Raw genomic sequence first — 72,089 nt, 5'->3', positions numbered from 1 at the left:
TGTTTATAATAGTGGTGACTGGAAATCATTTAATAAATAACAAAACTTTGATTACAATATATTATGTCTTGTTTTTTTTATTTAAATAAAAATTAAATAATACATTTATAGGTTAAAATAAAAAATAATATACAAATTATTATTAACAGTTAATATATAACTATATAAGCAGTATTTATAAATAATGATATATTTTTTTCGATAGCGAAATAATTCGAAAAAATTCGAATGTATATAAAAATTATGTATATATATATATTTTATTACAATAGTATTAAATCCTGCAAAATCATGTTTGATAAAAAATTAAAATGAAATTGCAATAGCTCGTATATGAATGAAATATCATCACTTTGTATATTGCTATAGCTGAAACCATAATTTTGAATATATTGGTTTGTAAACTCGTTTCGTTGATAAAACAACGGTAACACGTTTACGTCAGCCTTGATCAACGCGTAAGCTGTATTAAATGTTTTTTTGTATGATTCCAACTTTTTCTGTTTTTCAACTATATACAAGTCTATACAATGTTGTAATTGTTTTAAACGATGAAGATCAACATGAGATAATGTTATGAAATTATCATTAGAATATAAAACAATAGTTGTTTGGTTTATGTTAACAGAGTAAAAAAAGTTGTCTGCAATTCTAACACGTTTACATCGAGTATGTTTTTTTTTTTATTTTTTAAGAGATAATATACAATCTATACAATATAGCATAATAAGTATATGTGAAAAGAGTAGTTATACATGAAAAGACTTGATTAAGAAATCACCCTATGGTAACCCTATAAAATTGAAGATAGGAAGGTGGGAGTAAGAAGGCAGGAAATTTATTAAGCATTGGGTAAGGTGCACATTTTTTTTTTTTTAATTTAAAAGGTCTCTGCACCATCTTCTTTTTAGCCTCCTACGAGGGTTTTCCGGGAGCGTTAAGGAATTTAGGCTTTGAATCAGAGGATTTTCGTGATTGTTTAGGCGTGAGAAGAATCGTTTGTAAAAGATTACAGATTCTTCTTCTATAGATTTCATACGTAGGTCGTTATGAAGGGTAAGATTAGAAATGTAAGGTTGGGCGTTTGTGATTTTTCTTAGAGTTATATTTTGATATGTTTGAATTTTGTTTAGGTTCGTTTTTTTGGCTGTACCCCAAAACTGTAGTCCGTATGACCAAATTGGCTTTAACAATGATTTGTAAATTAATAATTTAGTTTTTAAACTTGAACATTTATTATTTGTAATTAAATTTTTAAGTGAGCGGGAGCGATAGTTTAAAATTAATCTTTTTGATTTGATATGTTGGTTCCAAGTTAGTCTTTTATCAAGTATGATGCCAAGATATTTTACTGAGTTGGACATAGGAATTGGTATATTGTCAACTGTGACAGGCGGGCAAAGACCATGTTTAAGAGAGAAGGTAGTGTGAACTGATTTACTGTGGTTGAGTTTAATTCTCCATTTGGTATACCATTGAGAGAGTAGATCAAGATGGGATTGCAAATTGGCTGAGGCTGTAACTGGATTTTCATGGATCAACATTATAGCTTTATCATCAGCATAATCGGCGACTAGGGTGTCTTGTGAAATGGGTTGATCGGAGGAGTATATATTGAAAAGAAGAGGCCATAAAATGGCTCCTTGGGGTACTCCTGCATTGATTGGGGCTAAATCGGAAGTGCAAGACCCGAGGCGAATTTTGAAATATCTATCTGTTAAGTACGGTTTAATAAGAAGTAAAAGTGGCGAGGGGAGAAAATTACGAAGCTTGAATAGGAGGCCATCGTGCCAGACGCGATCGAATGCATGGGATATGTCTAAGAATGCACAGGTACAGTATTGTTTGCGTTCGAGAGTTGTTGAGACGGCATCAACTAGTCGATGTGTTTGGTGGATTGTACTATGGTTGGTACGGAAGCCGAACTGAGATGGAGGAAGGATGTTATTGGTGATAATATATGGGGAAATGCGCTGAAGTATGAGCCTTTCACAAATTTTTGAAAGGAACGGTAAAAGGCTTATAGGCCTGTAGGAGCCAGGGGAGTCAGGTGGTTTATTGGGTTTGGAGAACATAACGATGTGAGAGAATTTCCATAGTAAGGGGAAGTAAGAGAGTCTTAGAATTGCGTTGTAAATGTAAGTTAATAGTATGATTGCTTTTTTCGGTAGACACTTGACGACTTCTGCGGTTATTAGGTCGAAGCCAGGAGATTTTTTGTTAGAGTATTTTAAAATTATGTTTTTCACCTCGTTAGGAGTGTAGTATTTTGTAGGAGGTCCTATTGATAAGAGGGAATCTAGAAATTTTTTAACGTTACACATGTGTTGGTTATCAACAATATCAGCGTGGGGTTGGAAAATATTTGAAAGGTGTTATTGAAACACTACAGCTTTTTCTGGGTCACTAATAGCTAAGAAGTTATCTTCTTTCCTGAGAGGGGTTGAGATAGATTTATAATTTAGTAACCTTTTGGTTTCACGCCAGAAACTGCCATCTATAGCCGACAAGCTGTGTAATTTCTGTTCGAAAGTATTTGATTTATGTTTTGCAAGAACTTTTTTTAATGAGTTTGTAAGTTTATTATATTTTATTTTATGCGATGGGAGGCCTGGTACCTTGCTCTTGCCCTGCGTTTTTCGACAATCAGATTACGGATTTCTTCTGGGAGAAGGTGTGGCTTGGAATTTAAGTTTCTATTTTTGCCGGGCTTGGTGGTTGCCCATGCTGTCGATTGAATGAGATTTGTTAGATTATAGACTGCTTCGTCTATATCTGTGCTGGACTTAAGTTTAATATTTAAGTTTATTTTTTCATTAATTAGATCGTGGAATTGTTTACGATTAGTTAAGGGGGAGAATAGTTTGGGAGGCTCTATGCGAACTGACGGTGTTGCAGAGATCGAAAGTAATACGGAGGAGTGGTCTGAGTTTAAGTCTAAAGTGTTATAGGTAGAGCAATATAAGTTGCCCGGAATTTTAGCTGAGAAGATATCTAAAATATCTGGGCTTTTTTTAGGAGAGGTAGGCCAATAAGTAGGTCCAGGTGGTGATAAAATTTGGAAATGTCTTTCGTTGGCTAAGTTGTAAAGTACGGTGCCGCGAGGATTGTTGGCACGGCAACCCCAGCTCTGGTGCTTGGCGTTGTAATCACCACAGACAATAAAATTATTTTTAATTGTATTAAAGTAATTTGAAAGAATTTCTTTAGTGATCTTGTGACGAGGGGGAGAGTAAAATGCGCCAATAGTAAGTGGTATGTTGTTTAATTTGATTTGGATAGAGCAGGATTGTATATGATCGAAACTATAGTTAGGAAGTGGTTGATAAAATAAGGAAGTTTTAACTAGAATTGCTACACCACCGTGTGCGGTATTGTCTGGGTGGTTCGATTTTAAAGAAAAGTAACCTGGGATATTTATAAAGGAGTATTTTGTGAAATGGGTTTCTGTTATTAGTGCAATATCTACCCGTTTATTATACAAAACTGTTTGTAATTCATTGATATGATTTTTGAGACCGTTGGCATTGAAGAGGAGGATTAGGAGTGAGTTATTTGTGGCATTATTATTCATTTTTTTTATCTAATAGGCTTGAGATTACTTTTGTTAGTAGAGAGATTAGAAGATTAATTAAGGTTTTGAAATCATTCAGGAAACTTGTCATTAAGAGTGTGATATTGGATTCTGAAGGAGAAGAGGTATTAGGTGTTGAAGGTGGTAATTCATGCCGAGCTGTCTGATTGGCTACTGCCTCTGCGTAGGATTGATTTTGCCCCTTGGGAGAATTAGTAGGAGTGGGACCTACAGGGTGATTATCTTGTACAAAATTAGTATCTTTAGTATCGAAAAAAAATTTGTTATTATTAGAGTTTGATTTCTTACGGTGTTGGAGCTCTTTGTAAGTAGAACAACCCTTGTAGCTCGCCGGGTGGTTGCCGTGACAGAGTGCACAGCAAGGAGGTTCATCTCGAGATTTCGGACAGGAAGAAGAGTGGTGATCCTTACCACAGCGGACGCAGCGAGGTGGGTAGCCACAATATGCCTTTGTGTGCCCATAGTCCTGGCAATTAGTACATTGGGCGATCGTTTTGGTTTTGTGAGGTTCTTCAACCTTTACTTTAGTATGAAGAAGAGAATTGAGTTCGAATATTTCATTTGAGTGGGTCGTTGGTTCTAAATCTACAAAAAACAGTGGAAGCTGTTTTTTGTTTAGTCTGTGGAGTACCTGAGAGACTTGACGGACTTCAAAAAGACGTGTTTCCAGTTCACTTTTTATTAGACTAGTAGGATGTAAATTGCGGATCACCACGCGAGTTGGTTTATCCTCTTTTAATTGAAACGTGTGAAATTGTGCTCTTTCATCTCTTAAGTACCTGACTAGCGTTCTGTATGCTTCAGGATTTGTTGTTTGGATTTTTAGTTGATCTGGCGTTGACTTGCACTGAAAATTATCAACACCAATTAACCCGCAGAGTACGGTGCATAATCCAGGGAAATCCTCTACGTGTTTCATGAATATAGGAGGGGGAGGCTTGATAGACGAGGGAGCGTCTGGTTCGAAATTTGTGTCCTGCGAGTCTTCAGCGGGAGGGTCTGCCGTTTGTTCCAATGAACTAAGAACTTCGTAACGATTATTCGTAATGAATATTTTTTTTTTAGTTTTAGAAGGGCGTAATTGTGGAGAGGTTGGTGAATCCGAATTAGAATAAGAGGAATTGGAGTGATTCCTTTTCTTTTGAGTTGACCAGTCACTCGATGGTGTGACGTTAGACGAAGAAGCCATGTGATTAGAGACTTTTATATTTGTATTTACATTGAGTTTTGGTTTTGCAGGTTTGTTGGTTGGAGGCATATCAGCGTTGTTGTTTTTGTTCGTAGTTGTTCTCATTGTGGTCGATGCGGAGGTGATTAGTTAATCAGATTAATCGGTCCGTCGAAGACGGTCCGCAGATAAGGAGACGCCGATCGGTGTGTTACGTAATAGAACAGCAGTTGGACTATTTATGAAAATAATTATTTTAAAACTGTGTAAAATAATATTCATTCGTACGACTGTACGAATGGGTGGTAAAACAAAATATAAGTAATAACTAATAAAAAGTAGGTTATTTTTGTTTATTTATATGTACGAGAGACATTAAAGAAGTTGCAGTATTACGTTAATATTTAATATTGAACGTGATGTTTAATTAAGCACTAATTGGCAGGCGAGGCACGACGACGTTGATAACAAACGTGTGTATCGGACGGCTGCCGCATCGGAACTGTCATCGAGTATGTAAATTATTAATAATTGTATTAAAATTGTTTTCATACATTAATGTGCACCACTGTTCTAGATCAAGCGTTACAACTTTTTTTAGCTAATTTACATTCTAATAACATAATAATTGAAATCTGTTTATTAACTAGAAGTCCAACCGTCACACTTTTCTTGCTAAAAGGACGGATATCGAAAACTGATTTTGATACAACGAGTGATGGATTCATATTATATGACGATGAAATCTACCAATGGTAAACACTTTTTGAACAACAGTAATTTTCTAAAATATTAAAAAAAAAAATGTAGTAAACAGCTATTGTTTTGAAATATGATTATGATCAGTAGGAAGCTTAGCTTAAACTAGTAATTATTATTTACTTCTACATATTATAAACTAAATCTGTGAGGGGGGAATAGAAATTTTTTTTTTAAAAAAATGTGAACATATAGCCTAGTCAGATAGCGAGTTAAGGGCTATTGTACTTACCTACTTACCTAACCATAGAACTTGAAATTTTATAAACATTAACATATTTAATTTAAACTAGACGCGTTATCCCACTAAGCCACATGTTCACGAGGTATTAAATCATGTATTAACACATTTAAATTATTTATCATAATAATAAAATATTTATTTATCATATCATAAAAAAGTTAGAAGTAATTATACATTTTTTTAGCAAACAGTATAATATGACCTAGATCACAATTATATTCACAAATTTTGTTAATATTACCGTATTTTTTTTATCACATTTTCAATAAACTGATTTCCTTTTGATAATAGTACATTTGTATATTTCGTATTCCATCTTGAGTATTTGATTCATAGATTATCATCTTTTTCCCAATTATGTAAGATAAGTCCACAGCAAAAACATTCAACGATATCTTTTTTTTCTGAATATATAAAACCGCATTCAGCTAATGAATATTTATCTTGAGATTAAGTTGGTGGAAATAAATTGAATGTTTTCAATTTTGATGAAAATGTAGTATATTGTTGATGTGCAGGATATACATTGTTTCGTACTAAAGTAATAAGTGAGCAAAAATTGTTGCTAAATTTTTGAAAATTAATTTTTTAAACTGAAAATATTCACTTACTAAAAAAATGTTGTAACAAAAAATAACTGAACTTGATCAAACTAAGGTTTATTACTAACTGAACTGAAGTGGATTAAATAAACAATTTATAACTTTTTTTTAAAAATACAGTGTAACCAATATGTATGATACACAGAGGAGAAAAAATGGTGTTAAAGAGGAAATTTTTGCTTGAATTTTTAAAATCTCCCTGCCCAAGTGCTCAGAACATACGTTATGGTTTTTGAAAAACAGTGTTTTTCGTGTTACAGGGAAAAAAAAATGGCTTGAGCAGGATAGTCTCCCTTAAACTTTTAAAATCTCCCTGCCTTAAAGTGCTCAGAACATACAAATAAATACTACTATACTACACCACACAGCAGATTGAAAAGCAACAACAAAAGCTTGAAGAAAATCTTCGTTTTTTACAACAACAAACAAATAATAGTGTTAAAAACATTAAGAAACTAGAATTTAAGAATAAATTATTAGAACAAGTTATTATATTTGAAGTCATACTGAACAAGTATGAAAGTAACAAGTACGCATATGAAACCCAGAATCTCGAAGTCGTATTAAATGCAGCCGTAGACGAAAAATTACACACTACAGAAACTATACAAGGAATTGTTAGAAATAAAAATGAACATACCCATCGGACATACTCTTCCATTGGAAGTGAACACCGAAACTCTAATAGAGTTTTACAGAATATCCGAAATCACCATAATTCATAAAGATAATTATTTAATATAGTACTTTATGGAAATTCCCTTCCAACGATGAGTATACGATATATCACCCGATGCCCTTACCAATACGAGTTAACACAAATACAATAATACTAATTGATCCAGAAACAGACTACGTAGGATTTAGCCGAGACAACGAACATATCCTGACATTAAGATTGGATCAATAGGAAAAATGTATACAGGCAACTCCCTACAAAATCTGTAAGGACATTCTACAAATTCACCACAGTGCAGGATCCGAGATATGTGTTATATCTCTAATCACCAATCACCAATCATACATTAAAAAATGCAAAGTCAATTTCGTATTTCTAAACTCGCCTATCTGGCATAAATTGTCCCAATCTAACTTTTTTTTTTTTTTTTTATTTATAAAAACATAACATTTACAATCTGTACAAATATAATACAATAAGCAAATAGGTTAACATTATTTTAGTGACTTTGAAGACTTGTGGAAGGAAACTATCCAGTGATAGGACCCTTTTGACTTGTGACAGTTAGGACAGGGAGTGGTGTTTCAGTTTAGATCGCGACACCAGCGTCTTTTGAGGCGACGAGGGGGGTAATCTGGAATTGTGGCTGAGTGTTGGTTTGCAATCAGAGGATTTGGATGATGAAGTAATTTGGAGTGAAACTTTTTATACTGTGTTTTAACTAAGTTTTCAACTGATTTGATGTTTAAGGTCTTTGTGAAGGGTGTGGTTAGAAACATACGCAGGAGCTGACGTTATTGTGCGGAGGGAAATGGACTGAAATGTTTCAATTTTTTTAATTTGGGTTGGTTTTGCACAACCCCATATTTGGGCTCCATATGACCAGATTGGTCTTAACATAGATTTGTAAAAAATTATTTTATTATAGATTGGGAGTTTGGATTTCAGCATAGGACGTAGTAAATGGGATCTTGAATTAAGAGACTTTCTTTTAGATTTGAGGTGAGGACCCCAAGTTAGTCTTTTGTCTACAATTATTCCTGGATATTTAACTTGGGCCAAGAAGGGGATAGGAACTCTTTGAAAGGAGATAATGGGTGTGTTTTTTTTATTGAGGGTAAAAGGGACGAGAGTGAATTTATCGGCATTGATTTTAATTTTCCAGTTAGAGGACCATTTATCAATAAGGTCGAGGTGGAGTTGAAGAGCATTAAATGATTCTTCTGAGCTACAATTTGAGGATAAGTTGGAGGTATCAACAGCAGTAGGATCGAATTAATAGTTATAGGGGCGCGGGAAGGAATTGTTTAATTTTATAAAGCAGATCAGTGTGCCGGACCCTATCGAACGCTTTCGCCACATCGAGGAATACTCCTGGGCAGTATTTTATTTTCTCAAAAGAGGAAGAAATTGTGTCGACTAGCCTATGAACTTGTTGTACTGTGGAATGTTTTGCGCGAAATCCAAATTGGGCATTGGGTATTATTTTTTGTGTTTCAGTGTTTGGTCTTAGCCTTTTCAAAACGACTTTCTCGAATAATTTTCCTTATATTGGAAGTAGGCTTATGGGTCTATATGAAGTTGGTACATTAGGGGGTTTGCCTGGTTTGGGTATGAGGATTATGATGGATAGTTTCCAGATGACAGTAAAATAAGACAATCTCAACATAGAGTTGAATATATATATAAGCAAGACAATTGTTTTTTTGGGGAGATGTTTTAGAATTTTGTTCGTTATCAAGTCATGCCCAGGGGATTTGTGAGGCTTTAACCTTTTTATAATATTTGAAATTTCATTCGGAGAGACATGTTTGATGGGACGAGACATAGGTAATGGGGCATCAATGAATTTATTTATTTTATCTAAATGTGCGGTATTTGGAATAATGTTTTGATAAGGTGTGAAAATATTCGAGAGATGTTCTCCAAAAAGATTTGCTTTTTCTTAGCGAACCATTAGCTATTTTAATGGAACTAGAGAATTTTTTTAATTTGATCAAGTTTTTCGTGGCTTTCCATAAAGATCCATCATGAGTATTTAAAAGTTTAAATTTGTTGTCAAAAATATCATTCTTATATATTTTGATTAATTTTTTGATGGTGTTTGACAGATTATTGAGGGTTGACTTGTCAGAAGGTAGTCATCTTCTTTGCCATCGGGAACGTATCCTGCGTTTTTCAGCAATTAAATCTTTTATATCAGGGGATAAAAGATAATCGTTGTATTTGTGTTTGGAGTGACAATTAGGATTAGGAGGATAAGAACATTCATAGACTGCTGATTGGATTGAGCTAACTAAATGTTGAGCTGCGGATTCTATTTCGTTGCTTAACTTAAGAGAAATTTTTAAGTTTGTATTACTTACTAACGACGTGGAAAAATGATTCCAGTTGACTGGACCTTTGGAAAGGGAGGGACGAGGAGAAATAAGAATTGGAGGTTTCATAATGTTTAGCAAGACTGGTGAGTGGTCTGAAGACAGATCACATACATTTTGTATGCTATGATTTATATGGTTAGGGATTGACGTTATAAAAAATTCAAGTAAATCGGGTTGCCTGTTTAAATGAGTTGGCCAGTAGGTTGGACCTGGGGGGAAATGATTGAGAGCTTGTTCGTTTGGATGGAATTGAAGAATATTCGGCCTCTAGGGTTTTCAACACGACTATCCCATAGTAGTTGTTTTGCATTATAGTCACCTCCAGCTATGAAGGTGCGACCTAATGAGGATAAAAATTGATTTAGAAGTAACTGCGATATACTTGGCCGTGGAGGACAGTAGACTGCTGAGATAACTATAGGAATATGATTTATTGAGATTGAAAAGTTTGTTGCTTGGATAGTGGGGAATTGAAAATACGGTAGGGGATAATGTTGGATTGAAGATGATATTAGGATAGCGGAACCGGCGTGAGACGTCCCATCGGGGTGATTGGTACTGTAAACATTGTAGCCAAGAAAGAAATGTTTGGAATTGTTTGTATATTGGGTTTCGGTGATAAGAGCTACATCAATTTGTTTTTCTAAAAGGAAGTTTAATAGTTTAAGTTGTTTTTGTTTAAGACCGTTAGCATTCTAGAGAATGATTTTAAGATTTTTATTGTTAATTTGATTATTTATCATTATTTATAATTAATTTATTAATGACTGTGGTAGGTAATTAAGGGATTAATGAGTTGTTTGAACTCTATCAAGAAGGATGATAATTGATTGTTTGATATGTTATCGGGGGGATTGGGTTGGGGTTCGGTTTTATTTGAATTACTTTGGTTTTGAGGATTTTGGGTATGGTTAGGAAAAGTTTTATTATCAGTGATGTTGGGTGGGGTGAAAAGTGTCCTTTCACTAGATTGAATTCCCTGCTTGTTTACATTGATGTTATAGTTCACATAATTTTTAGAATTTGAGTTTGACTTTAGATTGAAACGTTGTAAGCTTTTATGGACTGAACAGCCGCGGTAATTTTCTATGTGCTCACCTCCGCACAAGGCACAGGTAGCAGGTGTATCTTTTGATTTTGTACACTGTTGGGTAGGGTGGAAATCGGCGCAGCGAACACATCTGAGAGAATGAGCACAATAACTTTTGGAGTGGCCGTACTCCTGACAGTTGGAACATTGAATGATTTCTCTTTTTTTATGGGGCTCTTCAACCGTTATTTTGGTGTGGAGTAATGATGTTAGTTTGAATATCTCGTTGTTAATTTGAGCAGGTTCGAGAGCAACAAAAAATATTGGAAGAGGACGTTTGGTAGTTTTGTGAATAATATTTGTGACTTGACGGACTGAGTAGCCGATTTCTTCAATAGAGACGCCAACTTCAGAAATTGGAGTTGAGGGGTGTGAATTGCGGATAACAATTCGAAAAGCTTTATTTTCACGGGCTTGGTATGTATGGTATTCGGCTTTACCTTGTTTTAAATATTTAATGACCTCTCTGTATGAGTCGGAGTTGGTGGTGCTAATTTTAAGATTATTAGCTAATGATTTGAAACTGAAGTTTTGAGAACCAATTAGTTTTATTAAATGATTACGTAGTTCGATGAAATCAATAACATTGCGTATGAATATTGGAGGGGGTAACGGAGAGTGATTGATTTGAACATCGGAATTATTTGAGTTGATTTTTGGCGTATCGGACGTTTCAGCAGAATTTTCAACGTCATAATTATGAAGAGAATTATATCTATTTGTGCTAACAAAGACAGGCTTAGGTTTCTTTATCTCGGCTTTTTCAGTTGAACTGGTTGAAGAGAGGTTTCGTTTTGACTTGTTTTTGGCTATTTGAAAATCGTCATTTTCGTCATTTTCGTTGTCCGAAAAAACTTCATTTGAAGTGTTGGATTAATTTGAAACGCTCTGTAGCGGTTCGCATTTATATTCGAAATTGATTTATTTTTGTTGGTTTGCGTATTAGAAGTGTGCATGCTGGAAGTTGATAATTTAGCAGGCCCATGCCTAGATGAAGAGTTCATAATGATCGGTGTGTGAGGCTATTAGTGTGGACGATAGCGGGCTTATCGCCCGTAGGCGTGGGTTTGGTTCACGATACTGTAATTCGGGTAGACTTTGTGCTAAGATATAGGTATACTTTACCGAATAGTGATTTCACGTCGTAATTGCTATTTAACTCACTGCTATCGAGAGCTGTTAAAACGTATCGCGGAATACGTGTGACCACTACGGTGTCTGGACACGAACTAAATCTAACTCTTGGATATACGAGGGTGGTTCAAATATGATCGAGACAAACGCTGTAGATGGCGCGCATGTATGTTTCGACGGTAGTGGCTTAATTATGTGATAGCTGGGTCTCTTACAAACAGTGTGGCATTGTTTTCGTCGGAGCACGTGTTTCACGCGTGTGCTACGACCATGAGTGAACGTCAAGTGCCGACTGCCATTGCGCAACGTATTATCATTCGTTTTTTAGTGGGAGAAGACGTTAAAAACACGGATATTTTTGTGCGTTTGCAAAAGCAGTTCGGTAGTGAGTGCCTGAGTAGGGCTGCCGTGTTTAAATGGGCCAAAGCATTCACGCGGTTGGAAGTTTGTCGCCGCTTACTGACGCGATACGAGGCGGAGGGGGACGATTTTTTAACGCAAATCTTCACTACAGACGAAACATGGGTACATTATTACACTCCCGAAACCAAGGTGTCAAGTAAAGAGTGAAGAAAGAAGGAGGAAGGGGCGCCAGTCAAAGCGAAGAAAACCTGGTCCGCGGGTAAGGTAATGTGTACTGTGTTCTGGGACCGGCAGGGCGTGCTGTACGTCGATTTCCTGCGCACTCAACGTACCATTAATGCTGTATACTACTCTAACCTTCTGAAAACACACGTGAAACCCGCTTATCGGTCGAAACGGAGGAACATTTCAGCACGAAGTGCGATTCCTTTCCAGGATAACGCGCGCCCTCATACCGCGCGTCTCACGCTCGATACAATATCGAAATTGGGGTGGAAGGTACTGGAACATCCCCCCTACAGTCCGGATTTATCGCCCTGCGACTAACATATGTTTAGACCACTGAAAGAGGCCCTCGGAGGTCAAAAGTTCAACACCGATGATGAGGTAGAGGGGTTCGTGCGCACATGGCTGTCCGAGTTGCCCAAGGAATTTTTCGATACCGGCATCAAAAAACTTCCGGAAAGGTGGACAAAATGTATAAATATTGAGGGGAATTACCTAGAAAAAATGTGATTTTTTGTAAACTTTTTCGATAATAAATAAACATGTTACAGCATTTGTCTCGATCATATTTGAACCATCCTCGTATTATAGTCAACCTGAGATAGGAACTATTACCTGTCAAAGTTCTTCACAAACATTTAAAATTGAAATTGCTGACGTAGGAAGACTAACATTAACTTCCTTATGTAAAATCAATATAGGAAATTCTATACTATTCACAATCAATCGAGCATTTAAGAATACCCAATTTGATATTATAATACCAGTGAATAATAAATGCAACCAAATAGAACTTTTAGAAGAAACTACCAGGAATATTTTACCCCAGAACATTACGAACAGTATTCTTATTAAAGATCTTAACCATTTAACACAAATAGCATATGACTTGTAAGATTCCTCACGTTTCCTCAGAACCATTAATAATTTTAAGAATTGAATTTTATGTAATAATTATTTATGTATTTTCATTTTTTTTTTTTTTTTTATATATCGTGCTGACAGTCGTCGCGAGCACACGTATGTGCTTCGTGTCGTCGTTATTTTGCGCTATCACGGTTCGTTCCGCTATCTTGCGATTATCGATATATTTATATTATACATTGTTGTGTTTATTCAAGGTCATCTGCCCGTGGCACCCCAGGCCGTCGTCTAACAATAGATTCGATGAATAACGATACTACGGCGATAACACTAATTCCCGTTGATCAAACAATACTGGTGTGCATGCAAAATAAAAATGAAACATTGCACAAACTTGTAATTGAATTACAAGTGAGTAATGCACAATTACAGAGCCAACTACTAGACATCCGAGTGAGTAATATTAATACCAATAATACTACTATTACTACTGCTATAAATAAAAATACAAACGTACATAAAAAAGCCGGTCACAGCTCAGAGATTAGTTCAAACGCACTGACAAAACATACCCAATTAATAGATAATGTTGTCATCCAATCAGTACCAAAAATATACAAACCACCGCTAATTGCAGCATGTGGTGTTAACGATATACAGAACTTAGTTTCTATTTTAACTCGTGAAGAAGTCGCCGGTCATGAACAGCAATTTAGACGAACAGTAAAAGCTCTTGAAAACAACAAAATCGAGTTTCATAGATATCAATTGAAAGCTGAAAAAAAATTCCTGGTCGTAATACGTGGATTGCACCCAGAAACCGACATATGTGAAATCAAAAGAAACCTATTCGACAAAGGGTTTCCTGCATGCGATGTCTCAAACATTCAAATTAAAAAAAAGCTCAATCCCAACGAAAAAAATAGTGAAACTAAGCGTATAAGATTGCTTTTATTTTTTGAGGCTTAGTTCCACAAGAAAATAATAAAGACATTTACAAGCTTGATAGTCTATGTTACCATAAAATTAAAATAGAACCGCCAAGAAAGAAAAAAGATGTGCCACAGTGTAAAAACTGCCAGTCTTTTGGCAATACACAAAAATACTGCTACAAAAAAATAGGTGTGTATAAAATGCAGTGAAGCTCATAAAACAGAAAACTGCCAAAAGTCAAAAAAATCAAAAGCTAAATGTGCTAATTGTAGTGAAGCCCACACCGTAAACTGGAAAGGCTGCTCTGCCTACAAAAAAGCAGAAGAAAAAGCACACCCAAAAAAGGTTTCTGCAGTACAACGCATTCAACAAAAACCAACGAAAACTGTCACAGCGGCCATATCTTATGCACAGATGACTGGCTCTCCTCATATTGATATAACGCCCCAAACGTCAAACTATCAACAACAGTCCAACGTAAACAACCCCTCGTTAATATATATCTTATCTGCACATATTAATATAACAAAATCGCTAGAAAACGTCAAATCTAGACTAGATAGATTAGAAAATATTCAATCTAAGTCTAACAACAGAAATCAAAAGAAAAAGAAATCGCACGTTGCGAATCAATGGGTTAGTACAGCGCAAACAAGAACTCGATGACTTCTTGCACAATGGAAACATTGATATTGCTTTAATATCAGAAATACATTTTACACGTAGGACTGTTTTAAAAATCAGAAATTATAATATCTATACCACTCTCCATCCTAGCGGTAAAGCTCCAGGAGGTACAGCGATATTCATAAAAGATTCCATTAAACATTTTAAATTAGAAAATCACTTTGAATTATACCTATAAGCTACAACCGTTAGTGTCAATGATGGAAACAATGATCTTACGGTCACGGCTATCTACTGCCCACCACAGGGAGGGGCAGACGAAATTAAATTCACTGATTTCTTCCGCAAGCTAGGAAATAGATTCATTGTTGGTGGAGACTACAATACAAAACACACTCACTAGGGATCAAGACTAATCACTCAGAAAGGACGTACCCTATTAAAAGCGATTAATACTATCAACGCTGGAACTATTTCTGCCAGAAAACCAACTTACTGGCCAACTAACCCGAATAAGATACATGACCTATTAGAATTTTTCGTGATTAAAAATATTTCGCCTAACTACGTTGAAGTTGAGGGACTAATAGAACTATCGTCCGACCATATTCCTGTGTTATTCACACTAAGTTCAAATGTCATAATGAAAGAACGAAAAATATTTCTCACAAACAAAAGAACAGATTGGGATCTCTTTAGGAGTACCCTCGAAGAAACCACCACTCTTTCAGTGAAGTTAAAAACACCATCCGACATAGAAGTGGTAGTGCAAAAATTAACTAATGACATCACGGAAGCAGCAAAAGTGGCAACACCAATAATTCCGAGAAGAAACAACCGAGAGACCACTTATTCGTTTTAAATTAGAGAACTAGTTCAAGAAAAGCGTAAGGTGAGAAGAATCTGGCATAGAACTCGACATCCTGAGGATAAAACCAATTGGAACTGTATCAGTAAAATACTACGCGAAAAAATTAACAAAATAAAAAACGAAACATTTAAATCGTAATGAACGGCAACTGATGATATTAATTACTCACTATGGAAAGCCACAAGACGCATTAAAAGACTTCATACTTACCTGCCACCTATTCGAAAAATAGATGGTACCTAGGCACGCAATGAGCAAGATAAAGCCGAAGTATACGCCCAATACCTCGAGAGTGTATTTCAACCAAATTACATCGCTTCCGAACTCGATATGATACAATACCAAGCACTCAACGAAACAAGAGAAAAAATACAGTTTTTCACACCTCTAGAAGTCGCCCATGAAATCGATAACAACATCAACCCAAAAAACGCACCTGGCTTCGATGAGATCAGCCCACGCATACTCAAAGAGTTACCAAAGAAGATGATTATTCTTTTAACACATATTTATAACGCAATCTTACGACTAGAAAGTTTCCCTATGCAATGGAAAAAGGCGCAAGTGATCATGCTACTAAAACCAAGTAAGCCACCAGAACGAGCTACCTCGTACAGACCTATATCACTCCTCCCAAGCATGTCAAAGTTCTTTGAAAAGCTACTTTTTAAACGCTTAAAACCTCTTATAGAAGAAAAACACCTTATACCAGACCACCAATTTGAATTTTGAAACAAACATTCTACTATTGACCAAGCTTATCGCGTCACTAATGTAATAAGCAAGGCTCTTGAGGAAAAAAAATACTACTGCGGAGTGTTTCTAGATGTAGCTCAAGCCTTTGATAAGGTTTGGCACAAAGGACTACTTATAAAACTACGAGAGCAACTACCACACACCTGGTGTGCACTCTTACAATCTTATTGAAACGAAAGACAATTTAGAGTTATACATGAAGGAGCGATCACGAGTTGGAAAAACATATTAGCAGGAGTCCCACAAGGTAGTGTATTTGGACCTATCCTTTATCTACTTTACACAGCTGATATCCCAACCATTTGTTACACAATGACAGCTATGTTTGCTGATGACACTGCAATTTTAGCAACAAACAGTAATCAACAGACTGCTACCGAAAACGCACAGATCTTAATCAACCACATCTCTAATTGGACAAGGAAATGAAAAATCAAGATTAATAGAGATAAGTCAATGCACGTAAATTATACACTACGTAAACTGAAAATCTACGAATCTCACTGAATCATACGTCAATCCCACAACAAAACTCAGAAAAATATCTGGCTATGCACCTCGATTCTCACCTTAACTAGAAGCACCACGTCCGCCAAAAAAAAAACTACAAATTCAAGAAAAAATGCGCAAGCTGTACTGGCTATAGTCGGGAGAACGAAAAGTGGCCGCTGGCTAATATGATAGCAACAATTTTTTTTGCTAAAAACAGGGGTTCTCATAATGAAAATCGAGGAGCGCGATCGGTATACATCGTCAGACCGGTTCGCCGTGAACCAGCTGTACGGGTGGTTTTGGTTTTATAGACCTTATTTTCCCTATTTACCCACGGTTATTGTAGTTTTATTATATGGTGGGGTCTCCTCCCTACACACCACATACCATATAATATAATATAATGTATTATATATATTATTATATAAAAAAAAGAATGTGTATTGTATACACAACATTTGCTTCCCTGTTCTGATATTTGTCATTCGGCAACGATTATTCCACGTGTTAAGTGTTGTGTCGTGTTATATTGGCCTTCAGAAACTAAATTACATAATTTTGTTTATTAGTTATTACTGTTTTCAGTTAAATATTTTTAAATATAATGGCTAGTAAAAGTGGTAGTGATACCCGGAGTAAAACAAAAAAAATGGTTTTTAATGTTTATACATTTATAAAAGACCTTTCTAAACAAGATATAATTCTTCCGTCGATGTTTGCACAGTCTCTCAAACTCACTGCTGAAGCTTGTGGTTTATTTGAGAGAACTGTGAGACGCATATGCAAGGAAGGCAAAGATGGTTTAACATTCGAAGATGCAGTACAAGTACAAGGACCAAAGTTCAAGTTTCCGCGGAAAACATATAGACGTTCAAAACCATTAACCGAGTTGGACGATTTTAACGCTGACATAGTACGAAGAACGGTTCATGAATTTTTGACAGGGGTGAGTACCCGACAGCTTTTACAATTTTAACAGAAGTGAGGAAAAAGTGCGCTTGGAAAGGATTTGTGTGGTCGATGCGTTCGCTATTAAAAAATTTGAAATTTTCTTTTAAAAAGTGCAACGATAGTCGGAAATTCCTTATGGAAAGAAACGACATAGTTGCACTACGTTGTACTTTTTTAAGAAAAATATGCACACTACGTGAACAAAAAGACACCCGTCCTATCGTGTATTTAGATGAAACGTGGATTAACCAAAACCACAGCAGATCACGCATATGGCAAAATGCTGAAGAGACCGCTGGACTAAAAGTTCCTACGGGCAAAGGAGGGCGTCTCATTATTTGCCACGCTGGATCTGCAAAGTATGGTTTTGTTAACAATTCAAAATTAATTTTTCGAGCTAATGTTAGCAACTTTGAAAGCGACTACCATACTTCTATGAATGCTGATTTATTTAAAAATTGGTTTATTTCAATGTTGAACCACCTCGAAGAGCCGTCAGTCATCATCATGGACAATGCGTCGTACCACTCAATGCTGATGGACAATTTTCCCAAAAGCAATAGCCGGAAAACCGTTGTTGAAGAGTGGCTGAAAAATAAAAATGTTGATTTTTCACCACAAGAACGGCTGTCCGAATTACGTGAGCGAATAAAAAAACTGATTCCAAAGTATAAACGGTACGAGCTGGACGAGATAGCACTTCAAATGGGTCACGAAGTCATAAGGTTACCTCCCTACCATTATCAGTACAACCCTATTGAGTTGATTTGGGCACAGGTTAAAGCGGAGGTAGCCAAAAATAACAACACATTCAAATTGGCAGATGTCGAAAAATTGGCGCACGCAGCTATTGATGCAGTGACACAAAATGACTGGAAAAAGTGTGTTGAACACGCGGAAAAAATTCAGAATGAAGACAATGAAAAAGAAATATTGAGGGATATCACATTGGAGCCAATTATCATCACATTAGAAGAGGACAACAGCGATTGGGGCGATGAAGAATATGACGACGACATAATTGATGAAGAATGTTAGTTTAAATTGTTTAAATGATGTACATATTTTATATTATTATTTTGTAAATATTTTTAATAATTTGTATTTTATATGACTCGTACATACATTGTAATGAATTTTTATTAAATGACAATCATTTTATTTTTATAAAAATATGTAAATACATTGCATTTAATAATTTAAAATACGCGCCTTTTTTTAACATTAGTTTGGAAACCAATTACAGAAATTTGCCACCGGGGGCGTTCGCATCAGCGGCCACTTTTCATTCTCCCGACTATAGTTGGAAGTCGTCCCACGCTAGACCTGACAAGCAAACGGCTTTTATATATAGCTATTATAAAACCGATGTAGATTTATGGCATACAACTGTGGAGGATGTGCCAGCAAATCCAACATCGAAGTCATTCAACGCTGTCAGAATATTGTCCTTCGTACCATTGTACCGGTACGACAGGAATGAAATCATACATCGAGACTTAAATATATCATCCATCCAGTATGAAATCAAAAAGTTTGCCAACATGCGAAAAAACTTGAGCTGCATCCCAATACAAGTGCAAAACAACTTCTATACAACTCACAAAACATTAGGCGCCTCAAACGCCTAAAGCCATACGACTTAGTTTAAGTGACTTAGGCTAAGGATAAGGGCTATTTCATTGGAGATACAACCCCAAACATGTCCATGTATAATATCAGTGGCGTGCGGTCAGGACAAGCTAGGTAAGCGGCGCATGCCCAACCAAAAAGAAAAAAATAAAAAGATTAATATTTCTGATGTTAAATGACAATTTGTTTACATTAAAATTACAAATATTTATTAATTCTTATTTTTGTATTCAATTTAAAAAAAATTTATCAGATTTTGAAAGAAATTAAATTTTTTTTTTTCGTATAGGCAATTTCTCTACAGAAGCGCTAGTATTTTAGATTGCCTTTCCTATATCGTTATTTATAGGAATGACTAGTTATGGTAGAAGGGGATTTTTTTTTTTTTTTTTTGTATTTAAGAAAGAAAATTCACAATCTGTACACAATAATTACAATAAGCAAATTAGATAAAGAAAAACAGAATAAAGTAACATGAATGACTTGTTGAGGAAGAAACCCAATGGTAACACCTCTTTTACTAATTTAATAGGCCTCTACACCATTGGCGTTTTAGTCTGCGCGATGGGTTTTTTGGGAGGGTGAAGGTAGACATGTTTGATATTAAAGTATTACTGTGCGTGTTTACATTTTGGTGAAAACGTTTGTACATTGCTATGGCTAGTTCAGTGGTAGTTGCTATTTTTAGGTCTTTGTGTAAGGTAAAGTTAGAAACGTACCAGGGGGCTTTGGTAACTAACCTTAGCGCAATTGATTGGAAAGCCTGAATTGGTCTAATGTTCGAGGGCTTGGCCGGACCCTATATTGCTATTCCATAAGACCAGACTGGTCTTATGATTGACTTTTATATAATAAGTTTATTTTGGAGTGATATTTTGGAGTTGAGGAGTGGTCGGAGGAGATGTAGTCTATTGTTTGCTGATTTTCTTTTTTCTTTTAGGTGGGGGCCCCAGGTTAGCCTTTTATCAAGAGTTATGCCTAAGTACTTTATTTCGGTTCGGACAGGGATGGGGACGTTGTTCATGATTAATTAAGGGCACTCACGGGGAGATTGTTTTAATGTGGAAGTAACTTGCACAGATTTATCTGTATTTATTTTGATTTTCCATTTTTTGGCCCATTCGTCGATTTTATTAGCATGGTCCTGAAGTGCAGCTGAAGCTAGGTTAGGATTTGAACTGGAGGAAAGAATAGCTGTGTCATCAGCGTATGTGGCAAGAAGCGTGTTACTAGATTGAGGGATATCTGCTGTGAATACATTGTATAGATCCGGGGATAAATCACTACCCTGCGGGACTCCAGCATATATTGAGTGAGTAGATGAGATGTCGTTACCCTGTCGTACGACAAACGAACGACTTTGTAGATAAGATTTTATAATAAGATAGTAGGGAGCTGGCATGAAGAGTTTTAATTTGTATAGTAAGCCTTCGCGCCAAACTCTATCGAATGCTTGAGCAATATCTAAAAAAAGTCCAGAACAGTATGCTTTGTTTTCGAGAGCAGTTGAGATTTCGTCAGTAAGACGATGAACTTGATGAATTGTTGAGTGCCTACTTCGAAATCCAAATTGATTATTTGGTATGATTTGGTTATTTTGAAGGATGAGACGTAATCTTTTCAGGAGGGCCTTTTCGAAAAGTTTACCAACAACTGGAAGTAAACTTATGGGACGATATGATGAGTATAAGTGTTTAGGTTTATTTGGTTTAGGTACAAGTATAATGACAGCAAATTTCCAGATTTTTGGGAAGTGAGACAATCTTAGCATAGAATTATATATGTGGGTGAGCAAAGTTAAAGTTTTAAGAGATAGATTTTTCAAAATTTTGTTTGTAATGAGATCATTTCCAGGTGCCTTACCGGGAGGTAATTTTTTAATTATATACTGTATTTCACCAGGAGAGATGGGTTTTGCTGGTAGCGACATAGGTAGCGGAGCTGATAAAAATTGTTGAATTTCGACAATTGAATCGTTTTCAGAAACAGTGCACGAATGAGGCTGAAATGTTTCGGCCAATTGAGAAGCAAAAATATTTGCTTTATCTTTATCGGTAATAGCTAGTTGACCGTTTTCATGCCGGAGAGGTGGTATTTTTTCTCTGTGTTTGGTGAGCCTTTTAGTTGCTTTCTAAAGAGAGCCGTTATTTGGTTGTAAAGATTTCATGTATAATTGGAACTGTTGAGATTTGTGCATATATAGTTTATATTTCAAAAGATTTGTTAAAAAATTTAAATTTTTTTTATGACTAGGCAACCTTGTTCTTTGCCATTTGGCACGAGCATGACGTTTATTAATAAATAGCTGTTGTATGTCAGCAGGTAGGCTTTTGGAAGAATTTAAGGTGTGTGGGTTAATAGGTGATGTAGCTTTAATGGCTGATTGTTGGATTGTTCAAACGATACCTTCGGCAACATTGTCTATGTCAGAATGAGTCTTAAGTGCTACTTTTAGATTAATATTTTGATCCAGATTAAATTTGAATTTGTCCCAGTCGATTGGTCCATTAGTTAAGGAAGGTCTAGCGGTTAATAATACGTCACCAGTTATTGATAAAAGTATTGGAGAATGATCGCTTGATAGATCACAGATATTTTCAATGGAGGTATTTATGTGATTGGGGATTTTGGAAATAAAGAAATCAAGTGTTTCGGGCAACCTATTAGCATGTGTTGGCCAATATGTAGGGTTCGGTGGGGAAATGAATGATGGATGATTTTTGATTAAGGATCTATGGAGGACAGAACCTCTTTGGTTAGAAGCTCTGCTTCCCCAAAGAGAGTGTTTTGAGTTGAAGTCACCACCGGCTATGAAAGAATGACCTAACAGTTGAAAAAATCTATTAAAGTCATCGAAGTCAATTTTGTAACGGGGTGGACAGTAGATAGAGGCGATTTTAATTGGTACATTTTTTATTTGTATAGAAATAATTGTTGCCTGTATATGAGGTTCTTGAAAGCCTCAATGTAGTTCATGGTGTTTTATATCAGAAGAAATAAGTATAGCGGAGCCTGCATGAGCAGAACCATCAGGGTGGTCAGTTTTGTATAATGAGTAGCCAGGTATGTTAAAGTTTGAGTTTTTGGTGAAATGAGTTTCGGTAATAAGGGCTATGTGAATTTTTTTTCATAGAGTAAATTTTGCACTTCGTTTTTATGTTGGAACACACCATTAGCGTTCCATAGTAGTATTGTTATTTTAGAAGCGGCTTTTTGTATGTTAATCATTTTTAAGGAGAACTTTGTTTATTACTGTAGTAAGTAGTGTGATTAGTGGGTTAATAATAGATTTAAGCTCGCTTATAAATGAGCTTAGTTGATTCGTTAAATTTAAAGAATCGTTATTGTTATGTTGGGGCTGGTTATTAGTATTTAGATTTTGAGCGGCTTTGGAATAGGTTTTTCGTGTATTGTTTGGTTTATTTTGGCTTTCGTATTTAGAAGTGTTACCGGTGGGTTCTTGTACATTAGTTTCTAAAATTGTATTATTTTCATTAGTCTTCGATTTTGTTGTAAAAGAGGATTTTCGTTGGATTGTATGTCTTGATAAAAGGGACATCCTCGGTAACTGGCCGGGTGCTGTCCTTCACAGAGAACACATTTGGGTGGTTGATCGATTGATTTTTGACAATTTACAGTCAAATGAGGTTCACTGCATTTAACACAGCGTGGTTGGTGATTACAATATTTTTTCGTATGGCCGAAATTTTGGCAACGTTGGCATTGGATTAGATGCTGACGAGGACGAAGTTCTTCTACTCTAATTTTTGTGAAACAGATAGAAGATAGCTTGAAAATTTCGGAGTTGTGTTGGTCAGGTTTCAAATCGACAAAGAAAAGAGGAAGTGGCTTTTTGTTTGCCATTGGAGAACATTTACTACTTGAACTGCTGTGTAACCATGTAGTTCAAGTTCATCTTTTATAAAATCTATATCAGTAGTGTGATGCAAATTTCGGATAACCACACGGAAAGGTTTTTCTTGTTGAAGTTGATATGTGTGGAAATCAACGTTTTTTTCTTTTAATAAGTGTATTATATTTCTATACCCATCAGTAGTGAATGTTTGAAGCCCTAATTCATTTAAATTACTTTTGCATGTAAAATCATTAGAGCCAATTACGGTTTTTATCGCGTTACAAAAACCATTATAATTTAAACTTGATTTAATAAATATGGGAGGAGGTGTATGGGTTTTAGTATCGGATAAATTAATATTTGGTTGATCAGTATCCATGTTATTCGTATCATCATCAGGAGGTTTTAATACGGTGTAGTTATTTAGTGGTTTAAGATGAATTGTGGCTGATTCCTTTGGTTTGGGAGATAAGCTAGTTGAGAATTTTTGTTTTTTATATACAACAGGTGATTTGGGTTCGACTGTTATCCAGTCGGTGTCATCATTATTTCCATCGTTAGCGTTATCGCATTGGAGGTAGTTTGTATTAGCTGTTTTTAGAACGGTGTTGTGATTAACTATTTTAATTGGTGTTATCGGTGTGCGCTTATCTGTTTTATTTACCACGGCGGCCGGTGATGTCGGCGGCGACTTATTGTTATGTAACATGATATGATGTCGCTTGTATTACTTGCGGTGAATATCGGTAATTATAATAAGTGAATATTACCTGGGGGGTCGTTAGACCCCCGAAGTTTGAACGTTCTTCGAAAAGTTTGAATCCGTGATTTTCTCTATTTTGAATGATAAAAAAAAAAAATTGAAAAGTCGATGAATTTGCACAAGAGTATGAATTAAATAACGAGGAGCGTAATTGATACATGCGTACACGATGACTGACGTGTTGATAGTGGTAGAAGGGGATATACGCGTTTTTACGTGATGGTTGAAAGCGCTATGCCGAGCGCTTATCGATATTTTTAAAAACGGAATTCCAATATTCTTACGATGCATATCGGATTAATTTTGTTATCAATATACTTATTATAAGTTTTAACAATACTATATTATACTATACTATACTAATAATAAATATATTATTTTGTCGTCAACCGTCAACGTGTCCACAAGTCTTCATAGTTAATTTGGTGTTGAACAAAAATTTTTAATGTAAGTATATTAAAGTCCTATTGTATAATTTTATAGAATTGGTATAGATAATTATTATTTAAATAAATGAAATTATTATAATTAAGAGGAATCAAATTATATTCGCCTTGTTTATATTTGTTTTTATAGACAATGAATACTGATTCAAACAATTGCTTAATCGAGGATCTTTTGGAAAATGAATTTCATTTAAAAAATTTTGATGAAAAATTAACAATTGTAAAAAATGGTCGACCATGTCCAGAAATTCCAAAATTGACATCTAATCACAAAGAAAAAAACAATGTTTACATTCGTCATTTTAATATTTCTAATTATTTAAATACTCCATGGTTGACTGGTAGTGCAAAATTAAATAAACTTTTCTGTTGGCCTTGTGTTTTATTTACCAGGGAAAAAAATGTTTGGTCTCATAGTGGTTTTGTTAATTTAAATAATTTAATAAATGGTATTCAAAAACATGAACGATCTCAAACACATATTTCTTCTGTTTTAAAATTAAAAATGTTTGGAAAATCTAGAATTGATTTGCAGCTTGATGAACAAAGACGTTCAGATGTAATACGCCATAATGAATTGGTAAAAAAAAAATAAAGACGTTTTAAAACGTTTTATTGATTGTGTTTGTTTTTTGGCGATCCACGAATTACCATTTCGTGGTCACAATGAAAGAGTTAATTCTTTCAACCAGGGAAATTTCCTCGGTTATTTAAATTTATTATCATCTTATGATTCTATTTTAAACGTGCATTTAGAAACATCAAAAATATTCCGTGGTACATCCAATAGAATTCAAAATGATCTTATTTGCTCAGTTAGCAACATCATATCAACGTCCATTGAATCAGAAATAAAAAATACTAATTTTGTTGCAATATTATTAGATGAAACTTCAGACATAACAAATCTGTCTCAATTATCAACAACTTTAAGGTATATTCATCATGAAACCGGGGAAGCACATGAACGTTTTATCTCATTTGTCGATGTTAAACTCTATTCCATCTAAGAGGAAACCACTCGGCCGACCAAAACTCGTTTTGTTCACGCATCCCCACCACAAGACGGGCCCAGCCGCGAACGTTGGTGTGGGCCGTCACGAAACTGCAGCTGCCTACGTAGTGAGCTGTATTAACACACTATCACTTGTTTGATTCCACTCGCGCGCACATGTTCACTTTTGTATTTACCGCCGTCATTTATTAGTTTAGCTATCATTTTCCGTAGTGAATTATTTTTTTTGTTCATATATTTTTTATTAAATAATTACCATGGACCAAGAACAAGCTGTAGGCAAGTCTCCAGTAAAAAAAAATCCATCAGGAAAGGTAAGAACATTTTTTTAATGAATGATTTTTTAATTTAATACGCTGGTTTTATCATAATAATTTTTGTTACAATTTCAGAGAGTAGATTCTGGCAAGAGACAAATAATAATCAATGCGTACAAGTCAAAAATGAATTCCGATCCAACAAAGTCTTTAAGAATTATCCGACAAGAACTTTCTAAAGAATTGGGCATTGGAGCAACGACAATTTCGACCACAATTACAGAATACAACAACACTAAAAAAGTAATATCTCCTTGCAAAAAACGTGTTAAGACATCCTTCCTCGATACATTTGAGGAGTTTGAGAGAAATGTGGTTCGTAGGCATGTACATAGTTTTTGGTTCAAACGTGAAATTCCTACGGTCGACAAAATATTTCAAGTAGTTTCCGATGACGACTCTTTACCTATTATTTCAAGGACAAATCTTTTTAGGCTTTTGAAAGAAATGGATTTTAAGTACAGCAAACGTAGTCGAAATAGTGCACTGACTGAAAAAACCGAAATTGTGTGTTGGCGTAGATGGTTTCTTGAACAATTGCGTGAATACTGAAATGAGGGTCGACATTTATATTATCTGGACGAGACCTGGGTTAATGCTGGTGAATGTACCAGCAAAACATGGATCGATACTACAATTAAATCACCCCGAGACGCATTCCTACAAGGTCTGTCAACTGGTGCCGTAAATCCTTCAGAAAAAGGTAAACGCCTTATTGTCCTGAATATAGGTTCGGAAGATGGGTTTGTCCCCGGCGCATTGTTGTGCTTCGAATCGAAAAAAAACACTAGAGATTACCATAACGAAATGAATGGGGATACATTTTACGAATGGATGGAGGGTGTACTGCCTCGTTTAAAAGAGAACTGTGTTATCATCATGGACAATGCGTCATATCATTCTGTGAAGCTTGATAAAGCACCTACGTCGCAAACCAAGAAAGGTGATATAATAAAATGGCTGGAGGATAAAGGCGAGGTTATAGACAGACCTATGTGTATACCACAACTTCTTCAAATTGTGAAAAGGATCAAGCCACAACACCAGAAATACGTAATTGACGAATTGGCAAAAAAACATAACCGTAATATACTAAGACTACCTCCATATCACTGTGAGCTCAATCCAATAGAGTTGGCTTAGTCATCCGTTAAAAATTACGTACGGATGAACAATAAGACCTATAAATTACACGATGTCAAAAATGTATTAATTGAGGGCGTCAAACGCGTGGATGCAGACATGTGGAAGAATTTTATTAGTCACACGAAGAAAGAAGAGGATAAATTTTGGGAAATCGACTTCGTCGTAGATGAAGTATTGTCTGCAGAGTTGGAGTCAGTAACTTTGACAATCGGAGATACATCATCAGACGACTCCCTCGGCACTGAATCTGACTAATTTTTTTAAATTTTTATTCTATTATATTGACGTGTGTATTTTTTTATTTTTTTATTTATATTTTATTATATTGACTTGTGTATTTTTAAAATACTGTATTTGTATTATATTATATTGACGTGTGTATTTTTAAAATATTGTATTTGTATTATATTATATTTACGTGTACTTTTTTTTTATTTGTATTTTTAAAAAAATTGTATTTGTTTTATACCTATTATATTAAATTTATTATTTAAGCAATAAAACAATTTAATTTACAATATTTTATGTTTATGTGTTTGTATATAATATACAGTGAAAACTCTTTATAACGAAACTTTTTACAACGAAAAACTCTATAAAACGTAAATATTAGATAATAATGGTTGGTTTGCTTTATAACACATTAGTAAACTCGTTCTCTATAACATATAGTCACTCTCAATAACGAAACAATATTGTATGTTTCATAACACAATTTACCTGTTAAGTATTATAAATTATAAAAATAATCGGCAAAAATGCTGAAATTTCCAAGAACGATTACATTCTTTCATTATCTACTTTTAATATCGTAATAATACCGCATTATTATCGATATCGAATAATATATTCATTTTATTATCGACGAAATTTCTAACAACAATTTTGTTTTTTTTTTAAACTCTCTCTATTACGAAAACTCTCTTTAACGAAAGAAATCTCTTGGTCCCTTCATATGCGTTATAAAGAGTTTTCACTGTAGTTTGATTTATGATAAAAATTCAAAATAAGTGTTGTATAGTAATTAATCGCGAAAACAGCTATGTTTTTATGATTCTCTGTATGCACGGCGGTCGACAACTTACGACGACCGGCGATGACTATCGACCAATGACAGAACGCCTAGCCGTCACCAGGGGGGTCAGACAATGATCGGCGGCTCAGTCTGCGTGCGCGAAAGCGGTTCCCTCTTAGTTGGAATAGAGTATAGTGCTGATAGATCAGCAGATAGTTTATTGAAACACGTAATTGATATAGTTAATAGGTATGAATTAAAACATAAATTAGTAGCTCAAATTTATGACGGAGCGGCCGTTATGACTGATCATGTTGGAGGACTACAAGTTAAAGTAAAGGAGCTCTACCCAAAAGCATTATTTGTCCATTGTTTTAGCCATTCATTAAATCTTGTACTTTCACAATCAGCATCAAATATAAAAGACTGTAAGATTTTTTTTCAAACACTAACTGGTATGGGATCATTTTTTACTAAATCTTCCAAACGTACACATGCTTTATCTAATTTTACAAGAAAAAAAATGCGCCGACTAGATGGAATTTTTCTTCTCGCTTAGTAAATACAGTTCACGAATACAATTCATATTTCATAGAGTTTTTTTAACACGTATTAGATAATTCTAATGATTGGGATAATGAAGCGATAGTATTATCTCAAGGGTTCATCAATTTTTTAGATAGTCGACAAACATACTTTTTGCTAATAGTATTTAGTAAAATATTTAGTTTGACTGATATTTTATGTGAAGTATTACAAACTAAACGTTTAGATATTTTATACTGTATGAAAAAAATTGAAGAAACGATGTTAAGAATGTTAACTGCAAAATTATAGGTTAAATCTATTTGAAAAATTATGGGAGACAGTTTTATCAGATAAAGGCGATTTTGAACTACAGCGTAAAATTCGTGACTCAAAAACCTTTTACAAAGTACTTTTTAATGAAATATTTGATAACATATTGACAAATTTGCAAGCGCGATTTGGTTCTTTAAATAAATTTGAATTTTTATCATTAATTGACCCAAGTAAATATTCAAACTACACGAACGAATTTCCAAATTCTGCTCTAGAAAACTTGCAAGAATCAAATTTTGGAGAAATATTTGATTTTATTAGATTTCGCAATGAATTAATTGTATTATACAAATCTAAAGAATTTTTAAATACTAATCCATATGATTTAGTCAAAAAAATTAAGATGAATGATTTAATATCGGCGTTCCAAGAAGTATTTAAACTCAGTCAACTAATTTTAACTATTCCCAGTACAACAGCTTCAGTTGAACGTTCTTTTTCGGCATTAAAACGTATCAAATCGTATCAAAGATCTACACAAGGGCAAGAAAGACTAAGTTAATTATCATTAATTTCAATCGAAAAGGAACTCCTGCACAAAGAAAAAAATCATCCAGAATTTTATGATAAAGTTATTAACGAATTTATTAAACAAGAAAGACGAATAGATTTTGTTTATAAATAAATTTTAGATTGTAATTTTTATTTTTTATTAATAAAATACCTTTTTTTGTTTTAACTTGAAATTTTATTTTAGCGCTTACCCAACATAAAATATCACCGCACGCCACTGTATAATATATATATATTTAGGTAATTCATTATTATCATTATACTATTACTTAAAAAATTATCATGTTGTACTACACATAATGTATTGTATTTATAAAAACTCGGTCGTTTAAATAAAGATGCCGTAGGCAGTGAAAAAAAAAATATTTTTTTTTGCTATGTCAATTAGCATAATAATTCACAAATTAAGGATTAATCGTATTAAGTCATACAACCCTGAAATATCAGATAATAAATCAAGTGGTAGTCAGGTTGAAATTCAGGAATAAAATTTAATTGTATTCAGTAGTTGTTCGCGCCAAACATATTGCTTATCGCTTATGTGCGACGATGACACCGTCATTAATTACCTTGTTTCCTCCCCATACTCCACTCCGTTCTTGTAATCGTGTAAATATTATAATTTGAATATTGTTGTTATTTATTATCTTTGTTTATGTACTTTTCTGTAAAACAATTATTGATCGGCCTTTTGCCGCATATGTTTTATTATCATATTTTTTCATATCATTCGTATTACTGATTATTCTTATTGTTATTATTCTGCGGCGGCCAACGCCCTTTTTTGTTGTATATTATTCTTTTTAAATATCGTTTATATACGGTCGCACTTATAGCACCTCCTCTTTTTGTTGAGTCGAAAAACTCCTGTAAAATTATATATCATCATTACATATACCTATAATATTATATCAAATTTATCGTTGTGTCTCGTTGTTATTGCGACGCGAACACTTATTATACTATAACTATTGGGTATTATACAAAATAAAATAAAACGACTACGTCTACAAGAGTTGAGTGAGTTTCTTATTGTTTTTATATTATTATTCTGGTCACAAATGTGTGACTGAGAGCCGTACAATCGTTGACATCAACTCACTCAACCGTAATTGCCCATCCTGAGACAATGTCGATTTTGGGTCTGCCTACTATTTCTTCGTCATCCATGGTCTCTGTCTGTTCCGCGTAAGTCCGCCAGTACTCATTGCTAATTAGTTAATTTGTTATTAATTTTTATAAAATATAATTAATAATAATAAATATAATATGAAGAACCTATAATAACTGCCACGATAGGTATCGTATAGGTAGGTATGCTAGAACAGGCTCTGATACAACACCAGACAACCAGCAAGATGTAACTTCACATACAATGATATCATGCTCATACCTACAGAAATCCAATGAACATTTTGCAGTTATTTGACGACAATAACGATAAGGCATACACACTAAAAGAAAACAGTCAAATAAATGTTCAACTTATAATGTATTCAAAATAATAGTTTTAAAATGTTTGAAAAGAATTTTTTAATTTTTAGATACCTATTTGTTAAGGTTAGATATATATTGTAAGTAATACCATTCACTTTTTTATAGTTTGTTTTTATGTATTAAGTAAATTTATAATGATTAATTGTTATATATAATAGAAAATATATATTGAATTTTTAATTTTTCATTATAATTTATTTCAACAGTTATAGTATATAAGTAATTTAGATTAAAGACTATTAATTGAAATTATTCCTATATTTATTCCTAAGACTTAAATGTTGAATTTAAAATCTGTAAAAATTTATTATTATTATTTTTAATATTTTATTTATATATGTTTTATACTTTTTATGTTTATTTTTTGGTTTTGTATGTATGCAAATATTGTACTTTATCTATTTATTTACATCTAGGAATGTATTCGCATGGACCGTTGAATTTCGAAATGTGTATGTTCAGACCATATTTACACGGACAGTATATGCCCGGATCGTATTTTTGCGGAAAAAATATTTATCTGGAACGTATAGTCTTGGACTGTATAAATCCGAAAATAATTATCTGTGAACCGTATTATCGCAGACCGTAAAAACTTGGAATTTAAAAAAAACCGTATCGTATTCACTCGGACTGTATATTACTGGACCGTTTTGCACACGAAAAACAAATATACGCATTGACAGTAGTGACATCTAGTTACGATGGTATACAACTTCTTATAAAATAGAGATGTTGGTAGTAAAATAAACTTTTGAACATTTTTTAATTATTATGTGGTATTTAAAGTATTTTAATTCTTAAACTAGGTTTAACTTAAGTTTAAGTAAAGTATATTTATATATATATATACTTGTCTAAAATATTCTTTATGGCATTTATGTATATAAATATAATATAAATTAAATCTTAAATATATTTAGTAAAATACTTTTCATTTTACATGAATACAATTTTAATTTAATTGGAAAGTTTGAAAATCAAAAGGAAAGCTAATTATAAGTCTACAAAATGTACGCCCCTTAGAAAAATTTACGATAAAATTGGTAAATTTTAATTAAAATTAAATGTGTCACGCGCGGACAGTCGTACTGTACGCACACGCTTATTGTAGTTCCAAAACATGTTCGAACTGTTACGTCTAATCTGTGCCAAATTTTTCGTTTCTTCTACCATTCGACGTGGTTTTTTGAATACTTAAGCCCTGCGTCAGCAGCTCAACTCTATTAACTCTCGTATTATAACGAATACCCGATTTTATAATCATAAGTGCGTACAGTGTATAGTATATAATTATATCACTTTCAAGGCACCGATACGCGGTGATCTTTTGACTGGACCTGCGATTAGATTAGGCGTTTCGCGTTCGCCGTTCCTATCTTATTTAAAAACTAAAATTAAAATTGATTTACGACAATTATTTTAATCTCTAATTAATGTAATGATATCCAATACAACTAAGGTGATAAGACGATAAACAACCTCCGAATACTAAGTTAAATTTAACAATGACTACACCACATAATACCGCAACAAGTGGTAATTGGACTGAAATAAAAATAATAAATCTGTCTATTTCCTCAAATTCTGAGCCCCCAACATCTTCACAAGCATATACCAGTAAAAACAAAAAAAAACTGTTCTCTACACCAAACAGATTTGATATATGTTGACCATCTGAAACAACCCATGAAAAAATCATCATTGACGAACCACAACCCTTCATTTCAGCTTCGGATCACCCTACAATCAAACCACCCCTTCAATATTTATTAAAAGAGTTGAAGATTTTCCTGGCTTATATACTGCATTAATTGATTTGATAGGCGTCGATAATTTTTTTGACATTTATAGAACTGTAGTGCATTTTCTGATAGAAGAAAAAGCCGAGTCTCATACCTTTCAATTCAGTGAGGAAAAGCCAACCCACGTATTCTTGCGTAATCTACATCCCTATACTCCGAAACCTTTAATCAAAAGCAAACAGGAAGTACGATTATTCGCAGTAAGGCAAGTTACCCAAGTAATTCATTGACCTTGAACCCACAGACTTTTCACAAGGTATATATAAACTAGAATCCTTATTACATACAAAAATTAAAATTTAAGAGCCTCACAAGCCAAAGATCATTAGCCAATGTCATAGTTGCCAAGCTTACGGTCATACGAAATCCTATTACATATATATGTCTCGCTGCGTCCGCCACGGAAACAATCATCATTCATCTGCCTACCCGAATTCACGTCAAGATCCTATGAGATGCGCCCTTTACTCTGGCAATCATCCGGCGAACTATAAGGGCTGTTCAACTTATAAAGATCTTCAGTCTCGTGAGAAACTAAATTCAAATAACCATAACATATCTAATCTTAGTTTAAGCCTAATAATGTAAAAGACAACCACTCATTAAATTATACTCCGCCCGGTAATTATCATTATCCAACTCAATCTCAAACGTATGCTCAAGCCACTCAGAATCAACCTCCCCCTCAAAATACTTCTCTACCAGCTCCAGATATTAATACACAAATATCAAGCTTCTTAAATGATTTTAAACTCTTAATTAACCCATTGATTTCTTTACTTACTAAAGTTATTTCCAACTTAGTAGATAAAAAAACGAATAATTTATCCACCAACAAATTGCTTCTAATTTTTACAATTTAATGCAAACTGTCTCAAAAACCATATTAACGAATTACAAAATGTATTATATCGTAGACGAATAGACATCGCTCTAATTACTGAAACGCGTTATACTAAATATTCAAATTTTCATATACCTGGGTACATTTTACAGAAAGTTAACCATCCGAACAATACTGCACATGGCGGTGTAGCGATTTTCATTAAATCCAATACTCTTTTTCAACCACTTCCCAACTGCTGTCATGACCATATACAGTGTTTGATAATGTCAAAACTTAATCGTATTCCAATCACCTTAGGTGCCTTCTATTCTCCTCCCCGACACAATATCACGAATATTATCTTTACTAACTTTTTTAATATAAATTAAAATAATTTTAGTATAGGAGGGGACTTTAATGCCAAGCATCACGCTTGGGGCTGCCGCGCAAATTATCTTCGTGGCATCGTCTTACATAATTTTATCAATATAAAAAATTTTATTATACTTTCTCCACCTAAACCAACGTACTGGCCTTCTTCCATTAGAAAAAAATCTGATATTTTAGATATCTTTGTTACATAAATACCCAGAAATTTACATTGTTCTGTTAATAATATATTAGATTGAAATTCAGATCACTCCTCAGTACTACTTAATATCTCTGCGACCCCATTAATTCGAACGAAAGCACCTAAATTATTTTATTCTCTAACTAATCGTTTTCAATTTCAAAATATAATGAATGAACAAGTAAATCTCAAAATCAAACTAAAATCTAAATTTGGTATAGATGATGCGGTAAATAATTTAACCATACTTATACAATCAACTGCCCCGGCAACTAGGCAACTACTAAATTAATTGAACCTCAAAACTCACACTCAAATTCCCACCTAATCCCTGAACAAATTCAGAGTTTAATAGTCGAAAAACGCAGAGTCAGAGCAAGGTATCAATCCTCCCGGCTCCCATCTCACAAATCAGCATATAATAAACAAGCCAATTCGTTAAAAAAGGTTCTAGCCAAATATAAAACAAATACATTCAATCAAAAATTACAATCACTGTCTAATAAAGATGGTAGTCTTTGGAAAGAAACTAAGCGTATGCTAAAATATAAATTCCTTCGTGTCCACTAAAAAATGCTGACAATACATTAGCTATCACAGATGACGAAAAAGCCATAGTATTCCAGTCCTATATTTCTAAAACTTTTAAACCACACAATGACATTCTTAACCCACAACATAAAGAAAATTTTAAAATATATCTAAACTCTCCACTGCCATATGCTTGCCCTATAAAATACTTTACACCAAATGAAGTTAAAAATATTATAAATAAGTACTCTCGTAAGAAATCTCCTGGCTTCTATTTTATAACAGCTGAAGTCGCTAGATGGCTACCAAAAAAGGCTATAGTGTTCCTAACCTATATATACAACGCAATCATAAGACTGTCATATTTACCACTAAGCTGGAAATTCTCACAAATAGTTATATTTACCAAGCCCGAAAAACCACCAGATATCCCAATCTCGTTCAGACCAATTAATCTCTTGTCCTACCTTTCAAAAATGTGTGAAAGACTTATTCTTAAACACTTATCCCCATATATACTCGCGACCAATATACTCCCGGCTTCAGAGCTAAACATAGTACAATACATCAAGCATATAAAGTAGTTGATGCTATTAGCACATCACTCCAGAAAAAATGTTACTGTACGGCTGTTTTCTTAGAGATATCTAAAGCCTTCGACCGAGTATGACACGAAGGACTACTATATAAACTTCGAAAATTCTTATCCACACCGCTCTTCTTCTAATTGATTCTTACCTCACAGATCGCAACTTTCAATTACGCTGCAGCTCTTCAACGTCAAATATAGCTCCGATTACCGCCGGTATACCCTAAGGCATGGATGGCCAAACTGCGGCACGCGTGCCATTTGTGGCACATTTGTTGTTATGGAATAGCAGGCACACTAGAGTCAGATAAAATAATATATAATTTTTAAAAATAAGTATTATTAAATTAGATTATATTATCGCAGTGGAATTTTCCGATTATTATTCCGATACGAGAATTGTTACGGTACGTGTGTACTAGATTACTACAATAAAGTTAGTCGTATTAGAATCGCCGTGCCCGTGCGTTAACGAGTAGTTTGTACCGTTGTGTGTGTGTGATCGTGAAATGGCATCTAATAAACCAGGAACTTCAGGTTTAGGCGTAAAACGAAGTTATAAAGATGATATTTCTTCGCGAATTTTTAATACAGAATAGGTAGAAAAATTTTTATGTATAGAAGGGAAAAAATCTAGACCGTCATTTTTAGTATGTCACTCTGTAATTGCAGTTCCAAAAAAATTCAATGTTCAACGGCACTATAATAATCACAATGATATTATTGAAAAATACTCCGAGGGTTCTGTAAAGAGGATGGAATATTTTAAAAAGTAGACTAATTAACTCAGAAATCAATTTTTACTAAACAATCAAATGAAAAAAAAGACATGGTGTTAACGTCTTATGAAATCGCATTTTTGCTAGCAAAGTGTGGAAAACCTTATTCTGATGGCGAAATCACTAAAAAAAGTTTCGTTATTTTTGCAAAAAATGCAAATGATTCAAAAATGTCTACGTACGTAAGTGACATTTCTTTATCACGTAAAACAATTATGAGAAGAATTGACGAAATTTCCTCAGATATTTCAAAACAAATTTCGTGTAGTACCACTAATTCTAAATATTTTTCTCTTGTGCTTGATTAAAGCTGTGATATTACGGACAATCCGCAATTAAGTTTATTTATTCGAAGTGTGAATTCTAAGTTTGAAGTGACGGAATAACTTTTGAAGTACTCAAAACATCGACAAAAGGTACAGATATATTTAATAAACTAAAATGTTGTGTTGAAACTTTGTTGTTAAAAAGTGACGATTTAATCTGGTCAAAACTTGAAAGTGTATGCATAGACGGTGCTCCATGTATGATAGGTAAAAATATTGGTTGTGTAATACTACTGGAGGAGTTTTTGAATAGAAATTTAAATAAATATCACTGTATTATACACCTAGAAGCCTTATGCGCCAAAATTTTAAAATTTGATTATGTATTAAAACCGAATCTAGGACATTTGACACCCGAGACATTTGACACCCGACGGTTTTGCCGATATCGGACTTTTTGCACCCGATATTTTTAGAACACGGACAATTGACACCGAGCGATTACGATTACAATTACGATAATCGTGAGTAGGTAAGTACCTATAGGCATTAGGCAATAGTTATTAGTTACTAGTTAGTGTCTGTTGTAGTGTAGTGTGTACTCAGTTTTCTTAAAAGTAATTATTATCATAATATTCATTAAATATGGACTCAGAATGTTCCGATGTAATTGAAATAATTAAAACTAAAGTGATAATTAATGATTATATTTATGTGTTCCAAAAAGAAGTTGGTGATGGGCTCAGATATACTTGTGTTCAACGAAAGAAACATTATTGTAAAGGTAGTGTAACGATAACTTCGTTCAAAAGCAAAATTTTAAAATTTCAAAAACATTCTCATAATCCTGATTCTGCTGAAGCTGAAGTATGTCGTGCCTTAAATGCGATGAAAGAAAATATTATAAACAATTTTGATATTCCTTCTAAAGTGTACGCAAAAGAAGTTACCAAATTAACAGACGTAGCTGCTTGTTTGATGCCAAATGATAATAATGTAAAAAGAAATTTAAGGAGAATCCGTAACAATTCATATCCTACAATTTCTTCCAAAGAATTCGTATTAGAGGGTAAGTGGACGATGACAGCAGAACCTAATCAGAAAAAGTTTTTATTTTATGATAATCGATCAATTAATAGTCGTATAATTATATTTGCTTCTCAAGACTGCCTAGAAATATTATCACAAAGTGATCACGTGTTCATGGACGGAACATTTTCGTCATGCCCTAAAGGATTTTATCAACTTTATGTACTACACGTAATTTATAAAATGAAACCTTTATTTGTCGTTTATGCGTTATTACCAAAAAAAACACAGACAGTTTATGTAGAACTTTTGATGACTCTCAAAGACACGTGTTCATCAGTGAAGTCATTTTCTATTGATTTTGAACTTGCTATGATAAAAGCGATTGAAGAAGTTTTTGAAGACAGCGTTTCCATACATTTGTGCTATTACCATCTTAGTCAAACTGTGTGGCGTAAAGTCCAAAATCTTGGTTTGGCAACAAAATATACAAAAGACAAAGAATTCCGTTGTTCAATACGAATGATCAATGCATTGGCCTTTTTACCACTTAATATTATTAAAAAAGGTACCATACTCATACACGTACATAATATATACATATATTTTTTTTAATTTAAATATATTTTTTATAGGTATGAGCTTATTATATGACATTGTTTCATATGATAATGATGTGGATGATATTTTAACATACTTCGATGTAACATATGTTAATGGGCCGTACAAATTAATTAACAATACGCAAGTAATGTGCTTCAAAAGGAGACCATCTATGTTTGCTCCATATATGTGGAATGTCCACAATGCCACAAAATTAGGTTATAGTAGGACTAATAATGTATCAGAAGGTTGGAACAATAAGTTCCAACATTTAATTAGATTTAAACATCCACATATATATATATTTATCGAAGCTTTACAAATGATGAACTCCATTACCTCAATGGAGATTTTAAAACTAAATACAGGTATTCAAATAAATTGTAACATTAAATCAAATGAAGAACGGCTTAAAAACATATGTAAAACTTCTCAATTCAAAACAAATAGTGAAATTATTAGTTTTTTAAAAAACGTATCCTACGTAATTAAACATTAAATTTTTAATATTATCTTAAAATTAATACAAAATCGTTTATCTTTTCATTTTATTAGAATAAACTTTTCAATTATATTATTATATTATATGATTATACAGTATTTATAAATTTTATATTCAGTGTCCATATTTAATGAATATTATGATAATAATTACTTTTAAGAAAACTGAGTATACACTACACTACAACAGACACTAACTAGTAACTAATAACTATTGCCTAATGCCTATAGGTACTTACCTACTCACGATTATCGTCATTGTAATCGTAATCGTAATCGCTCGGTGTCAATTGTCCGTGTTCTAAAAATATCGGGTGCAAAAAGTCCGATATCGGCAAAACCGTCGGGTGTCAATTGTCCGAATACCATTAAAACCAGTATCTCGATGTATAAAGAAAATAAAAGCTCGGCCTTTAAATCATCGATTATTCAGAACTCTATTTGAAGACGCCATTAACGAATCTGGTGAACTATTATTATTTTGTGAAGTAAGATGGCTTGCAAAAAGAAAAGCATTAGAAAGATTTTGGAATCTAAAAGACGAAGTTATTGAATTTTTAGAAAAAAATAATGAATTGCCTGATGAATGTTAACTACTGAAAGATAAAAATTGGTTAATAAACCTTGCATTTTTAACTGATATTCTCGGACATTTAAATATTCTCAATAAACGACTCCAAGGTGAAGGAAATTTATTTCTAGCCCTTGTAGGTTCTATAAATTCTTTCATGTCTCGACTTCGTCTTTTCGAAAGTAATTTAGGAATGGAAAATTTAGATCACTTTGTACGGTTAAAATCTATTTATCTACCGACAAATATTCCATTGACGATTTTTCAAAATCATATTTCATCACTATATGATAATTTCCAAGAAAGATTCAGCAAATTTAAAGAAGAAGAAGATTTAAATAACTTATTTATCAATCCATTTATCATAGAGACACACGATCTCCAAAAATATAACCCTAATATGCAATTGGAAATTATTTAAAATGCAAATATAAAGAGTCATCTGAGATAATAGAATTTTGGAAATGCCTACCCGAGGAAGATTTTCCAGAGTTACATAATGTAGCGGTGAAATTGGTTTGCAGATTTGGTTCTACTTATATATGTGAGAAAAGTTTTTCACGGATGACTTTCATTAAAAATAAGTATAGAACCAAACTAACAAATTCTCATTTGAAAAATTTAATGCTTCTATCTTCAACTAAACTTAAACCAAATTATGAAGAGATAATATCCATGAAGCAAATTCAACATACCTAATCAATATAAAAAACATTGCAATTGAACTGTAGTAAAAATAGTACCTATGAAAAAAATCTAAAATTTATATTTATGTAAACATTGAAAATTTGTAAAGAAATAAATATTTTTTAAGGCACATTCTCAATTTTGTATACATAATTTTGCACAATAGAAAAAAAGGTTGGCCACCCCTGCCCTAAGGAGCTATCCTATCTCCCATACCCTTTAATATATATGATCAGTCCATAACTCCAAACAACAAAATTGTCGACTATGCAGATGATAAAGTAATTCTTTCAGTTCACCTCTGTCAACTTACAGTCTCATTTAAATTTACAATCGGAATGGTATGAAAAATGTCGCGCAAAATTAAATCACAGTAAATCAGCTCATACAACCTTTACCCTAAGGCACGGTCACTGTCTCAGTCAAAAACATACCTATCCCACCCCTCAGTGCTGTTAAATATCTAGGTTTAATTCTTGACCAGAAATTAATCCGGTGCCAACATATAAAAGCTAAAAGATTGACCCTTGACGCTCCATCCAGACCACTTAAAATATTATTATCAATAAAACAAATTTACTAGCTTAAAAACTAAATTATTAATTTATAATACTCTTTTAAAACCTATATGGACATATGGTTACAACTCCGAGGATCGGCAAAAAAATCAAACTTAAACAAAATTCAAGTCTTCCAGAATATTACTTAAAGAAATATTACAAATGCTCCTTTCTATGTCTGTAATTTATCCCTCCACCAAGATTAGGTATCCAACCTGTTATAACTAAAACGGAATTATTCTATAAACAGTTTTTTGCTTAACTAGAAAATCATCCCAACCCACTAATAAAAGAGTTACATACCTTTACACTTCCAGAAAATCCACAACGCAGACTCAAAAAGAAATGGTGTCTTGACCATTTAAATTAAAAATATCTCTCAACAATTTAATTATACGCTAAGCTAAGTGTCACTAATGGGCGGTTTCTTATTCAAGTAATTCATATTATGTATAGACTTTTATTTTAAATGCTTATTGTGCATTAAAATGTATAGATTGTGTTTTACTTGTGAAAAATATAAAAAAAAAATTAAATGTATACCTATTGAACTTTTTCACAACATTATGTAAAAAAGGCAAGAAAAATATAAAATAAAGAATTAGTGTTTAATCCCTTTATAAAATATAACAATTAATATTTATACTTAGATATTCCTTGTTTAAATATAGAAATAATTAATAAAGCCTAACAAATATAACATATCTTATCGGTCTTTATAATTTTATAAAAATCCTGATTTGTATTATAATTGTAATAGCTTGATTAAAAATAAAAAAACATATAAATAAAATGATCACTCAACTTTTTAAACGTGAAAAATGTAAATCGTAAAACTTTTTTTTGTAAATTTACGAGACTCATGTCACAACAAAATAGATGAAAATATGAGTGTAGTTAATGAAGTAATATTCATAAAATAATAAAATATGCATACCTATACCTATGTAATTTATCAAAATGGTAAAATAGTATAAAATTAAATTATAAAACAATAATTTATATTTTATATTATGTAGATAAAGATATCAAGATTTGTAGGTATTGTAATTTTTTACATAAAAAAAAGTATAAAATAATAGATAAAATTTATAAATATAATATGAATAAATACAATAACTATAATTATACGTAGACACATCTAAAATTACGCACTCAGGTATAAAATACTCTATTTGTACCAGGTGAACTATCATTATTTGTACAATTTTTATTATTTTTATATACTATGATTATTATGTACTTATTTACCTCCTCTATTTCACCAATTTGTATTATAATCATGTACACTTCCTATAATAATATGTGAGGCCGCAGGACCATCCCGAAAGACAAATAATGAGGGAGGGCTTTATCAATTTTTCTACTACATTTTTTTAATGAATAGGTCCTTAGGAAATTTTCTTCGACTTATTAGTTTATTGCGTTTAAAATATATGATATAATGTGTTTAGGCTGTTAGAGTAAAAATCATTTTTTTTTTAATATCTTTATAGTTTACTAAATAACATAAAAATTGTATTGTTAGATACGTGTTTTTGATAAATTATATAAAAATTAAGAATATGTACAGAAATATAGCCGTCATTCCGAGTAGATACAACTATACGAGTTCCAAAAAACTGGACGGCTTGATGAAAGGGGATGTCCAAACAACACTACTTCAATTCTAGACTTTTATTATAATTTTTTTTTTTTTTTTTTTTTTTATTGGTTGAGGAGGTCCTTGGACCAATTTTGCTTTAGACGACGTGGTGGGTTATAGGGGAGAGTGAGGAGGAGAGATTGGAAATGAATTGATCTGTGTTATTGTGAAATAATTTATAGTAGTGGGAAGCTAGGGTATTTATGTTTGAGATTTTGAGGCCAGAGTGGAGGGTGAGGTTGCTGACGTACCGGGGGGCGTTGGAATTTTTGAATTTTGGATTTTTTGGAGGTACCTCATAGCTGTATGTCATTGATGAGTGGAGAATTTGTTTATAGATTACGAGTTTTATGTTGAAAGGGAGATTCGATTTAAGAAGGTGTTTCATTTTGTGGAGTATTAAATTGAGTGATTTCCTTTTTGTTTTTATGTGATATGCCCAAGTGAGTTTACTGTTGAGGTGGACTCCAAGGTAACGGGTGGCTTGTGTTTTGGGAACCATGTCGTTGTTGATGATCATGAGAGGACTATGATCTGGACGTAGAGTAAAGATTATGTGGGTAGATTTATTTTGATTCTCCACAAATTGAACCAGTTTTGTAGTTCATTAAGATGAGTTTGTAGATTATAAAATGCTATGGTTAGGTCAACATTAGTTGAGATTATGCCTGTGTCATCTGCGAAGGTAGCAAGGGTGGTGTTCTCGGAGTATGGAATGTCGGAAGTAAATATGTTGTAAAGTGTAGGTGCTGGAATACTTCTCTAGGGGACGTCTACTTTTATATAATGGATTTCTGAGAGTTTGTCCTCGCAAAGAACAACGAAGGACTGGTTATGTAGAAAAGATTTTATTATTAAAAACAGGGGGGGGGGCTGGTAAAAATCGTATTTTATACAGGAGGCCTTCGTGCCAGGCGCGGTCAAACGCCTGGGCTACGTCGAGAAACACACCAGTAGAATACTGTTTATTTTTGAGAGTTTGTGAAATTATGTCGATTATTCTGTGGACTTGATGGAGTGACGAATGTTTATTTTTGAAACCGAATTGAGTGTGGGGGATTATATTTTGGCTTGTTAATATAGGTTTTATTATACTGAGAGATAGGTTGCGCCTGGGTTTGGAAGAATTAGCCGGTGTTTGGAAATCACCGTTACTAGGGGACACCGCGTAGAGGTTTCTTCCTTGTCCCCCAAAATACCTAATATTGTCCCATTCCAAAGGAGATACAACTTCATGAAAGCAAAGTGGAACCTTTTCTCAGAAGATCTCGATTCAAGTATAGAAAATCTCGAACCACTACCGGAACACTATGAATCCTTTGTAGAAAAAGTAAAATACATATCCCGGAAACACATACCAAGAGGATGTAGGACACATCATATACCTGGACTATCAAGTGAAATCATGGACAATTACAACACATATATCAACCTGTTTGAAAATAATCCCTTCGAAGAACAAACCAGAAATAAAGGGGAAGAGCTCACGAATGCCATTGCACAGGAAAAAAGGAATAAATGGCATGAGCTTCTAAATAAAACAGACATGAAACATAGTAGTAAAAAGGCATGGGGCCTAATTAAAAGATTAAACAGTGATCCTACTAGCGCGAAAGGACTGTCTAACGTCACTCCCGATCAAATCGCAAACCAATTACTACTAAATGGTAAACCCCAAAGACTTAAACAAGAAGATAAACCTAATAAAAGAATAATACGAAACAAAGAAAAAGAAGGAAACCACCTCAGCCGGCCTTTCGAAGAGGATGAATTGAACATAGCTATAGAGACAATGAAACTTAGGAAAGCAGCTGGACTAGATAATATTTTTGTCGAACAGATCCGCAATTTTGGGCCGAAAGCCAAACGCTGGATACTCGCTCTATATAACGAAATAAGAAACTGGAAAAACATACCGAAAATATGGAGGAAAACAAAAATTATAGCCTTATTAAAACCAGGGAAAGATACGGATGATCCAAAGAACTATCGCCCAATATCCCTTCTGTGCCACACGTACAAACTTTTCGAGAGAATGCTGCTTAACCGCCTAGTCCCCTTCGTAGACAGCACACTAATTAAAGAACAAGCTGGTTTCCGCCCAGGAAAATCATGTACAGGACAGATACTCAACCTGACCCAAACAATCGAGAACGGTTTCGAGAACAAGAAAGTCACAGGCGTGGCGCTCATAGATCTAACGGCAGCATACGACACGGTGAACCACAGACTAATGTTAAAGAAACTATATGATATTACCCTGGATTACGAGTTTGTAAGAGTTTTCGAAGCCCTTTTAGGCAACAGAAGATTTTTCGTAAATCACCAAGGCAAGAATAGTAAGTGGAGAATCTCCATAAATGGTCTCCCTCAAGGAAGCGTGCTAGCCCCCACTATGTTTAACATTTATACCAACGATCAACCAATATCCACAGATAGCGACGTAAAACATTATATTTACGCAGACGACACAGCAATCACCGTACAACACGATCAGTTTGAAAATGTAGAGGAAAAACTATCGACTACTTTGGACATTCTCGGAAAATACTATAGACGCAATTACCTAAAACCCAATCCAAGCAAAACACAAGTATGTGCTTTCCACCTAAGGAATCGATGTGCCAACCGTATCCTTAACGTCTACTGGAATGAGACGAAAATCACTAATACACAGTGTCCAAAATATCTCGGAATAACACTAGACCGATCTCTCACCTACAGATTCCATTGCGAAAACACCAAACATAAAATAATGACAAGAAATGGCATATTGCGGAAGCTCAGTGGCTCCACATGGGGCTGTAATCCCCACGTCCTAAGAACTACGGCATTAGCCTTATGTTTTTCAGCGGGAGAATATGCCAGTCCAGTATGGGGCAGGTCAGCACATACTAAAAAGGTCGATGTCGCACTAAACGAGTCCTGCCGACTCATAACTGGTTGCCTAAAAAATACGCCGGTAGAACAATTATATATACTTTCAGGAATAGCCCCTCCGCCAATAAGAAGATCCACGCAAGCAGACTGGGAGAGAACGAAAATAACAGCAGATCCACGACACCCTATGTACGGTATAACTCCACAACTCCCTCGCCTTAAATCCAGGAAGAGTTTCATGAACCATACAAAAGCCATCTCATCAACACATCTTGAAGTAGAAAGAACGACCAGATGGAGAAATGAGATAAGCAGTACCTCCAGCTGGGTGCCGAACGAGTCGCTCCCATCTGGTCATAATGAAACATGGCCGGTTTGGCGAACACTAAACAGACTTAGGACAGGAATTGGACGAACGAAAGACAATCTAATAAAATGGGGATTGCTAGATAGCACAGACACCTTGTGCATATGTGGAGAAGTACAGACAATGCAACACATTATCACATGCACAGCTTGCTCCCAAACCTGCACCCCAGAAGACATTCACAAAGGCACAAGCCAAGGAATTAACGTAGCCCGCATCTGGGCAGAAATAATATAAATCCACCATTAACGTACCTTTCTATTTTACCTTATTTATTAATATTGTGAAATGTTTATTTTAAAGTTAATTTTATTTATCTATTTGTTTTTAATTTTTTTAACAACTTATATCATTATTATTATTACTGTTACACTATGCGCCTGACACGAAAAAAAATATAGGTTTTAATCGATTTAGTATAATCTTTTCTAGGATTTTTGAGAAAGAAAGTAAAAGGCTGATACGTCGATATGAAGAAGGTAGGTCGGGAGGTTTATCAGGTTTTGGAATTAGAATAATTATGAAGTGTTTCCATGAGTGAGGAATGTGAGAGAGATGAAGAATCGAGTTAAAGATGAAGATTAAGAAAAGAATGGCTTTCTTGGGCAATTGTTTTATTGTTCGATTTGTTACTAGGTCGTGACCTGGTGATAATTTATTAATAATAAATTGAATTTCGCTGGGGGAGGTTTATTTTGTGAGTAAGGCAGTTGGTTAGAGATTTTTCAATATAGAATGTGTGATCGATGTTGTTTACGTCGAGGTGAGGAGTGAAATTATTTTCTAGAAGAGAGGCAAACAGGTTTGATTTTTTTTAAGTTAGTCTTAGCAAGGGATCTGTCAGGATATCTAATTGGTAATATTGAATATTTTTTATTTAGAATTCTTTTAGTAACTTTTCAAATATAATTGTTTGAGTTGGTTAAGGAGTCTATATATTGTTAGTACGTTTCTGTATTGTGAATGCGTAGAAGGTTCTAAGGGAGCAAGGGCACGCAATGTTGTTATAGCGACTTTTGTCACCGGAGAGGTGAGTATGGTGCTAGCGGTTTCTGGCTCGACGTTTTTCAACAAGCAGCTTTGAGAGGTGTTCAGGGAGAAAATTTTTGTTAGGATTGGTGGGCAAGGAAGTTGATGAGTCAAGGATAGCCTTTTTTATTAATGTGGTGAGGGTCGAGACAGCTGAGTCTATCTCTTCGGTTAGGTTTTAGTTATAGTTTGAATTTTTTTTTTAATAAAAATGAATAATCATGAAAAAGTTCATTACTATTAGTCTATAGAAAATGTAACAGTAATGCACGAAAAGGAACAAGAATATACACCCGGCAATACCCAGATAGATACCATCACTACCATATCCATTTTACTCGGGGCCGTATTATTCAAGCGGTATTGTACATAATTTTAGATAAAATTCTTTTTTATAATTTTGAATCCTAGATTTAACTTTAACATAGCTTATATTTAATAATAACTACTGGAATTAATTTTCAAAATTATTATCATCACTTAGCGTAATGTTATAACGTTATTTATTTTATGTCTTAAGCATTTTGTAATATTTGTATACTTAAAATATTCCTTTATTGTTCATTGATTATTGAATAGGAAGTACTTAATCGTCTTAATCTATCGTGAATAGTCAACTATTGCTCTATATCAGTGATTTTCAACTGTTTAGTACTCGTCACCCCCTTTTTAAGGCCTAAATTTTTTGCGACTCACGTAAGCTTTGTAAAAAAGCTAAAATTGCTTACTGCTTTGCGGTAGTATTATTAAAACTGAATACAATACAAACATTTTTTAACTGTATTTTCATTTATTAATTTTCTAAGTTTAATAATTAAAAAATGATCTGTTTACTTTATATAATTTTATAAATTTTATTTTTATTTTAAAAAGAAGACTTATCGTGACCTTTAATGGGTCGCGAACAACCGGTTGAAGACCACTGCCCTATATTTCCCTTATATAAAACGTAATAATATATTATATTTTTAAATTATATTATAGTAAAAATACTCTGGCTATCATCACCCATACTGACCATTCGATAACGGAAATTATAAACAATTAACGCGTTGCTTACAGCTGGTAAACAGTTGACAAAAGTATAGTCCATAATTATTATTGGTAAATATTTTCTTATATTTCCTGAAATCATAAATAATGCTAACATTAGGTTTTCTGGCACCGCCATATATAATGGCTGCAAAAAACAAATGATTTTAGATTTAAAAATCAAACAACGTGTTAACATTTAATTTCTTGTAAAATTAAAAAAAACGCCACGGAATCGTTCCAGATGTTAAGTGAGGTTTACGGAAAAGAATGCTTATCCAGAGTTCACATTTTTGAATGGCATAAACGATTTTTCAGTGGAAGGGAAGGCGTTGAAGATGATGATCGTCCTGGACGTCCTATCACGTCTTAAACAAGCGAAAACATTGAAAGAATCGACAAAATTATTAGGAATGATCGTTGATTAAGTATTATAGCTGATGCAGAGATGGTAAATATTGATAGAGTAAGTGTTCGTAGAATTATAGTTAAAAATTTGAACATGAAAAAGGTGTGTGCCAAAACAGTCCCTAAAAATTTGACGATTGATCAAAAATTCAATCATAAAGAAATTTGTTCAGACACTTTAAAAATCATCAAGAATGATCAATTTTTTTTAAATAATATTATAACGTGTGACGAAACATGGATATTTACATATAATCCCGAAACTAAAAGGCAATCCATGCATTGGAAGACACCAACTTCTCCAAGAATTAAGAAAGCACGAATGAGCAAGTCGAAATTCAAAGCAATACTCATTGTTTTCTTTGAAATTAAGGGAATAATTTTTGTTGAATGGGTTCCTAGTGGACAGACAGTTAACTAATATTATTATAAAGAGGTATTAATTAAATTGAGGGAACATGTTAGAAAGAAGCGACCAGATCTGTGGAAAAATGGCTGGGTTCTTCACCAAGACAACGCTCCAGCTCACAGTGCATTTTCAATTCAACGTTTTTTGACTGAAAAAAAATTGCTATACTGCAACATCCGCCCTACTCGCCAGAACTGGTTTCTTGTGACTTCTTCCTATTCCCAAAAATTAAAAGTTCATTAAAGGAAACACATTTTCAAACGGTTGATGATGTAAAAATGAAAACGGTAGAACTTCTAAAAGGGCTGACTGAAAACGATCGGCAATACTATTTTCAAGAATGGCAGCGACGTATGCAGCAGTGTATAGTTGCTGGAGAAAATTACTTTGAAGGTGATAATCATTAAATTATTAAATTTTCAAATAAATCGTTCTATTAGAAAAATCTCGTTATTTTTTTGTCACACCTCGTAAGCAGTTTACTATTAACAATGAAGTAAATTTAATTTTTAATAATGGACAAACATCAAATAATGAAATACTTAATAGGGAAGTTTTAATTCCTCTTAAGTTTCAAATAAAAACATATTTTGAGCAAAATAATAACTTAGATACAGCAATTATTAAATATAATAAACTTATAAATTGTCCTAAATCAAACACCTACTCCATAACTAACTTTATTCAAGGTTCGTTGTGGAAAGAAAAAATAATTCCATATCAAAATAAAATTTTTATGTATATTAATGATATAGAGCTCAACAATCCATTAGGTTCTAAATCTATGTGTCATTCATTATCAGCAGTGTATTATAGTTTTCCTCTCAGTGAGCAAAGTTCAAAGCTTAATAACATTTTCTTAACAGACCTTATAAAATCTAGAGATGTAAAAACTATTGAAAATGACTTATGTTTCAAACATATAGTTAATGAAATAAACAGTTTAGGTAATAATGGTATAACAATAAGTACTTCTTCTGGTCCAAAACATGTATATTTTATCCTAGGTTTATTATGAGGGGATAACCTAGAAATTAACAGTTTATGTGAATTTTCTAAATCATTTTCTGCTAATATATATTATAGATATTGTAAAGCTCCTAAATCTATAATGCAACATTTATCAAAAAAAAAAAAAAAATGATTCTTTACTCCGTAATTATATTAATTATAGAGAAAAACGATTTTACACAAATTGGTATTTATAAAGATTTATAACTAATTTGAACCAAATTACAACATTTCAAGTTACAGATAATTTAAGTGTTATTACTCTTAATTTAAGAAAACAAAATTTTGATTATTGTGAACTTATCAACAATTAAACATTAACAAAAAAACTTATCACCCCCTATTGAAAAACATCATCTTCACAAATTTAATTTAAAAATGTCAGCTAGACAAATGATGTGCTTTGTTCATTTATTTTCTTTAATCATTGGTTTAATTCCAGTAGATGATGAGGTTTGGCTATTTTTTTTAATTTTTATTGAAATCATAGATAGTTTATTAAGCCATACAATAACACAAGATATGGTAAAACATTTAAAAATTCTTATCAAAAAACATATTTCAGATTATGTTAAATATTTTAAGGATAACTTAAAACCTAAGCATCATATATTGATACACTATCCTAAAATTATTCTTAAATCTAGACCTCCAAGACACTTTTGGTGCTTTCGTTATAAAGCTAAACATAAGGAGTTGAAGATGTATGCTAGAGCAATTATATCTCGCAGAAATATTTGTTTAACATTGGCAAATAAACATCAATTTAAATTTGCATATTTCTTATTAAATCAAAAGAAAAATAGTTTGTTAGTAGAAGCATTGGAAAAACATAAAATTGATTTAAAGCATGTGGAAATTATTATTAACTTTATGAACATATCAACTAATAACTAAATCAGTTATTCAAAAATAGAATGTCGAGGTACAACTTACAAAATTGGAAATTTCTACAATTTTCTTAACATAATGTCCTTATTAATAGTGCTCATGGTGTAATGCTAAGAAACTATTACAATTCAAATAAGAATTTAAACGAGTCATATCGCAGCTAGCCCAGTCAAATTAGGAAAAAGTTCGGAACTAATTCCACGAAAGCTGGAGTTTAATTTTTTTTTTAGATCATACCTTACTTATAAACATACTAAAAGTCCTGACACCTACCCCTTGTGCGTAGCCCCCCACCCCTCTTCAAAGGGTGGCGCACCCCTTTCACTTGTTTCGCTTATAACTCGTTAGATTTTTAACTTACGATAAAAATACCCATGACCAAAATTAAAGACCATACAATTTACCATAGACTTGTGCTACTTTTAATATATATATGTTGCGATAAGTGTTATTTTTTTAAAAAATATAAAAAATAATTTTTTTTTATCTTTTTTTTTATTGTGTTTTAGCCAAAACCGTCAATGATACGCTGAAATGACCTATGACAAAAGTTAACGAGCATATTATTTTACATAATGTAATGTTAAATTATTTTAACAATTTTAATTAGCATAAGTAAAAATGTTTTTTATATAAAAAGTGACGATGTAATTGAACAATTTGTTGACAATTACAAAATATAAGAATCAGAAATCTAATTACAATATACTAAAAAAAAAATGTCGAAAGCTGAATTTCGGTATATGAGCAGTTTATACCTTATTTATGAACATACTAAAAGTCTTGACACCTACCCCTTGTGCGTAGCCCTCCACCCCTCTTCAAAGGGTGGCGCGCCCCTTTCACTGTTTTCGCTTATAACTAGTTAGCTTTTCAACTTACGATAAAAATACCTATGACTAAAATTAAAGACCATAAAATTTACAATGAAAATACATTATTTTATTTTACATACATATTTATAAAATTGAAATAAAAAAAAAGTTAATTATGAAACTATTAATTACATACAGTAATTTATAAAATATTTACAAAAATTGGAAATTATACATTTATTTTTATTTTTTCAGACTATAAGCTATGAAGTTAAATATAAAAATAGTGTTGGGTTTTGGGTCCTGAAACAAAATTAATTAATATACTTAATATTTTCATATTTAATTATTTAAATTATATTATGTATTGAATTATTAAAATCATACAGTACCTTATTAATTATATTATGTGGGTCTAATTTTTTTTATTGTCGGTGTGTTGGTTTCTTCTTTTTGATTTCCAATTAAAAATATTTCATCGATATTGTCCTCAAAGTTGTCATCAATATGGTCCTCTTCTACATCATCTATGATCGGTTGCTGATTTAAACATGAACCTCCGTGACAATGCTTGCATATAACCGAGCATAGCAATCCTGCTTTTCGACAGCTACAATTTTGTTCACATGTTTTTGCGCAGGCACAACTGATCACTTTTAAAAGAGTATCCGGCGCTGGTGGCTTTTTCGTGAAAACTGGATTTAGTTTGCCATTATCTTCTTTCCATCCCCAATTCTGTGGATTTAATCTATTACCACGCCACAACTGTATTTGCAAATACACTCTATGTAAATGTTCTCGTGCCGCATCGATAGTAGGCGGAAGTCTAGCTAGTTGTACTTGTTTTTTGTTGGAAGCTGCGGTTTTGTGAAAAATATGATGTCTTAAATTATTTAAAGATGTAATATGGGCTGGAGCTTTATATAATGCTAAAAGATATTTTTCTCCAGCACATTCAATTTCTTCGGGCGATGACGATTCATTATTAAATATTAATAATGAATCGTGTAATTCCGGGTGTTTTTGAACTGTTTTCAGGTGTTTTATTTTGCCTGTCTGAAATAATGACGAAGTAGTATCACATCCACCCACCGCATGGATAAACATAAAATATTGAATCTCATTTTTAAAATGTTCTTGTAAACTTCCAACAGCATAAGATCTTGTTTCTATTTTTCCTCTACCCGGTTTTTCGAATATTATTGTGTTTTTTGGAGGACTTAATGTTAATAACAGTATAAGTAAATCAATATCCTCTCCTATGACCACTACTTGGATATTATCGTCGGTGTTTCGTATAGCTGTATTGACAATAAGTAAATCAGCGTCATCTTCGGCTTGATGAACAAGAATACCCGAAGTCAAAAACTTTTCAGTCAACATTGTTATAAGCCTTATTTTGTTCTCGGTGTTGGATAAAAATTTTTCTTGAGTGGTTAGTACATCCATTGACTCTTCAAAAATTATGTTTGTACTCGTATACATATTTTTTCGTCGCTGTCTTTCTGAATTTTTAATATTTAATTCGGTATTTGCGTATCCATCAAATACAACTATGCAGTTAGATCCATAGTGTCTTTTCACGTAGCTTATATAATTTTCTATGATATTTCCATACGTCGAAGTTGAAGGCCATACAACACGATGCAATAAGAAACCTCCATCGATTACTACAATAACATTTTTGTCCAGAACATTGTATGTGTTTGTTGTAGTTAGAAACACATCATATAAAATTGATTTTTTAGATTTTCGCATTTGACCTGATTCGTCGAACAATGAAAGAGGAATAGGTGATAACTCGTATTCAAAACATTCTTTGAGCTCTTCGTCAGTCTTAACTCTTATCATTATTCTTTGGAAGAGTAATAAAGGATCAATTGAAAAAATGTCATCTCTAATACAAACCGTTAGTTTTTTAGCAAAATCTAAAGGGACTACGCGATTTGCTCGTTGTAACTTGACATCACTAAAATTATCACCTATAACATTGTTCATCGTCTGTTGGCCGACTTCTTGTGCTTTATAACAATTAATTTGTTCATTTCCTACAAATCCTGTTGAAATTGACATAATTTCGTGTAATTCCGGAAAAGGGCTATGTATTTTTAACCAATTTGTAAGTATACCGATATGTTTGTTATCGATTTTCATGCGAGAATCTCGTTGATCAACATGTTGCTCTGACGTAAAATTAAATGTGTTTGTAAATTGTTCAATTTGGTCGGTTATTGTACTTGCAACTGGAGTGCCTATAAGCCAACGAACTAAAACACTATTTTGAAAACCTCGACCATTGATTAAGCCACCAGATGTTTTCATAGACCGCATTAATGTTTGTTCTATAGTCATATCTGACCATGTGCCACACCAAAACTTGCTTGATCTTTTAATTGTGAAGTAACCTTCATTGCAAAATTTTTTAAATTCTCCAGGATGCATGTGTTTTTCTAATTGATACATATCCTGTAGATATAAATGAGCAGATTTGGCGTATTGAAAATGTCCAGTTGAGTGAAAAAAGGGTATCATTTTTTCCACGCATTCTAAATGCAGATACCAATTTCCCATGCGTTCGGCATAAATAAATTGACGAAGAATATGAACTAAATAAAAATATTGTATCCAAAGCGTAGCAGTTTTACCTCTAGAAGCAATTATTTTAATTTGATTTTCTACTTTACGTATGAGATCTTGAATTATTTCTTGGTTTTCTATATCTTCCAAAGTCAAAGTTGTATAATCTGTATTTGAAATATAATTTTTTAAAGTGATTTTATATTCTTCGGTTAACTGAGTTTCGTCCAAAATTATTTTTGAAAGACAAAGCTGAGTTAACATATGTGCGCGTACTGCTCTTGAATATGCATGTCCTGTCATCATTTTATCAATTGAATTCGCTGCATATATAGTGTTCCATAATTCTTTCAAACCACTACCAGCCATAATGTAACCAATTGAACCCATAAATGACATAAGAAGATGAAACCCACCAAGTCTTACTACTATTTGTGGATTTAATTTAGAGGATTCAACAATATTGCGTGCTTTTATGTATAAGGGTTGGTCAAAAGTTACAAAACACGTTTTTTGGTTTAATTTTTTACTTTCTTGAGCTGCGAAAATCAAAACCGAATGAATACAATCGAGTGAGCTTGGTGGTAAGTTTACAAATGGCAAAAAACTTATTTGCGTTTCTTGGTATTCCTGAGAGTCAGTTATAGTTTCCATAAATCCATTCCAACCAGGACATTTTATAACACCAAGCCACTGTGCGCACATCCAGTGCAATTCACTCGGGGACAAATATGTCACATCATAAACAGTAGGCCTAATATTATTAAAATCTTGAATTATTATTTTGTTATTCATATTACCCGTTTTTTCAAATGAAATAATTGGAATTGATGCAATATTGGCCATAGTTTCTGCAGTAACAACAGTTTTTAATTTTTGTATTCGATCATTCCACTGTATAGAATTTTTGGGCACTACACATTGAATTCCACCCATTGTATGAAAAGTATTATAACCATCGATCGTATTAATATTGAAATCAGCATTATCAAAAACAAATTGTGAAAAACTGTTTTGGTTAACTTTTGGTTGTGGGTATAGTAAAGATGATGACTCAAAAACATAAACATCGGTGTATGAAGCACAAAATCCAAAGTTTGAAAAAATATCTATAGCACGTTTTGTACCAAAATGTCTATGCAAATAAAGACCAAGTCCCAATAGAATCGATGAAATGAACGAGCGAGGCCTACAACAATTTATTATGGCATGCGCCAAAGCCACAAATTTATTATCATATTTTTGAGATTTTGTTTTTTTATTTTTACCACAAACTTCAGACAAAAAAAATAATAAGCTCTTTGGTACGTCTTGTTTTACATTATCCATGAATTGATTTGGTGGAGGAAATGAATCGATCTCATAAACAAATGACCTTATATCCTCTCGTATAATAGTAGCTGCTGCTTCGACTATTCTTAACCGTTCTTCTTCTTCATTTGCTTTTTTTGAATTATACCACGCATTTGTTAATACTTTAAATCCTGTATTTTTAAAACACACTACTGCCTTTTTTCCACGGCTCGTTGTAATAATTATATCGTCGCCATACTTATCAATCAATTTATTTTTCAAAGTTTTTTCATCGCACGTTCCTTCCATTTTTTCATGCAAAAAATTTAGACCAAATTGACATTCATTTTCAGATTCTAAAAAATCACATAAATTGGAAAAAGCGTTTGCTAGATCTTCATCTTGTGGTCTCCCTCTTTTCTTATTTTCATCGACTGGATTTGTCGAGCAAAATCTACGTTCACACGATTTATGATACTTCGATTCTTCAGATACCAAACACATCACACTATTCAACCGTTTGAGCACCTCTTTACCCCATTCATCATTTCTTTTGTTCGCTACGTCCATAATTGAGGTTTTAAAATGAAGGGTAGATACTTGTACTATACTATCTCGACGTTCCTTACTCAATTTTTTTTCCAATTCTTTTGAACATTCTTTGTCGCAGAATAAACAATTTTCTTTAAATTTAAATATATAATTTGAACGTAGCTTACCTTTGACAGGTGATATGTTACTCGTACCTTCTTTTTCATTAACATATTTCCTTATGGTGTCTGGTCTTGTGTAATTCTTTCGGCAATCTTTGTGAACAAGTACATTTTCTAAATTCACTAAAGACTTCCATTTATTATCGAATCGCGCTTTACTCGAATTTATAAGATTTGCTATGCCCTTAGCCTTTACAGATACACATTCACTTTCAACACTTAGTTCTTCATCACATATAAAACATAAATTGGCCATTTTTATAAACACTTTCTGAACTGAGAACGTTAATTTAAAAATAATATTTACTCGCATAAATATATCGACTGTAATGTAACAGTTACAGTGTTCACTATTGACTACACAAACATCGACTGTCGACCGTCTACGTATATGCATCAGACACCACCTGGCGAAATACCAGACGCCCTTCGGAACGCCACTACAATCCGAACAATACAACAATAGATCCCCTCAAGATTCAACGTTCACTGAAACCCTGTTTGTGTACACGTGTACTATGGCCGGCTCACCATCCACAACAATTCCGATTCTACGAATTATATCTTTTACAACCATTGCGATAATATAAATAATATAATATACACGTTAATATAATCCAATGACATTATTCATACTGTATATTTTATAAAATTATACGACTATTTCAAATGTACGACTTACAATAATTAAAATTATTAATATAATTTAACATTACATTATGTAAAATAATATGCTCGTTAACTTTTGTCATAGGTCATTTCAGCGTATCATTGACGGTTTTGGCTAAAACACAATAAAAAAAAAGATAAAAAAAAATTATTTTTTATATATTTTTAAAAAAATAACACTTATCGCAACATATATATATTAAAAGTAGCACAAGTCTATGGTAAATTGTATGGTCTTTAATTTTGGTCATGGGTATTTTTATCGTAAGTTAAAAATCTAACGAGTTATAAGCGAAACAAGTGAAAGTGGTGCGCCACCCTTTGAAGAGGGGTGGGGGGCTACGCACAAGGGGTAGGTGTCAGGACTTTTAGTATGTTTATAAGTAAGGTATGATCTAAAAAAAAAATTAAACTCCAGCTTTCGTGGAATTAGTTCCAAACTTTGTCGATTTTTGGTCTAATTTGACTGGGCTAATATTCAATTGATAAACAATTAAAAATGTCACGGATAAGTTGAATGCATATTGGAGGAGATAATATTTTGATTTGGACTTAGAAAATACCTCATAAGTATTACCTATTGTATTATATTTATTAAAATAAATTATGTAAATCATGCATATTTGCAAAAAAACAGATGCCTAAAATATCCTTGCAATTTAAATGTTAATTTAAATTCAAATGAAGTCGTTGAGTTTGTTTTACCACCCAACAGCACAACAATAACCGACAATTTAAATAATTTGTTAACCATTGCGTGTATATACACATACTTCTCAAGTCATTTTCCATCACAAAAAGATACAGTATGTAATAATGTTATGAAATACACTCCAACAATTATTTAAATTTAAAACATTTATTTTATTCTAGCTGGAAACTATATTTGGACATATAAAAATAAACATGAATATTTTAAAATTTCATTTTACTAACAAAAACAAATTAAAAATTACGTTAGAAGAATGCCAACCTCAAATATTTGGAAATATACAAATAACAAAATTAAATGTAGGAAAAAAACCACGGAAAAAAAGGTCAAATTAAAATAATTAAATATATAACAATTAAAATTAAAGTATTAAATTAGGTAAAAAAAAATCACCCTGTACATATATATAAAAATAAATTAAACAAAAAATTAAAATTAAAAATATATATAAATTATTTTATTTCAAGATAACATGTAGTTCATACTGCAACATGTACATTTCAAAAATAATCACCCTGTACAAAGTACACACATTATACCTATACATAATGTATATGTATACATATCTAGGGTGAAAGACATAAATCAATTGATTTCAAGATAATATCCACAAAATATCATGTTATTTTTTTCAATGGTAAGCATTTTCTTTCATCTTGTTCTGAAGGAAATTTCATTTTTTTTTGTTAAGATATAACTGTTTTATAAACTATATTTTCAGTCTCACCCATCTATACTCTCAGTCTTTTTTCTATAGTTTCTCTACTTTTGATTTTACATTTTTAATATACGATGAAAATTATTAACTCTAATAAAAATAAGCCCAAATTGTGTTTCGAGGGCTACATGTACGGTCTCAAACATACCGGAAAAAGTAGTATTACATGGAGTTCTAGCAAAGCAACCATGCTCAAATGTCCAGTGACCATGTATACAAATCTTGAAATGTCAAAAATTGTCGAAAGTGGAACAACTCATATCATAACACATAGGCCAAACAAGAAAGAGGCTGAGATAAGTGTTATAATGAAATGAAAATTCAAGCTAGGACTACCAAAAACAACCCAGCACATACTTTTGGAGAATGTGTTGCAAAAAAAGTCAGATGCCACCTGAAAACATAGTCAAGAGAACACTACGAAACCAAAGAACAAAAAATTATCCCTTAGACTCTGATACAATCATGGGTAAGTATCACTATAATATATAGGTATATTATAATAGTTAGATTAAATATATACATTATAATAAATAGTTATATAAATATATTTAATATCTAATGGAAGACTTATAACATAATTTATTTCCAATCTTATTTTTTTTTAAATAAAAATGTAAATTAAAAAAAAATATAATTGTTTTAGATGAATGGTGTACAATGGGTGAGTCCCATAAAAAAAGATTTTTATTGTTTGACGATGATGTGAATGTGGAAGACCGTATGGTAAATTTTGCTACAGATGAAGATCTTCAACATATATCGAATAGTTCAAGTTAGTATGTGATAAGAGTTAAAATACAAAAACATTTATAACATCTACATACTGTGTGTTGAAAAATAAAAATCAAAAAACGTATGAAAAAATGTTGACTAAAATTGTAGAAAAATTTTCTGAACGGCAATTAAATCCAGATACAACAAACTTTCATATAGATTTTGAAAAATCTGTGTTGGAAGAGCATGTGTGTATTAATGGTGTTTTAGACAAAAAAAAACTAAATCAACTTGGGATAGACAATATCATTGAGGCACCTATGCCACAGATGCAAGGGTATTTGATTTGCAGCAACGGGCCTCAATGGCCTTTAAGCTGGAAGAAGAAGAAGAAAAGTTATTCTAAGTCAGTTCTATCTGTTAATCCTGTATATTTATTATGTTTATGTATAATACTGAACAGACATAGCAAACTAGCATACATAGCTAACGTTAGACGTCGTTAATATAACTTATTACTTTACTCTTGGCTAAGTAGTCATGTTCCAATTAGACTCAAAAACATTGTATAAATTTATTGCAACCATTTTCACCCCAGCCATGGATCAATGCCATACTTCGAATGATGACCATTTGTAGTAACAAAAATGGCCACACGGCAGAACTACAGGTAAGGAAGAAGGCGGGTCATCATAAATCACCTTATGTAAAAACTATTTTCCTGGCATTTAAAGCGTCCACACTACAGCATTATACACATACCGCATCACGTGACATCGTTTATGTATGCTACTGTGTCAACTGTCCAGTCTGCTCATGTAATAACTGCTACTGGTTTTCGTGAAAATATATCTTTATTTTTATCGGTTTATAAGAGATATTTATCCTTATTGTTATTATTATTGTATTGTTACTTATTATCTGAAAATCGAGGTTACGAAAAATTTCTTGGTAATATAAGGCAAAAGTGAGCAAAGCGTTACAAGAGGAACGGAATTACTGATTTGAAGTGCAAGTAAACGGGGACTCAACATTATACATGCGAATCGGTACGAACAAATATCAGAGGAAAAATGTAGCCGGACTACAGGTCGGTGGAAAAATGTTTGAGAAGATAGATAATTTTAAATATTTAGGCACTAACTTAAGTAGCACTAACGAGAGCCACGAAAAAATAAAAAAAAACGAATGACATCAGAAAATAAATATTTTTACGCCGTTTCTGGTCGGGGATATTAGGGTCGATGGTGCTGTCCAAAATATTAAAAGAACGACTATACATGGTACTAGACCATTAATAATGCATGCTTGTGATACATGGCCCACGACTCACGGAGAAGATAATAGACTAGCTACCGTGGATAGAAAATTCCTTAGGGAGATTTACGGACCAAAAATAAACGAAAACAAAACACACGAAATAAGATCTAACAGAGAATTGCAGGAGTTATTTGGAAAATCAGACATAATAGCGGCAATACGCCACAAAAGACTAAGATGGCTTGGACATTCTCTAAGAGCTAAATCAATACCAAATTCTGTATTAAGATTGACTCCTCAGGGAAGGACGATTGGAAGACCGAAACAGAGATGGACGGACCAAATACAAAAGAACTAAACCAACTTGGGATAGATAATTATATTTAAGCAGCATTAAATAGAGACCAGATGGAAGGAAGGATGTAAGTGTTATAACTGCTACTGGTTTTCGTTAGTATTATATCCTTATTTTTATCGGTTTATAAGAGATATTTATCCTTATTGTTATTATTATTGTATTGTTACTTATTATCTGAAAATCGAGGTTACGAAAAATTTCTTGGTAATATAAGGCAAAAGTGAGCAAAGCGTTACAAGAGGAACGGAATTACTGATTTGAAGTGCAAGTAAACGGGGACTCAACATTATACATGCGAATCGGTACGAACAAATATCAGAGGAAAAATGTAGCCGGACTACAGGTCGGTGGAAAAATGTTTGAGAAGATAGATGATTATTAATATTTAGGCACTAACTTAAGTAGCACTAACGAGAGCCACGAAAAAATAAAAAAAACGAATGACATCAGAAAATAAATATTTTTACACCGTTTCGGGTCGGGAATATTAGGGTCGATGGTGCTGTCCAAAATATTAAAAGAACGACTTTACTTGGTACTAGACCATTAATAATGCATGCTTGTGATACATGGCCCACGACTCACGGAGAAGATAATAGACTAGCTACCGTGGGTAGAAAATTCCTTAGGGAGATTTACGGACCAAAAATAAACGAAAACAAGACACACGAAATAAGATCTAACAGAGAATTGCAGGAGTTATTTGGAAAATCAGACATAATAGCGGCGATACGCCACAAAGGACTAAGATAGCTGGGACATTCATTAAGGGCTAAATCAATACCAAATTCTGTATTAAGATTGACTCCTCAGGGAAGGACGATTGGAAGACCGAAACAGAGATGGACGAACACAAATACAAAAGAACTAAACCAACTTGGGATAGATAATTATATTTAAGCAGCATTAAATAGAGACAAGATGGAAGGAAGGTTGTAAGTGTTATAACTGCTACTGGTTTTCGTTAGTATTATATCCTTATTTTTATCGGTTTATAAGAGATATTTATCCTTATTGTTATTATTATTGTATTGTTACTTATTATCTGAAAATCGAGGTTACGAAAAATTTCTTGGTAATATAAGGCAAAAGTAAGCAAAGCGTTACAAGAGGAACGGAATTACTGATTTGAAGTGCAAGTAAACGGGGACTCAACATTATACATGCGAATCGGTACGAACAAATATCAGAGGAAAAATGTAGCCGGACTACAGGTCGGTGGAAAAATGTTTGAGAAGATAGATGATTATTAATATTTAGGCACTAATTTAAGTAGCACTAACGAGAGCCACGAAAAAATAAAAAAAACGAATGACATCAGAAAATAAATATTTTTACGCCGTTTCGGGTCGGGAATATTAGGGTCGATGGTGCTGTCCAAAATATTAAAAGAACGACTTTACTTGGTACTAGACCATTAATAATGCATGCTTGTGATACATGGCCCACGACTCACGGAGAAGATAATAGACTAGCTACCGTGGGTAGAAAATTCCTTAGGGAGATTTACGGACCAAAAATAAACGAAAACAAGACACACAAAATAAGATCTAACAGAGAATTGCAGGAGTTATTTGGAAAATCAGACATAATAGCGGCGATACGCCACAAAGGACTAAGATAGCTGGGTCATTCATTAAGGGCTAAATCAATACCAAATTCTGTATTAAGATTGACTCCTCAGGGAAGGACGATTGGAAGACCGAAACAGAGATGGACGAACACAAATACAAAAGAACTAAACCAACTTGGGATAGATAATTATATTTAAGCAGCATTAAATAGAGACAAGATGGAAGGAAGGTTGTAAGTGTTATAACTGCTACTGGTTTTCGTTAGTATTATATCTTTATTTTTATCGGTTTATAAGAGATATTTATCCTTATTGTTATTATTATTGTATTGTTACTTATTATCTGAAAATCGAGGTTACGAAAAATTTCTTGTTAATATAAGGCAAAAGTGAGCAAAGCGTTACAAGAGGAACGGAATTACTGATTTGAAGTGCAAGTAAACGGGGACTCAACATTATACATGCGAATCGGTACGAACAAATATCAGAGGAAAAATGTAGCCGGACTACAGGTCGGTGGAAAAATGTTTGAGAAGATAGATAATTTTAAATATTTAGGCACTAACTTAAGTAGCACTAACGAGAGCCACGAAAAAATAAAAAAAACGAATGACATCAGAAAATAAATATTTTTACGCCGTTTCTGGTCGGGGATATTAGGGTCGATGGTGCTGTCCAAAATATTAAAAGAACGACTATACATGGTACTAGACCATTAATAATGCATGCTTGTGATACATGGCCCACGACTCACGGAGAAGATAATAGACTAGCTACCATGGATAGAAAATTCCTTAGGGAGATTTACGGACCAAAAATAAACGAAAACAAAACACACGAAATAAGATCTAACAGAGAATTGCAGGAGTTATTTGGAAAATCAGACATAATAGCGGCAATACGCCACAAAAGACTAAGATGGCTTGGACATTCTCTAAGACCTAAATCAATACCAAATTCTGTATTAAGATTGACTCCTCAGGGAAGGACGATTGGAAGACCGAAACAGAGATGGACGGACCAAATACAAAAGAACTAAACCAACTTGGGATAGATAATTATATTTAAGCAGCATTAAATAGAGACCAGATGGAAGGAAGGTTGTAAGTGTTATAACTGCTACTGGTTTTCGTTAGTATTATATCCTTATTTTTATCGGTTTATAAGAGATATTTATCCTTATTGTTATTATTATTGTATTGTTACTTATTATCTGAAAATCGAGGTTACGAAAAATTTCTTGGTAATATAAGGCAAAAGTGAGCAAAGCGTTACAAGAGAAACGGAATTACTGATTTGAAGTGCAAGTAAACGGGGACTCAACATTATACATGCGAATCGGTACGAACAAATATCAGAGGAAAAATGTAGCCGGACTACAGGTCGGTGGAAAAATGTTTGAGAAGATAGATGATTATTAATATTTAGGCACTAATTTAAGTAGCACTAACGAGAGCCACGAAAAAATAAAAAAAAAGAATGACATCAGAAAATAAATATTTTTACGCCGTTTCGGGTCGGGGATATTAGGGTCGATGGTGCTGTCCAAAATATTAAAAGAACGACTTTAATTGGTACTAGACCATTAATAATGCATGCTTGTGATACATGGCCCACGACTCACGGAGAAGATAATAGACTAGCTACCGTGGATAGAAAATTCCTTAGGGAGATTTACGGACCAAAAATAAACGAAAACAAAACACACGAAATAAGATCTAACAGAGAATTGCAGGAGTTATTTGGAAAATCAGACATAATAGCGGCGATACGCCACAAAGGACTAAGATGGCTTGGACATTCTCTAAGGGCTAAATCAATACCAAATTCTGTATTATGATTGACTCCTCAAGGAAGGACGATTGGAAGACCGAAACAGAGATGGACGGACCAAATACAAAAGAACTAAACCAACTTGGGATAGATAATTATATTTAAGCAGCATTAAATAGAGACCAGATGGAAGGAAGGTTGTAAGTGTTATAACTGCTACTGGTTTTCGTTAGTATTATATCTCTATTTTTATCGGTTTATAAGAGATATTTATCCTTATTATTATTATTATTGTATTGTTACTTATTATCTGAAAATCGAGGTTACGAAAAATTTCTTGGTAATATAAAGCAAAAGTGAGTAAAGCGTTACAAGAGGAACGGAATTACTGATTTGAAGTGCAAGTAAACGGGAATTCAACATTATACATGCGAATCGGTACGAACAAATATCACAGGGAAAATGTAGCCGGACTACAGGTCGGAGGAAAAATGTTTGAGAAAATAGATGATTTTAAATATTTAGGCACTAACTTAAGTAGCACTAACAAGAGCCACGAAAAAATAAAAAAAACGAATGACATCAGAAAATAAATATTTTTACGGCCGTTTCGGGTCGGGGATATTAGGGTCGATGGTGCTGTCCAAAATATTAAAAGAACAACTATACATGGTACTAGACCATTAATAATGCATGCTTGTGATACATGGCCCACGACTCACGGAGAAGATAATAGACTAGCTACCGTGGATAGAAAATTCCTTAGGGAGATTTACGGACCAAAAATAAACGAAAACAAAACACACGAAATAAGATCTAACAGAGAATTGCAGGAGTTATTTGGAAAATCAGACATAATAGCGGCAATACGCCACAAAAGACTAAGATGGCTTGGACATTCTCTAAGAGCTAAATCAATACCAAATTCTGTATTAAGATTGACTCCTCAGGGAAGGACGATTGGAAGACCGAAACAGAGATGGACGGACACAAATACAAAAGAACTAAACCAACTTGGGATAGATAATTATATTTAAACAGCATTAAATAGAGACAAGATGGAAGGAAGGTTGTAAGTGTTATAACTGCTACTGGTTTTCGTTAGTATAATATCTTTATTTTTATCGGTTTATAAGAGATATTTATCCTTATTATTATTATTATTATTGTATTGTTACTTATTATCTGAAAATCAAGGTTACGATAAATTTATTGGTAATATAAGGCAAAAGTGAGCAAGGCGTTACAAGAGGAACGGAATTACTGATACTGTGTGCAAAAAAACGGGGACTCAACATTATACATGCGAATCGGTACGAACAAATATCAGAGGGAAAATGTAGCCGGACTACAGGTCGGAGGAAAAATGTTTGAGAAGATAGATGATTTTAAATATTTAGGCACTAACTTAAGTAGCACTAACGAGAGCCACGAAAAATAAAAAAAACGAATGACATCAGAAAATAAATATTTTTACGCCGTTTCGGGTCGGGGATATTAGGGTCGATGGTGCTGTCCAAAATATTAAAAGAACGACTTTACATGGTACTAGACCATTAATAATGCATGCTTGTGATACATGGCCCACGACTCACGGAGAAGATAATAGACTAGCTACCGTGGATAGAAAATTCCTTAGGGAGATTTACGGACCAAAAATAAACGAAAACAAAACACACGAAATAAGATCTAACAGAGAATTGCAGGAGTTATTTGGAAAATCAGACATAATAGCGGCAATACGCCACAAAAGACTAAGATGGCTTGGACATTCTCTAAGAGCTAAATCAATACCAAATTCTGTATTAAGATTGACTCCTCAGGGAAGGACGATTGGAAGACCGAAACAGAGATGGACGGACACAAATACAAAAGAACTAAACCAACTTGGGATAGATAATTATATTTAAGCAGCATTAAATAGAGACAAGATGGAAGGAAGGTTGTAAGTGTTAAAACTGCTACTGGTTTTCGTTAGTATAATATCTTTATTTTTATCGGTTTATAAGAGATATTTATCCTTATTATTATTATTATTATTGTATTGTTACTTATTATCTGAAAATCAAGGTTACGATAAATTTATTGGTAATATTAGGCAAAAGTGAGCAAGGCGTTACAAGAGGAACGGAATTACTGATACTGTGTGCAAAAAAACGGGGACTCAACATTATACATGCGAATCGGTACGAACAAATATCAGAGGGAAAATGTAGCCGGACTACAGGTCGGAGGAAAAATGTTTGAGAAGATAGATGATTTTAAATATTTAGGCACTAACTTAAGTAGCACTAACGAGAGCCACGAAAAAATAAAAAAAACGAATGACATCAGAAAATAAATATTTTTACGCCGTTTCGGGTCGGGAATATTAGGGTCGATGGTGCTGTCCAAAATATTAAAAGAACGACTTTACATGGTACTAGACCATTAATAATGCATGCTTGTGATACATGGCCCAAGACTCACGGAGATGATAATAGACTAGCTACCGTGGATAGAAAATTCCTTAGGGAGATTTACGGACCAAAAATAAACGAAGACAAGACACACGAAATAAGATCTAACAGAGAATTGCAGGAGTTATTTGGAAAATCAGACATAATAGCGGCAATACGCCACAAAAGACTAAGATGGCTTAGACATTCTCTAAGAGCTAAATCAATACCAAATTCTGTATTAAGATTGACTCCTCAGGGAAGGACGATTGGAAGACCGAAACAGAGATAGACGGACACAAATACAAAAGAACTAAACCAACTTGGGATATACAATTATATTTAAGCAGCATTGAATAGAGACCAGATGGAAGGAAATTAGTAAGTGTTATAACTGCTACTGGTTTTCGTTAGTATTATATCTTTATTTTTATCGGTTTATAAGAGATATTTATCCTTATTGTTATTATTATTGTATTGTTACTTATTATCTGAAAATCGAGGTTACGAAAAATTTCTTGGTAATATAAGGTAAAAGTGAGCAAAGCGTTACAAGAGGAACGGAATTACTGATTTGAAGTGCAAGTAAACGGGGACTCAACATTATACATGCGAATCGGTACGAACAAATATCAGAGGAAAAATGTAGCCGGACTACAGGTCGGTGGAAAAATGTTTGAGAAGATAGATGATTTTAAATATTTAGGCACTAACTTAAGTAGCACTAACGAGAGCCACGAAAAAATAAAAAAAAACGAATGACATCAGAAAATAAATATTTTTACGCCGTTTCGGGTCGGGGATATTAGGGTCGATGGTGCTGTCAAAAATATTAAAAGAACGACTTTACATGGTACTAGACCATTAATAATGCATGCTTGTGATACATGGCCCACGACTCACGGAGAAGATAATAGACTAGCTACCGTGGATAGAAAATTCCTTAGGGAGATTTACGGACCAAAAATAAACGAAAACAAAACACACGAAATAAGATCTAACAGAGAATTGCAGGAGTTATTTGGAAAATCAGACATAATAGCGGCGATACGCCACAAAAGACTAAAATGGCTTGGACATTCTCTAAGAGCTAAATCAATACCAAATTCTGTATTAAGATTGACTCCTCAGGGAAGGACGATTGGAAGACCGAAACAGAGATGGACGGACACAAATACAAAAGAACTAAACCAACTTGGGATAGATAATTATATTTAAGCAGCATTAAATAGAGACAAGATGGAAGGAAGGTTGTAAGTGTTAAAACTGCTACTGGTTTTCGTTAGTATAATATCTTTATTTTTATCGGTTTATAAGAGATATTTATCCTTATTATTATTATTATTATTGTATTGTTACTTATTATCTGAAAATCAAGGTTACGATAAATTTATTGGTAATATTAGGCAAAAGTGAGCAAGGCGTTACAAGAGGAACGGAATTACTGATACTGTGTGCAAAAAAACGGGGACTCAACATTATACATGCGAATCGGTACGAACAAATATCAGAGGGAAAATGTAGCCGGACTACAGGTCGGAGGAAAAATGTTTGAGAAGATAGATGATTTTAAATATTTAGGCACTAACTTAAGTAGCACTAACGAGAGCCACGAAAAAATAAAAAAAACGAATGACATCAGAAAATAAATATTTTTACGCCGTTTCGGGTCGGGAATATTAGGGTCGATGGTGCTGTCCAAAATATTAAAAGAACGACTTTACATGGTACTAGACCATTAATAATGCATGCTTGTGATACATGGCCCAAGACTCACGGAGATGATAATAGACTAGCTACCGTGGATAGAAAATTCCTTAGGGAGATTTACGGACCAAAAATAAACGAAGACAAGACACACGAAATAAGATCTAACAGAGAATTGCAGGAGTTATTTGGAAAATCAGACATAATAGCGGCAATACGCCACAAAAGACTAAGATGGCTTAGACATTCTCTAAGAGCTAAATCAATACCAAATTCTGTATTAAGATTGACTCCTCAGGGAAGGACGATTGCAAGACCGAAACAGAGATAGACGGACACAAATACAAAAGAACTAAACCAACTTGGGATATACAATTATATTTAAGCAGCATTGAAATAGAGACCAGATGGAAGGAAATTAGTAAGTGTTATAACTGCTACTGGTTTTCGTTAGTATTATATCTTTATTTTATCGGTTTATAAGAGATATTTATCCTTATTGTTATTATATTGTATTGTTACTTATTATCTGAAAATCGAGGTTACGAAAAATTTCTTGGTAATATAAGGTAAAAGTGAGCAAAGCGTTACAAGAGGAACGGAATTACTGATTTGAAGTGCAAGTAAACGGGGACTCAACATTATACATGCGAATCGGTACGAACAAATATCAGAGGAAAAATGTAGCCGGACTACAGGTCGGTGGAAAAATGTTTGAGAAGATAGATGATTTTAAATATTTAGGCACTAACTTAAGTAGCACTAACGAGAGCCACGAAAAAATAAAAAAAACGAATGACATCAGAAAATAAATATTTTTACGCCGTTTCGGGTCGGGGATATTAGGGTCGATGGTGCTGTCCAAAATATTAAAAGAACGACTTTACATGGTACTAGACCATTAATAATGCATGCTTGTGATACATGGCCCACGACTCACGAGAAGATAATAGACTAGCTACAGTGGATAGAAAATTCCTTAGGGAGATTTACGGACCAAAATAAACGAAAACAAACACACGAAATAAGATCTAACAGAGAATTGCAGGAGTTATTTGGAAAATCAGACATAATAGCGGCAATACGCCACAAAAGACTAAGATGGCTTGGACATTCTCTAAGAGCTAAATCAATACCAATTCTGTATTAAGATTGACTCCTCAGGGAAGGACGATTGGAAGACCGAAACAGAGATGGACGGACACAAATACAAAAGAACTAAACCAACTTGGGATAGATAATTATATTTAAGCAGCATTAAATAGAGACAAGATGGAAGAAGGTTGTAAGTGTTATAACTGCTACTGGTTTTCGTTAGTATTATATCTTTATTTCTATCGGTTTATAGAGATATTTATCCTTATATATTATCTATTGTATTGTAACTTATTATCTGAAAATCGAGGTTACGATAAATTTATTGGTAATATAAGGCAAAAGTGAGCAAGGCGTTACAAGAGGAACGGAATTACTGATACTAATGTGCAAAAAAACGGGGACTCAACAATATACATGCGAATCGGTACGAACAATATCAGAGGAAAAATGTAGCCGGACTACAGGTCGGTGGAAAAATGTTTGAGAAGATAGATGATTTTAAATATTTAGGCACTAACTTAAGTAGCACTAACGAGAGCCACGAAAAAATAAAAAAAACGAATGACATCAGAAAATAAATATTTTTACGCCGTTTCGGGTCGGGGATATTAGGGTCGATGGTGCTGTCCAAAATATTAAAAGAACGACTTTACATGGTACTAGACCATTAATAATGCATGCTTGTGATACATGGCCCACGACTCACGGAGAAGATAATAGACTAGCTACCGTGGATAGAAAATTCCTTAGGGAGATTTACGGACCAAAAATAAACGAAAACAAAACACACGAAATAAGATCTAACAGAGAATTGCAGGAGTTATTTGGAAAATCAGACATAATAGCGGCAATACGCCACAAAAGACTAAGATGGCTTGGACATTCTCTAAGAGCTAAATCAATACCAAATTCTGTATTAAGATTGACTCCTCAGGGAAGGACGATTGGAAGACCGAAACAGAGATGGACGGACACAAATACAAAAGAACTAAACCAACTTGGGATATATAATTATATTTAAGCAGCATTAAATAGAGACAGATGGAAGGAAGGTTGTAAGTGTTATAACTGCTACTGGTTTTCGTTAGTATAATATCTTTATTTTTATCGGTTTATAAGAGATATTTATCCTTATTATTATTATTATTATTGTATTGTTACTTATTATCTGAAAATCGAGGTTACGATAAATTTATTGGTAATATAAGGCAAAAGTGAGCAAGGCGTTACAAGAGGAACGGAATTACTGATACTGTGTGCAAAAAACGGGGACTCAACATTATACATGCGAATCGGTACGAACAAATATCAGAGGGAAATGTAGCCGGACTACAGGTCGGAGAGGAAAAATGTTTGAGAAGATAGATGATTTTAAATATTTAGGCACTAAACTTAAGTAGCACTAACGAGAGCCACGAAAAAATAAAAAAAACGAATGACATCAGAAAATAAATATTTTACGCCGTTTCGGGTCGGGGATATTAGGGTCGATGGTGCTGTCCAAAATATTAAAAGAACGACTTTACATGGTACTAGACCATTAATAATGCATGCTTGTGATACATGGCCCACGACTCACGGAGGAAGATAATAGACTAGCTACCGTGGATAGAAAAATTCCTAGGGAGATTACGGACCAAAAATAAACGAAAACAAAACACACGAAATAAGATCTAACAGAGAATTGCAGGAGTTATTTGGAAAATCAGACATAATAGCGGCAATACGCCACAAAAGACTAAGATGGCTTGGACATTCTCTAAGAGCTAAATCAATACCAAATTCTGTATTAAGATTGACTCCTCAGGGAAGGACGAATTGGAAGACCGAAACAGAGATGGACGGGACACAATACAAAAGAAACTAAACCAACTTGGGATAGATAATTATATTTAAGCAGCCATTAAATAGAGACAAGATGGAAGGAAGGTTGTAAGTGTTAAAATGCTACTGGTTTCGTTAGTATAATATCTTTATTTCTATCGGTTATAAGAGATATTTATCCTATTCTTATATTATTGTATTGTAATTATTTATCTGAAAATCAAGGTACGATAAATTATTGGTAATATAAGGCAAAAAGTGAGCAAGGCGTTACAAGAGGAACGAATTAATGATACTAGGTGCAAAAAAACGGGGACTCAAACATTATACATGCGAATCAGTACGAACAAATATCACAGGGAAAATGTAGCCGGACAACAGGTCGGAGGAAAAATGTTTGAGAAGATAGAGGATTTTAAATATTTAGGCACTAACTTAAGTAGCACTAACGAGAGCCACCGAAAAAATAAAAAAAAAACGAATGACATCAGAAAAATAAATATTTTTACGCCGTTTTCGGGTCGGGAATTAGGGTCGATGGTGCTGTCCAAAATATTAAAAGAACGACTTTACATGGTACTAGACCATTAATAATGCATGCTTGTGATACATGGCCCACGACTCACGGAGAAGATAATAGACTAGCTACCGTGGATAGAAAATCCTTAGGGAGATTTACGGACCAAAAATAAACGAAAACAAAAAACACGAAATAAGATCTAACAGAGATTGCAGGAGTTATTTGGAAATCAGACATAATAGCGGCAATACGCCACAAAAGACTAAGATGCTCTTGAACATTCTCTAAGGCTAAATCAATACCAAATTCTGTATTAAGATGACTCCTCAGGGAAGGACGATGGGAAGACCGAACAGAGATGGACGGACACAAATACAAAAGAAACTAAACCAACTTGGGATAGATAATTATATTTAAGCAGCATTAAATAGAGACAAGATGGAAGGAAGGTATGTAAGTGTTATAACTGCTACTGGTTTTCGTTAGTATTATATCTTTATTTTATCGGTTTATAAGAGATATTTATCCTTATTATTATTATTATTGTATTGTAACTTATTATCTGAAAATCGAGGTTACGATAAATTTATTGGTAATATAAGGCAAAAGTGAGCAAGGCGTTACAAGAGGAACGGAATTACTGATACTGTGTGCAAAAAAACGGGGACTCAACATTATACATGCGAATCGGTACGAACAAATATCAGAGGAAAATGTAGCCGGACTACAGGTCGGAGGAAAAATGTTTGAGAAGATAGATGATTTTAAATATTTAGGCACTAACTTAAGTAGCACTAACGAGAGCCACGAAAAAATAAAAAAAACGAATGACATCAGAAAATAAATATTTTTACGCCGTTTCGGGTCGGGAATATTAGGGTCGATGGTGCTGTCCAAAATATTAAAAGAACGACTTTACATGGTACTAGACCATTAATAATGCATGCTTGTGATACATGGCCCACGACTCACGGAGATGATAATAGACTAGCTACCGTGGATAGAAAATTCCTTAGGGAGATTTACGGACCAAAAATAAACGAAAACAAGACACACGAAATAAGATCTAACAGAGAATTGCAGGAGTTATTTGGAAAATCAGACATAATAGCGGCAATACGCCACAAAAGACTAAGATGGCTTGGACATTCTCTAAGAGCTAAATCAATACCAAATTCTGTATTAAGATTGACTCCTCAGGGAAGGACGATTGGAAGACCGAAACAGAGATGGACGGACACAAATACAAAAGAACTAAACCAACTTGGGATAGATAATTATATTTAAGCAGCATTAAATAGAGACCAGATGGAAGGAAGGTTGTAAGTGTTATAACTGCTACTGGTTTTCGTTAGTATAATATCTTTATTTTATCGGTTTATAAGAGATATTTATCCTTATTATTATATTATTATTGTATTGTTACTTATTATCTGAAAATCAGGTTACGATAAATTTATTGGTAATATAAGGCAAAAGTGAGCAAGGCGTTACAAGAGGAACGGAATTACTGATACTGTGTGCAAAAAACGGGGACTC

The 72,089-nt window shown here is 33.4% G+C and overlaps 3 protein-coding genes and 1 pseudogene across 3 annotated transcripts; 3 read left to right on the top strand and 1 right to left on the bottom strand.

The window, feature by feature from the left end:
- The first annotated feature begins 6,721 nt into the window (after positions 1-6,721).
- LOC113557622 lies at positions 6,722-13,193 on the top strand (annotated as a pseudogene).
- A 12,510-nt stretch (positions 13,194-25,703) lies between these two features.
- Positions 25,704-26,906, top strand: LOC113557623. Its single transcript, XM_026963190.1, has 3 exons — positions 25,704-25,760; positions 25,839-26,270; positions 26,322-26,906. Exons 1-3 carry the CDS (start codon positions 25,704-25,706, stop codon positions 26,904-26,906), a joined length of 1,074 nt encoding a protein of 357 aa, XP_026818991.1.
- Positions 26,907-47,514: 20,608 nt separating this feature from the next.
- On the top strand, positions 47,515-47,895 carry LOC113557625 (histone-lysine N-methyltransferase SETMAR-like). Its single transcript, XM_026963191.1, has one exon. The coding sequence runs from the start codon at positions 47,515-47,517 to the stop codon at positions 47,893-47,895; it is 381 nt and encodes a 126-aa protein (XP_026818992.1).
- A 2,949-nt stretch (positions 47,896-50,844) lies between these two features.
- LOC113556172 lies at positions 50,845-55,990 on the bottom strand. The gene is made up of 2 exons (XM_026960968.2): positions 50,993-55,990; positions 50,845-50,903 (listed from the first exon to the last, which is right to left on the bottom strand). The coding sequence occupies exon 1, from the start codon at positions 55,578-55,580 to the stop codon at positions 51,006-51,008; it is 4,575 nt and encodes a 1,524-aa protein (XP_026816769.1). The 5' UTR covers positions 55,581-55,990; the 3' UTR covers positions 50,845-50,903; positions 50,993-51,005.
- Between the last annotated feature and the right edge of the window lie 16,099 nt (positions 55,991-72,089).

Source organism: Rhopalosiphum maidis, chromosome 3 (assembly GCF_003676215.2).
Source record: "Rhopalosiphum maidis isolate BTI-1 chromosome 3, ASM367621v3, whole genome shotgun sequence".
Classification (NCBI taxonomy): Eukaryota; Metazoa; Arthropoda; class Insecta; order Hemiptera; family Aphididae; genus Rhopalosiphum; species Rhopalosiphum maidis.
The sequence above is the reverse complement of the archived record's forward strand: the minus strand, read 5'-3'. Positions and strand labels throughout refer to the sequence as shown.

What these genes read in the sequence shown, in the direction of transcription:
- LOC113557623 (XM_026963190.1), top strand. Translation starts at nt 25,704, where the DNA reads ATGGACCAAGAACAAGCTGTAGGCAAGTCTCCAGTAAAAAAAAATCCA. An exon ending in AAAAAAATCCATCAGGAAAG is followed by an intron (nt 25,761 to 25,838) that starts GTAAGAACATTT and finishes TTACAATTTCAG; the next exon opens with AGAGTAGATTCTGGCAAGAG. An exon ending in TGACTGAAAAAACCGAAATT is followed by an intron (nt 26,271 to 26,321) that starts GTGTGTTGGCGT and finishes TACTGAAATGAG; the next exon opens with GGTCGACATTTATATTATCT.
- LOC113557625 (XM_026963191.1), top strand. Translation starts at nt 47,515, where the DNA reads ATGGTAAATATTGATAGAGTAAGTGTTCGTAGAATTATAGTTAAAAAT.
- LOC113556172 (XM_026960968.2), bottom strand. Translation starts at nt 55,580, where the DNA reads ATGCATATACGTAGACGGTCGACAGTCGATGTTTGTGTAGTCAATAGT.